The 69820-nt window shown below is 53.0% G+C and overlaps 1 long non-coding RNA gene and 2 gene segments (V, D, J or C); all 3 read right to left on the bottom strand.

Annotated features, from left to right (window-relative positions):
- Positions 1-16058: 16058 nt before the first annotated feature.
- On the bottom strand, positions 16059-18877 carry LOC122101412. The segment is given in 5 exon segments: positions 16059-16496; positions 16605-16934; positions 17055-17099; positions 17430-17927; positions 18829-18877. Coding segments are annotated over 5 exon segments (1245 nt in total).
- Positions 18878-44918: 26041 nt separating this feature from the next.
- On the bottom strand, positions 44919-49286 carry LOC122101366. Its single transcript, XR_006146361.1, has 2 exons — positions 48916-49286; positions 44919-47395 (listed from the first exon to the last, which is right to left on the bottom strand). It is a non-coding gene; the product is annotated as an uncharacterized LOC122101366 (long non-coding RNA).
- Positions 49287-50236: 950 nt separating this feature from the next.
- LOC122101411 lies at positions 50237-58425 on the bottom strand. The segment is given in 5 exon segments: positions 50237-50674; positions 50783-51109; positions 51201-51245; positions 51540-52005; positions 58174-58425. Coding segments are annotated over 5 exon segments (1413 nt in total).
- Between the last annotated feature and the right edge of the window lie 11395 nt (positions 58426-69820).

Raw genomic sequence — 69820 nt, 5'->3', positions numbered from 1 at the left:
CTCTCTGTTCTGTGTCCAGCTGAGTGCAGAGCTCAGCTCCTCTCTGTTCTGTTCTGTGTCCAGCTGAGTGCAGAGCTTAGCTCCTCTCTGTTCTGTTCTGAGTTCAGCTGAGTGCAGAGCTCAGCTCCTCTCTGTTCTGTGTCCAGCTGAGTGCAGAGCTCAGCTCCTCTCTGTTCTCTGAGTTCAGCTGAGCGCACTAGACAACGTATATGGGCAGCCTATGGGCAAAACCACCCAAGGTAAAACAATTCAGAGGGATTCACCTCTCCTGATTTGACAAAGGCACATCCGGCCAACAAGTCCCGTCTCAGCCCAGGCTGCAGCAGCTTGGCTTAGAGAAACTCAGGTCACCACAGCTCAGCTCAGACACTCAGCTGACAGCCTAGTGCAGGCAGTTCAGCTCAACCCAGTTCCAGCCAGCCCCGCCCAACGCTTCCCAGTATATCCCAGCTGAAGTCAGTTTTAACCAGCTGAGCCTGTCTCAGCTAAGCTAAATCAGATCAGCTGAGCACACATGAGCTCTGCCCAGTCCAGCCCAGTTCACCCTATCACAGGTCAGCTCAATAGCTCAGTTCAACCCAGTCTAGCCGTTTAGCCCAGCTCAGCTCAACATAGGCAAGTCTAGTCCAGCCCACACAGTTCAGGTCAGTCAGGCCTTCTCAGCCCACCTGGGCCTTTCCAGCCCAGCTTACCTTAGACCAGTCTATCAGGTTCAACCCAACCCAACTCAGCCCAGCCCAGCTCAGCCCAGTCCAGCCCAGCCCAGCCCAGCCCAGTCCAGCCCAGCCCAGCACAGCCCAGCTCAGCTCAGCCCAGCTCAGCCCAGCCCAGCCCAGCCCAGCACAGCCCAGCTCAGCTCAGCCCAGCCCAGCACAACACAGCCCAGCCCAGCCCACCCCAGCTCAGCCCAGCACAGCCCAGCACAGCCCAGCATAGCCCAGCTCAGCTCAGCTCAGCTCAGCCCAGTCCAGCCCAGCTCAGCCCAGCACAGCCCAGCACAGCCCAGCTCAGCTCAGCTCAGCCCAGCTCAGCTCAGTTCAGCTCAGCCCAGCCCAGCCCACCCCAGCTCAGCCCAGCTCACCCCAGCTCAGCCCAGCACAGCCTAGCACAGCCCAGCCCAGCTCAGCTCAGCTCAGCCCAGCCCAGCTCAGCTCAGCCCAGCCCAGCTCAGCCCAGCTCAGCTCAGCCCAACCCACCCCAGCTCAGCCCAGCCCACCCCAGCTCAGCCCAGCTCAGCTCAGCTCAGCCCAGCTCAGCCCAGCCCAGGCCAGCCCAGCCCAGTTCAGCTCAGCCCCGCTCAGCTCAGCCCAGCCTTTCCCAGCCCAGCCCAGCTCAGCTAAGCCCAGCCCAGCCCAGCTCTGCCCAGCCCAGCCCAGCCCATGCCAGCCCAGCTCAGCTCAGCCCAGCCCAGCCCATCCCAGCCCTTCCCAGCCCAGCTCAGCTCAGCCCAGCCCAGCCCAGCCCAGCCCAGCCCAGCTCAGCTCAGCTCAGCTCAGCCCAGCCCAGCCCAGCCCAGCCCAGCCCAGCCCAGCTCAGCTCAGCCCAGCTCAGCCCAGTTCAGCCCAGCTCAGCCCAGCCCAGCCCAGCCTAGCTCAGCCCAGCCCAGCTCAGCCCAGCCCAGCCCAGCTCAGCCTAGCCTTTCCCAGCCAAGCTCAGCCCAGCCCAGCCCAGCCCAGGCCAGCCCAGCCCAGGCCAGCCCAGCCCAGTTCAGCTCAGCCCAGCTCAGCTCAGCCCAGCCTTTCCCAGCTCAGCCCAGCTCAGCCCAGCCCAGCCCAGCCCAGCCCAGCTCAGCTCAGCTCAGCTCAGCCCAGCCCAGCCCAGCCCAGCCCAGCTCAGCTCAGCCAGCTCAGCCCAGTTCAGCTCAGCTCAGTCCAGCCCAGCTCAGTTCAGCCCAGCCCAGCCCAGATCAGCCCAGATCAGCCCAGCCGAGATCTGCCCAGTTTTCCCAGCCTAGCTCAGCCCAGCCCAGCTCAGCTCAGCCCAGACTTTCCCAGCCAAGCTCAGCCCAGCCCAGCCCAGCCCAGCTCAGCCCAGGCCAGCCCAGCTCAGCTCAGCTCAGCCCAGCCTTTCCCAGCCAAGCTCAGCCCAGCTCAGCCCAGCCCAGCCCAGATCAGCCCAGCCCAGCCTTTCCCAGCCAAGCTCAGCCCAGATCAGCCCAGCCCAGCTCAGCCCAGCCAAGCCCAGCTCAGCTCAGCCCAGCCTTTCCCAGCCAAGCTCAGCCCAGCCCAGCCCAGCCCAGCTCAGCCTAGGCTAGCCCAGCTCAGCTCAGCTCAGCCCAGCCTTTCCCAGCCAAGCTCAGCCCAGCTCAGCCCAGCCCAGCCCAGCCTTTCCCAGCCAAGCTCAGCCCAGCCCAGCCCAGCCCAGCCCAGCCCAGCTCAGCTCAGCCCAGCCTTTCCCAGCCCAGCCCAGCTCAGCCCAGCCCAGCCCAGCCCAGCCCAGCTCAGCTCAGCTCAGCCCAGCTCAGCTCAGCCCAGCCTTTCCCAGCCCAGCCCAGCTCAGCTCAGCCCAGCCCAGCCCAGCCCAGCCCAGCTCAGTTCAGCTTCAGCTCAGCTCTGCCCAGCCCAGCCCAGCCCAGCTCAGCCCAGCCCAGCCCAGCCCAGCCCAGCCCAGCCCAGGTCTATCCAGCACAGCCCAGCTCAGCCCAGCTCAGCCCAGTCCAGCCCAGCCCAGCTCAGCTCAGCCCAGCCTTTCCCAGCCCAGCCCAGCCCAGCTCAGCTCAGCTCAGCCCAGCCCAGCCCAGCCCAGCTCAGTTCAGCTTCAGCTCAGCTCTGCCCAGCCCAGCCCAGCCCAGCCCAGCCCAGCCCAGCCCAGGTCTATCCAGCGCAGCCTAGCCCAGCTCAGCCCAGCCAGCCCAGCCCAGCCCAGCCCAGCCCAGCCCAGCTCAGTTCAGCTTCAGCCCAGCTCAGCCCAGCCCAGCCCAGCCCAGCCCAGCCCAGCCCAGCTCAGTTCAGCTTCAGCTCAGCTCTGCCCAGCCCAGCCAAGCCCAGCCCAGCCCAGCCCAGCTCAGTTCAGCTTCAGCCCAGCCCAGCCCAGCCCAGCCCAGCCCAGCCCAGCTCAGTTCAGCTTCAGCCCAGCTCAGCCCAGCCCAGCCCAGCCCAGCCCAGCCCAGCCCAGCCCAGCTCAGTTCAGCTTCAGCTCAGCTCTGCCCAGCCCAGCCCAGCCCAGCCCAGCTCAGTTCAGCTTCAGCTTAGCCCAGCCCAGCCCAGTCCAGCCCAGCCCAGCCCAGCCCAGCTCAGTTCAGCTTCAGCCCAGCCCAGCCCAGCCCAGCCCAGCCCAGCTCACCCCAGCCCAGCCCAGCTCAGCCCAGCCAGCCCAGCCCAGCCCAGCCCAGCCCAGCCCAGCTCAGTTCAGCTTCAGCCCAGCTCAGCCCAGCCCAGCCCAGCCCAGCCCAGCCCAGCTCAGTTCAGCTTCAGCTCAGCTCTGCCCAGCCCAGCCAAGCCCAGCCCAGCCCAGCCCAGCCCAGCCCAGCTCAGTTCAGCTTCAGCCCAGCTCAGCCCAGCCCAGCCCAGCCCAGCTCAGTTCCGCTTCAGCTCAGCTCTGCCCAGCCCAGCCCAGCCCAGCCCAGCTCAGTTCAGCTTCAGCTTAGCCCAGCCCAGCCCAGCCCAGCCCAGCCCAGCCCAGCTCAGTTCAGCTTCAGCCCAGCTCAGCCCAGCCCAGCCCAGCCCAGCCCAGCCCAGCCCAGCCCAGCTCAGTTCAGCTTCAGCTCAGCTCTGCCCAGCCCAGCCCAGCCCAGCCCAGCTCAGTTCAGCTTCAGCTTAGCCCAGCCCAGCCCAGTCCAGCCCAGCCCAGCCCAGCCCAGCTCAGTTCAGCTTCAGCCCAGCCCAGCCCAGCCCAGCCCAGCCCAGCTCACCCCAGCCCAGCCCAGCTCAGCCCAGCCAGCCCAGCCCAGCCCAGCCCAGCCCAGCCCAGCTCAGTTCAGCTTCAGCCCAGCTCAGCCCAGCCCAGCCCAGCTCAGTTCAGCCCAGCTCAGTTCAGCTTCAGCTCAGCTCTGCCCAGCCCAGCCCAGCCAAGCCCAGCCCAGCCCAGCCCAGCCCAGCCCAGCCCAGCTCAGTTCAGCTTCAGCTCAGCTCTGCCCAGCCCAGCCCAGCCCAGCCCAGCCCAGGTCTATCCAGCGCAGCCCAGCCCAGCCCAGCTCAGCCCAGCCCAGCTCAGCTCAGTTCCGCTTCAGCTCAGCTCTGCCCAGCCCAGCCCAGCCCAGCCCAGCTCAGTTCAGCTTCAGCTTAGCCCAGCCCAGCCCAGTCCAGCCCAGCCCAGCCCAGCTCAGTTCAGCTTCAGCCCTGCCCAGCCCAGCCCAGCCCAGCCCAGCTCACCCCAGCCCAGCCCAGCTCAGCCCAGCCAGCCCAGCCCAGCCCAGCCCAGCTCAGTTCAGCTTCAGCCCAGCTCAGCCCAGCCCAGCCCAGCCAAGCCCAGCCCAGCTCAGTTCAGCTTCAGCTCAGCTCTGCCCAGCCCAGCCCAGCCAAGCCCAGCCCAGCCCAGCCAAGCCCAGCCCAGCCCAGCCCAGCCCAGCCCAGCCCAGCTCAGTTCAGCCTCAGCCCAGCTCAGCCCAGCCCAGCCCAGCCCAGCCCAGCTCAGTTCAGCTTCAGCTCAGCTCTGCCCAGCCCAGCCCAGCTCAGCCCAGCCTAGCCCAGCCCAGCCTAGCCCAGCCCAGCCCAGCTCAGTTCAGCTTCAGCTCAGCTCTGCCCAGCCCAGCCCAGCCCAGCCCAGCTCAGCCCAGCCCAGCCCAGGTCTATCCAGCGCAGCCCAGCCCAGCTCAGCCCAGCCCAGCCCAGCTCAGTTCTGCTTCAGCTCAGCTCTGCCCAGCCCAGCCCAGCCCAGCCCAGCTCAGTTCAGCTTCAGCTCAGCCCAGCCCAGCCCAGTCCAGCCCAGCCCAGCTCAGTTCAGCTTCAGCTCAGCCCAGCCCAGCCCAGTCCAGCCCAGCCCAGCCCAGCCCAGCTCAGTTCAGCTTCAGCTCAGCCCAGCCCAGCCCAGCCCAGCCCAGCCCAGCCCAGCTCAGCCCAGCCCAGCTCAGTGCAGCTCAGCCCAGCCCAGCCCAGCTCAGCCCAGCCCAGCCCAGCGCAGCCCAGCCCAGGTCTATCCAGCTCAGCCCAGCCCAGCCCAGCCCAGCCCAGCTCAGCCCAGCCCAGCCCAGCCCAGCCCAGCCCAGGCCTATCCAGCGCAGCCCAGCCCAGCCAGCCCAGCCCAGCCCAGCCCAGGTCTATCCAGCGCAGCCCAGCTCAGGCCAGCCCAGCCCAGCCCAGCCCAGCCCAGCCCAGCCCAGCCCAGCCCAGCCCAGCCCAGGTCTATCCAGCTCAGCGCAGTCCAGCCTCGCTTAGTCTCGCCCAGTGCACTCTATTCTAGACAGCACATCTCACCTCAGTTCAGTCCATCTGTCTAGGTCAGCCCGGCCAGCCTAGCACAGATCCGGTTGGAGCGGCTCAGCTCAGTGGTCTCAGTTTAACTCAGAGTCCGTCTGTCTACTGTCCGTGTGTCAGCACAGTCTAGCCTGCTGCGATTTGCTGTCTGGCTGACATCTTTTCCCTGGGTGTTTGCAGGACAAAGGCTCATGCCTCGTTCCGGGCCGGGGCTCGTGGCCTCAGTGTGGCTTAGTCCTCTCTGGTCGCGGCTCTGGTGGAGGCTCTCTAGATGGGCTCTGTCCATTTCTCACCTCGGATTGCCTCTGCACAGGGGAGGATGGCATGCGGGGGCAGGAGCTTGCGCCTGCCCCAGGGCAGCCCGGGCCTCCCCTGCACATCACGTGCGCGGTAGCCTGTCCACCCCGTCATAGGCCAGTTTCCTCCATGGTCCTCTGTAGATACCTGTGGCGTCACCTCTACCCATCTGTCGGGTTCCTGGATGGGCGCCCGGGGGGTGTAAATTGCTAGTAACCACTGTTATTTTTATGCCCAGGTGACAGTGCCCTGGGTCGGGGGTGCCCTGCCCCAGTGCCCTCAGTTAAGTGGGGTGGGAACCCCCAGGCCCGCAGCCCGGAAGTTCCCTTTTCGGTCTGTTCTTGGGAAGTCGGCGGGGCCGCGCTGGGTCTCAGGTGAGGCCTCTGAGGGCATGCTCTGCCAGGCCCGCGAGGCCCTTCACTGGCAGTCTCAGGATGCACTTGATGACTCTCATCTCAACGCCGTGCTCGGGGCCACCCCGGTGCCAGCCGGCGCCAGGCAGCGCCAGATCCGCGTCTTCAGCAGAACCTCAGGGAGAGAGAGGCACCTTTTAGGCTTGAGGAATGAGGGAGGGAGGGGACCCGCCACAGATGTGAGCCTGCAGAGTCTCCCACAGCTGCTGCCCTGCTCCCCACATCAGGCTGGCAGCTGGCCCCTGAGGTGCTGACCTGGACCTGCTACTCATGTCTGTCTCCAGGACAGGGGCAAAGGTCCTCATGGGGCGGCTGAAGGGCCTGGGATCTGCCAGAGTCGGCATCCTCAAGAGGGTGTTGGAATATGTTTGGAGGACTCCAGAGGACTTCCGGTCACACCAGGACCGGGGAGCCGACCCAGCATAGTCTGTGGTACCAGGAGCCTGGGGTGAGGCTGGTGGCAAGCCAGGGCATGGCATGAAGTGTGGGGACACTGGGGCTGGACTTGACCAGCCTCTCCCAGAGAGAATGCCCACGTTCGCCTATCTTGGGCTTAGTTCTGGGAGGTTGCGGCAAATGCCATTTCCTGGAAGGAGCTCTGGCTCTGACCCATTTCTCACAGGGGCCTGGAGAGGTGGCGCCTCCATCCCTCCAGCCCGGTCCAGGCCCTGTGAGGCTGGGGTGAGTGGGCCTCCCTCCCTCCAGCCCGGTCCAGGCCCTGTGAGGCTGCGGTGAGTGCGCCTCCCTCCCTCCAGCCCGGTCCAGGCCCTGTGAGGCTGCGGTAGGTGGCGCTGGGTCCTGCCACTCAGTCCCTCAGCACTCTTCCCGTCCCAGCCCTCCAGTGGCCCTGTAGGGCCCAGGGGAGGACAGTACCGTGAGGACAGCACTGTTTCAGCTTCCATGTGTGACTGGTTAGGATGGGGATGAGACCGAAAGACCCAACTTTCTCTAGGCCGGGACTTAAGCACTGTAAAGTAATGTTAATTATAGCTCTTTGCTGTAAGCACCCTTCCATACTAAGGTAAGGGGAGGGAGCTTCAATGGAGAGCTCAATCGGGACACCATGAGGACTGGAGAGGAGCCGGGAGACCGGCACGGGACACGATCATGGACACGCATGTGGCATGGCGTGATGGCGGCTGGGCTGGTCCAGGCCTAAATAGCATCTGAGCAAAGGGGTGGATTCTCAGGAAATTCCCAGGCCCAGGCACTGGACTGACAGATTCAGCCACCTATCTCCAGGGAACCAGGCACGCCCATTACCTGGGAGGCCGGTGATTGGCAGGGGACAAGATGCCGGACCCTACCATCCAACCTTGTGGCCAATACGGTGCCGGCCAGGCCTGACCTCCTTCCTTCACCTGATCCCAACTCCACCCCCTTCACCGCCCCTGCCCCTGGGAAAGCTGTTTGCCCCTTGCAGTTCTCACCAGTTGAAGATCCAGTCTGGCCTGTTCCTTTTCCCCTCCCTTTTCCTAACAGACACAGCAACTCCCAGGTTACGAGGTCCCTGAGGGTCCGGTGAAGGGGCTGGGCCGGGCCTGGTCAGCCCCAGGGCCAGGGCTGTGGCGTGGCGCTGGCCTTGTGTGGTTGCTGACTGTCCCTGGGACAGGACGGGGGCCTGGCTTCCCCGGGACGCCTGGCCTAGGCCCTGTGGAGCTGTCTGCCCCCTTCCACTCAGCCTACGTGGCCAGGGAGTAACTGCCTACCTGCCTCTCTCTGTAAGCCAGTCAGTCACTCGACCGGCCAACGAAGACTTGCGTAAACGCTCTCTAATGGCTCCGGTCCATTCTCCAGGTACTTGGCTTGCTACTGCCCTCTCGGGGAATGCAGACAGAATGAGCCGCCCAGCTGTCACCTGACCTCTGCTCTTGGAGCATGTTCTGGAAAAGCCTTTGACTGTGAATTCACCTTCTGTCCTTCCTAGATGTCCATTCTGCCTCCCAGGACCACCTCTGGCTTCACACTGTCCCGTCAGGTGGTGGGGCATGTGCTCCGGTCTCCAAGAAGACAGAATCCTGACACCAACCCTGCCAGCTCCACACAGGCAGCCTCTGGCAGGTTTTCCTCTTCCTGCTCTTCAGAGGCTTGTCTCCCCCTCCCGCCTCCCGCCTCCCCACACCCTGCACCGTGGGGCCGCCCGGGCCGCCCCTGTTACCCACCCCCTTTAGAGGTGTCACAGCTGAAATCCGCCCTTGACTGCAGCCTGTGCTCTGTGGTTGTGGCCAGTGGTTCTTCAGCTCTTGCCTCCTTCCTGGTGCTGATATGCCCAAGAGCGCTTCATCCCAGCCTGATTTGGGGGATTTTTGGAGGAGCATTTGGCATCAGAACTGAAGCTGGAATGGGGAGCCTGGAGGATGGGTGGGCCGGGATGTGTGGGTGGGGGGGCTTCTTACAAAGCCATGCGCTCATGGGGGCCAGAGGGCAGGCTGTCACACCTGTTGACATTTCAATCTCCAGAACCTCAGAATGGCTGCATTGGAGATAGCTTCTAATTTAATTGTATTTATTTGCATGATTTAACACATTCATGTGCACAGGCGTCTCGATCCTCCCCTCCCCCCTCCTCCCTTCCTTCACATCATGTCTGGGACCTCGAGTACTAGGACCCTGTCCATCCGCCTTTCCTGCTTTGGTCCATCCACTCTCAATTAAAGATTCATGTCAGTTTCTGCCACAACCCGCCCCAGCGGGGGACAAGGCAGTAGCAGAGGCCAGGCTGCCATGGAGCTGAGGTTTGGGGCACCAGCTTCAGATTCCAGGGTTCCATTCACCAAGGTTTTTATTGTGCACAGGGAAGTAGGTGCAGAAAGCAAGGTATAAACATCAACACGTGACAAGATTTGTGCAGACGTGATAAATGACTTCCTTATCTTGGGAACTGGAGGGAAACAGTTTGCATAAACCTCAGTCCACTCCCAGGCTCCCACACAGTTTAGCTGGAATTAGAACCAAGTTCCCAGGAAGCCAGGACTGTTGGACCTCTCGCCAGAACTCAGCATCCGGAGAGCTTCTGTGGGGAGAATGGCTTTCCAGACTCCATTCCTTTCGGATCTCACAGCTCGGCTTTTAGGCTTTCACAAGCTTCCTGATAACTATTTTGTGAAACTGTCTGCAGTGGTTCCAAGGGCTTCCACCGTGGAGTTTCCCCCCACCCACTTCTCTGGTCAGCTTGGCCAGGTGTGTGTGCACGCACACCCTGTGTCCACGTGGGAGGCTCTGTTGTGTGTCTGAGACCCACACGTGTCCTGTGCCATACTGGGCCTGGGCTACGCCACTCAGCGTGACTTTTTTCCAGATCAACCATTTCAACCCTGCAAGTGACATAATTTTGTTCTTCCTGATGGCAGAGCAAAATTCCATTGTATAGGTATCTTGACTCATCCATCCATTGAGGGTGCCTGGGATATTTATGGGAGTATCCATAAGCAGGTGCCTTTGTTGGATCCTATCTTTCAGTCTGCCAGATAAATGCCAGTAGTGGTGTTGCTGGATCATAGAGTAGTTCTAAGTTTAGTTTTGAGGAACCTCCGTATTTCCAGAGTGGTTGCACTAATTTATTTTCTCACCTGTAGTCTATTAGGTCCCTTTACCCCTTCCTCCTTGCCAGCATTTGTTGTTGATATTCTTTTTTAAAAATTGTTATTATGAAGGCGATGCACAGAGGTGACACGCAGCCCCACGAGTCAGGTAAGGAGCGCGTTGCTTTCTGGACAATGTCACCCTTCCTTTGCTCTTTTTAGTTTTTTTTCTTCCTGTCTCCACTCACAAGTTGTATAGTTTATTTTCAGCACAGTGTCTGGTGAGTGCCACTGCTGCACATATATATATTTATTTATTTATTTATGGCCAGTCCAGGGGTTTGAACTCAGGGCCTGGGCACTGTCCCTGACCTTCTTTTGCTCAAGGCTATCTCTCTACCACTTGAATCACAGCACTCTACTTCTGGCTTTTTCTGTGTATGTGGTACTGAGGAATCGAATCCAGGGCTTCGTGCATACTACATAAGCACTCTACCACTAAGCCATATTTCCAGAAGCTGCTTATATTCTCAATGATAGCTAATCTGACTGGAGTGAGGTAGAATCTCAGTGTTGGTTGAATTTGTGTTTCCTTTAAGGCCAGGGATGTGGAACATTTCTTCATGTAGTTATTGACTACTTCAATGTCTTCTGAGAAGTGTCTGTTTATTTATTGGGCTGTTGAGTTTTGGAGGCTTGATTTTTTTTTTTTTTAAGCGCACTGTATATTCTAGGTCTTGGCCCTGTGTCAGATGTATCCCTGGCAAAGATCTCCTATTTGAGACAGGGTCTATAATAGGCAAGTGGTAAAGAGGTCTCTAGGGTGGACCTAATCCAACATGACTGGTGTCCTTCTAAGGAGAGGAAATCAGGATACAGACACACAGAGGGATGGATGGCTTGTGAGATGCAGGGAGAGGGGGTCTACAACTTGAGCACAGAGGTCTTAGGAGAAAACAACCCAAAATAACTTGATCTGGGACTTCTTGGGTTCAGGCTTGAAGGAAAAGAAGCACCTGTTGTTTGTGTACCTTGGCCTGTGGCCAGAGATGATCAAGCGACCAAACCTAAGCTTCTCATCTTGTATGGCTGGGGCAGCAAGGCTAGTCCGGACTGATGATGGCTGAGAAGAAAGCGCTTCTTCATGAGATACTACGTGGCAAATGAACTGTGCATCCTATGGGGGCTGGGAGGGAAAAACTGGGAGAAAACCAGGGAAGAAGTGACACTGTTCACAAAGAAACCTACTCATGACTTGACTTACACAACTGTAACTCCTCTGTAGATCACCTTTACAATTAAAAAAGAAAGTGCTTCCATGGAGGAAGGCTGTGGAGCCCCGGGAGCCAGAGAGGCTGGGCCCAGGGCCCAGGGAAGGTGACTGAGGAAGGCTGGAAGGGCTCAGACCTGGGAGGGGGCACCTGCCTGGTGTGCTGGTCTCCAGCTGTGCCTTGTGTCTGGATGACAGGGATTTGTGGATACAAGAAGACCAGAGCGAGATGTGCGATATTGAAGGACTGTTTTATTATCATTAAAATAGAGAACTTAAAGACATTTAATGGGCTCCAGAAAGTTACAAACAAATTGTTTAAATAGGGATACAGATCGACCCATTGCTACAATGAGATGTACAAGACGCGATGTCGAAGAATGAACTTTACAATTTAGGTGGGGGGTGGGGGGTAGGAGGTGGGGGGGGCGAGAAGGTGGAGGGACGGTAGGTGGGGGGGGTGGTGAGTGGGGGGGTGGGAGGGGTGGGACGGTGGGTTTAGTTGAGGAGGTGGGAGGGAAGGGATGGTAGGGGAAAAACAGAAGAGGAGGCAACAATGCTGGATAAGAAATGTGCTCATTACCTTGCTCATGTAACTGTAACCCCTCTGTACAGTATTTTCATAATAAAAAAAGAAGGAGGAAAGTTAAAGCTGTACAACCTCTGAGCATTTCCTGAGTGTCAGGCACCAGCCACTGCCCCCATTTTTGTCTTTGTTGCTTTCTGGAGATTCTGGTCTGGCTAATCTATCTGGAGAAGTGACAGAGAAATGGATCCCTGCCTCTGGGCCTGGCTTACCAGGCCACAGGGCTGTCTCTGTGAGCTATCCAGGAGTAGATACCATGGCCTGCGTCTGTCTCTGTTCCGGGCTCCTTCCAGCCCACTTCATTTCTTCCCCAGATGGTTGCCAGCTTTCTCTATCCACGAGACCTGCCTTGGGACCTAATCACCAGTTCCCCCTCCTGGAGGTCCATCTTCCTCAGTTGGTCTCTACCCTTAGACCTGTTAGGGGTCTGAGTGTCCTTGTGATCAGAGGCGTCCTCTGCATGGTCTTCTTGGAGAAAAGCCTGGACTCTGGGTGAAGGTGACAGTGTCTTGGTCCTGAGAAGGTAAGTTGGATCTCATCTCTGAGTACCCAGCAACAAGTAGGAGTCAGTGCCTGCACAAGGAAGGCCCAAGAAACACAGAGCTCAAGAGGCACAGACCCACTAGACACCTGTAATCCTCCCAAGTCAGGAGGCTGAGGCCCAGGAAAGTCTCTGTGATTCTTATCTCCAATTAACCACCAGAAAACTGGAAGTGGCTCTGTGGCTCAAAGTGGTAGAGCGCTACAATGAACATGGTTGTGCTGGTAGCTTTCCTGTGGTTTGGTTTGTGGTCAATTGGGTGAATTCCCAGGAGTGGAATTGCTGGAGCACAGGAAAACTCTTTGTTTAGTCTCTTGAGAAACCTCCATACTGCTTTCCAGAGTGGTTGAACAAGTTTACATTCCCACCAACATTGTAGTAGCATTCCCTTTTGTCCACATCCCCACCAGCATTTGTTATCATTAGTTTTCTTGAAAAGGGCCATTCTCACTGGGGTGAGGTGGAATCTCAATGTTGTTTTGATTTGCATTTCTTTTATGGCCAGAGATGTTATATCCATGTGTGTGATTTCTTCTGAGAAATCTCTCTTCAAGTCTTATGCCCATTTATTTATGGGGTTGTTGTTTTTTTCCCCCCTCTGTTGCTATTTTTGATTTTTGAACTTTTTGTCTTGTATCTAAGTTTATCTGTTTTGGGGAGGGGAAGCACAGAAATGGTGGGACAGAGGGTAAACTTAATTTAGCAGTGATACCAGACACTGTATTGAAAACGAATATGCCACTTGTGGGAACAAGGGAAGAGGTGACACTGATCAAAAAGAAATGCACCCGTGGGGCTGGGAAGGTGGCTCAGTGGTAGAGTGCTTGCCACATATGCATGAGGTCCTGGGTTGGATTCCTCAGTACCACATAAGCAGAAAAAGCTGCAAGTGGGGCTGTGGCTCAAGTGTTAGAGCCCTAACCTTGAGCTGAAGAGCTGAGGGACAGTGCCCAGGCCCACAATTCAGGCCCCATGACTGGCAAAAAAAAAAAAAAGAAATGTACCCATTACCTGACTTATGTCACTGTAACCCTCTGTACATCACACTTATGATAAAATTAAAAAATAAAAACATAAAAAAATTTGAAAGCTCCTCTTCCCCCCGTGTAGAGCGAAGGATCTCAGGGATAGTGTTTAGGCCCTGAGTTCAAGCCTCATAATCAAAAAAAAACCCACTGGTCAGTCTGGAGTGACCTCAAGTGCCAAGATTGGCCTGGCTAGGACTGGGCTGGGGCAAAATCCACGAGCCACCCTGGCAGCCCAGCCCCAGCCCCAGCCCTCCTTCGGGGCACAACGGTGCTCCCCTAACTCATGGGCAGCGTCTTTACTCTGGAAACTTCTCTCTTTCTCAGAAGACTCTGTTGTCAGGAGGCTAGCAGGGATAAGGCCATCTCCAAGGCCCATCGCTGAGAAGACAGACATGGGCAGTGCTGTCCTCTGCCTCCCACAGGGTCGAGCCCTAGGGATGGAGGACAGGGAAGTCCCAGTGAGGGATACACAGACCTCTGGTGCTGGGCCCACGGCTTGATGGGTGCTGTGAAAGGTATCATGACCGTGACACTGACATTGTGGGACAGAGCCTGTGACCCATGCGGTCCAGGGAGGGCAGCTGCAGATCAGGGGGCTGCAAGGTCAGGGGCAGTGAGGACACAGGACAGGTGTGGCCTGGCTGTCATCCCACAGGGCTTGGGAGCCCTGGTCCATGCAGGAGGCGGTCCGAGGGCCCCGGCCCATCATGCTCCTGTAGCCCAGGGAGATCATCTTCCTCAGCTCCGCAGGGGACCGGAAAGCCCTAGGCCTCGGCCTAGGGTCTAGGGTCCCTGCTCAATCATGTTCCTGTAGTCAGGGGCGATTGTCTGCTTGAGCTCCACCACCGAGGAGAAGATCCACTTCACCTGTGGGACAGCAGCGGTGAGCCAGGCACAGCACCTGGACGCCACCCTCCAGCCCATGAAGGAAAACGGGGACTGCGTGAGAGAACGTGGGACAGCGTGGAGGACAGATGGACAGTGTGGACAGATGGACAGTGTGCACCGATGGACAGTGTGGACAGCATGGACAGTGTGGACAGATGGACAGTGTGGACAGATGGACAGTGTGGACAGATTGGCAGTGTGGACAGCATGGGGCAGTGTGGACAGATGGACAGTGTGGACAGATAGACAGTGTGCACCGATGGACAGTGTGGACAGATGGACAGTGTGGACAGATGGACAGTGTGGACAGATGGACAGTGTGGACAGATTGGCAGTGTGGACAGCATGGGGCAGTGTGGACAGATGGACAGTGTGGACAGATAGACAGTGTGCACCGATGGACAGTGTGGACAGATGGACAGTGTGGACAGATGGACAGTGTGGACAGAGGGGGCAGTGTGGACAGATGGACAGTATGGACAGCATGGACAGTGTGGACAGATGGACAGTGTGGACAGATGGAGTGTGGACAGCATGGACAGTGTGGACAGATGGACAGTGTGGACAGATGGGACAGTGTGGACAGATGGACAGTGTGGACAGATGGACAGTGTGGACAGATGGACAGTGTGGACAGATGGGACAGTGTGGAGGACAGATGGACAGCGTGCAGGCCTTCAGAAGGACAGTGTGGACAGAGGGGACAGTGTGGTATGGTGTCGCACTGATGGTAAGGTATGGGACTCCGTGGAAAGGCAGAGGCACAGCTTGGACATCACAGAGACCCTGTGGTTCAGCCCGGGGACACACAGTGGGACCGCGTGGGGACACGGTGGCCGACCTTGAAGAGTGTGACGGTGGCGCTGTAGCACACGCTGAGCAGGAAGAGGGTGATGAAGATGGTGATGGTCGTCCAGAGTCCGTCCAGCTCCCCGTCCTGGGCCTCAGCACAGGTCTCGTCCAGGTCCAGCTCTGGACAGGGAGGGGGTGGTCAGTGTGCCCAGCGGGGCTGAGGGACGCCCTGTGTGGCAGGGTGTGTCTTGCAGGGCGGCCAGGGAGGAAGGGGCAGTGGGCCGGGCCAGCGGCTCCCATGTGGGGCGGCAAAAGCGCCCAGTGTCCCACCAACTGGGGCTCAGGTCCAGGCCCAGGCAGATTCCTGGTCCTGGAAGGTGGCTGGGAAAGTCTGTCCCTCCCCGAGGGGTCAGCTGCTCAGTGCTGGTGGTCACAAGCGTCAGGGCTGGACACCCTGCAGCAGTGTCTGTCCCTGGCCTTCTCCCTGCCCTGGCGTCCAGGCCCAGAGCGCCAGAGCGCACAGGTCCATTCCCAGTGGAGCCTGGGCTGAGGGGAGGAGAGCGCGTGGCTTGGGGGGCAGGACGCATAAACTAGGGGCGCGTCTCCTGTGTGTGAGGTGGGCTCAGGTCCAGGGCTGTGTGGGCAGTGGGGGTGCGGGTGGCCGGAGGGGAGGGCTGGGCGCCTGTGGGTGATGTGAGGTCAGGGATGGGCCCGAGCTCAGTGAGTGTCCCCTGCTGGTTGTGTGCTGTTCAGGTTGCCGTGTGAGGCCCAGTGTGGTGGAGTGTGTGTGCACGGGTGTGCAGCATGTGCGTGTGTGAGCAGGGCCCGTGGTCTGCGGTGCTGAGCAGGTGTGGTGAGGGTTGTGGCTGTGTCCTCCGGGCGTGTGGACCGTTTGTCCCGAGGCACAGTGGCGCCTGCTCTGTTCCTGAGTGCACGGCAGAGCTGCTCCAGGGCCTGTGGCTGCCCTGTCTCCTGTGGGTGAGGTGGGGGCCAACGGTGTGTCTGGGCGTGGGGGACAGTGCCTCTCCAGGCAGAGGCAGGCTGGTGTGCGGTGGGCACTGGGAGACGGGTGGGCAGAGGGAGGGAAGAGGGCAGAGTGGTGGAGGCTGGTCTTGTTCCGTGTGCCTGCCCTCTTGGGCTGGGCTCCGAGGGTGTGTGTAAGGCTGTGTGTCCCGAGGCCGTGGGCCGGGAGGGATGCCTGAGGGAGGGGCTGTGGGGCCTGGGCCAAGTCCCTAGCTGGCTTCCCCACTGGGCGCCATCTGGCCGAATCCCTCCCGGGTGATGGCGGCCGAGCCCTTGGAGCCCGGCCTGTCCCCACTGCACAAGGCCCAGGCAGGAGATGGGCTCTGAGCCTCAGAAAAGACCAGGACATCCTCGCAGGTCCCAGGCTTCACTGGGTGCTTTATTTACATGGGGAGGGGTGGCAGGTGCCAGCCTCCTGTGGACCGAGGCCCAGAGGGAGGCACCGGCTGCTGAGGCCCAGCTCTCATTTACCCGGAGACCGGGAGATGGTCTTCTGCGTGAAGTGGTTGTGCAGGGCCTCGTGCATCACAGAGCAGGTGAAGCTGTCTCCTCTCTCCCACCTGCTCTTGTCTACTGGCAGCTTGCTGTAGAGGAAGTAGGACCCATCGGAGTCCAAGACGAGCGAGGTGCTCTTGTAGTTCTCCTCTGGCTGGCCATTGCTCCTCCATTCCACAAAGATATCCTCAGGGTAGAACCCTTGTGCCAAGCAGGTCAGGCTGAGCTTTGGGTTGGTCATCTGCTCTCTCGGTGGTGGCAAGACATACACTTGTGGCTCTCGGGCTTGCCCTGTGGGGACAGAGGTCAGCAGAGGTCACTGCCGGGGCCGAGGGCTGTCCAGGCCAGGCTCCGCCCTGTGGGCGTGGCCACCCGGCGCTCTCAGCGCATTGCTCCCACCTTTGACTTTGGAGATGGTTTTCTCTATGGGGGCTGGGAGGTCCTTGTTCTTGACTTTGCACTTGAACTCCTTTCCTGACAGCCAGTCTTGGTGCTGGATGGGCAGGACGCTGACCACTTGGAGTGTGCTGTTGTACTGCTGTTCTGGGGGCAGCGTCTGGGCCTCGTGTACCTCCACATTGTCTATGAACCAGGTGATCTCGACCTCTGGGTTATCCCGGCTCACGTCTCCCACCACACAGGTGACCTTGGGGTCTTGGGAGATCATGAGTGTGTCCTTTGGGTTTGGAGGGAAGATGAGGACAAATGGTCCAATGTCGCACGCAGGTTCTATGTGGAAAGACATGGAGGAAGAGGTCAGCAGGGGGGCCTCCCTCCAATGGACACTGTTTTTGGCTGTTTCTAAGTCCTGAGGCAGGGGGCTTTGGGGGCTTAGGTCTGGCAACTTACTTGGGCAATGGCATCTTGGCAAGGGGGGCTCCGAAGACCTGGGCTCTGCCAAAAGAAGGTTGTGGTTACTGGGGCTGAGGTGAGGAGGCGCCATGCTGACGGATTGGAGCGTTGGTCCCTGGCGAGGGCTCAGATTAGACGCCAGCTGACCCTGGTTGTGATTCTGGGCAGCTCTGTCTGGGGCTGAGGAGAGCATCCGCCCAGAGGGCCTTCCCCGATGGAGAGAGGCCGGGCCACTGGGTTCCTCAAGGTGAGAGACAGACAGGAGTCTGGCCTGCAGCCCCTCTGGCATGAACTGCCCACCCTGGGGTGTCCAGGAGGGACAGCCGACCCATGCCTGGCTCCCGGGGACCCTCCCTCGGGCTGTCTCCTTACCAATGGTCTTGTCCACCTTGGTGTTGCTGGCCGGGTGGACTACATGGCAGGTGACAGTCTGGCTGGGCCAGGTGCTGGAGGACACCGTCACCATGCTGTTGAGCGAGTAGAGCCCTGACTTCAGAACAGATGGGAAGGTGCGCACACCGCTGGTCAACTCGGCCGCTCCGGACTTCCATGACACGGTGACCAGCTCGGGGAAGAAGCCGCTGACCAGGCAGCCCAGGGACGCCGTGGAGCCAGAACTGACTCCACAGCTGGGAGCCAAGGGGAAGACGGATGGGGCTGTGGTGCTGGCTGCAAGAGAGGAAGTACCAAGAGAGTGTGGTGGGGGACATGGCTGCCCCAGGCCCGTGTCCCAGCCCCGTGAGGGCCCAGACCTCCTGTCCAGTCCTGTGAGGGCCCAGACCCCGCGTCCCTGCACCTCAGAGCCCAGCTCCTGTGCAGAGTTGAGGGAGAGACCAATGTCTGGTCTGTGGGTGTCATCCACACATCTCGCTCACTCCATCTGCCTCAGTTTACCCTGTGCACAGCCCAGGGGCCCAGGCAAGGCCTGGCCTGTGGCACCTGTTCTCAGGTGATCCCAGAAAGCTGTGTGGTGTGTCTCCGTGTGCTGTGCTCTGACATGTCTAAGCTTTGCGTGTGGGGTGCTGTCCTCTTCCATCCAGTCCGCCCCGTCCCCTGGCCAGCACTAGCGGGTCACAGCTGGGCCTCCTGCTCCTTCCTCCCCCTGCTTGTCTGGGCCACGCTGGCTGCCGTCAGTCTCCTGGGCCCTGGCACCTGCTCCAGCCTCCTGCTGCAATCCTGGCCTGATGTTGGTGCTATGCTGGTGTCCACACGCCCTCTGCCCTTCGTGACCCCAACTCCCAACCTGACTCTGCTGTGGGTCATGGTTCCGGGTCCTGACTCTGCTGTGGGTCGTGGCCCCGGGTCCTGACTCTGCTGTGTGTCGTGGCCCGGGGTCCTGACTCTGCTGTGGGTCGTGGCCCCGGGTCCTGACTCTGCTGTGGGTCGTGGCCTGGGGTCCTGACTCTGCTGTGGGTCTTGGCCCCGGGTCCTGACTCTGCTGTGGGTCGTGGCCTGGGGTCCTGACTCTGCTGTGGGTCTTGGCCCCGGGTCCTGGCTGTGCTGTGGGTGAGGCTAACAGGGCTGGGACACAGGCCTGGGCTCAACCCTTCTGTGCTGCTGGCCCAGCTCCAGCCCTAGAACCCTGGCCCTCACATTTGCCTTTGAGGGCTTTGTCTTGTAGAACTTGCTGTGAGGCTAGGCAGCCCAGCCAGGCCCCTTTTCCCCCCTCCTCTCCCCCCCCCCTCCCCCCGCCCCCTGGGTCTGGGCTCTGGGCTCTGGAACTTTCCCTGAAGTGATCCCTGCCACCTCCTACTCATCCGTGGGACCCTACCCCTGCTGTCTGGGATCTTAGGCTTGTGAGATGGCCCATCCTTGGACATGGCCCCTGCTCCCGTCTTCCTGGGTTGCGTCCTGAGGGTCAGTCACGGCCCCTCCCTTCCTGTCCCCTCCTGTTCCCAGCGGAGGCCCTGACCTGTCCTGGCTTCTAGGTCCTTCCTGCAGGGGCAGGCGCCGTGTGGTGAGTGCAGTCAGGCGGCCGCAGCTCCTCCTCTCTCAGCTTCCCCCCCACCCCCCTCCGCTGTGGTGACCAGCATGTCTGGACCCCAGGAGCTAGTTTTTTGTTCCTGAGCACTCGAGGTTGAGGTGCTCGCCCCTCAGGAAGATGGCAGGTCTCTTCTGACTGGCAGTCTCTGCGCAGGCCCTGAGTGGGCTCTGCTTCCTTCTGGGGTGTCCTGGCCTGCTGCTCCGTGTGCTCTTGTCATTTCCCCCCCTCCTCCCGCAAGCCCGTGGCCCAGAGCCGCTTCTGCTCTGCTCGCGTGGGAGCCGCCCACACCTCCCGGCCTCCAGCACTGGTGTCTGTGGCACACACGCGCCCACTCCACCGTGTGCTCAGCCGGAGCCTGTGCCCTCGCCCGCTGGCTTCCTGGCCCACCGGTTATTCCCCAGGCCTCAGCCGTGGGAGGGGCCATGCTGTGTGGGCTGGGGGCTCCTGGAGAGCAGGGGGAAGCTGGGGGGAGCAGGGGCTCGTGTAAGGAGGGACAGCAGGTCCCCGAGCCCCTGCGGCGGCCCCGGCAATGCCGCTGCCGCTATGGCCCGGGACATCACGGCCCTTCTTGCTTCTGGAGCCAGTCGCATCCTTACAGAGCCGGGTCCTCTGGCTCTGCCCCTGTGCTTGGGGCTCTCAGGGTGACCCTGCCTGGCCTCACTGCTTTTCAAAGTACCTCCCTCTTCCCTGCAGGAGCCCTGGGCTGTCTCCTATCTCGTCCTGCCCAAGTGTGGCTCCAACCTGGCCTCCCTCTGGCCCTGCCTGTGCCTGCAGGACAGACACCCATCCCCAGCAGCGCCTCGGACCCTGCCGTGGCCCCTGCGCTGCAGCCTCAGGCCGCTCTCTTCCATTCTGCTCCCTGCTTGCTCCAGAAGCCTCTGCCAGCTTCTCTTCATCCTCAGGATGCCTTTGCTTGACCTGGACAGCAGCTCTGTGGCCACCAGCCTCCAAACTCAGCCCAGCCCTTCCATACTGAGGAGCAGCTGCCCTGGGTCTGGTGGCACATGCACTGGTCGGGAAGCTCGGCTCTCCCCTGTCCTGCCCTGGCATTTGCCTGCTCCTCAGGGAGGACGAAGCCTGCCCAGGGCCTCCGCTTACTCTGCTCCACACCTGCTCGGTTCCTGCTACAAAGTGGACTTTAGCTCTGATGCTTTGCCTATGAGCTCCGGGGCTGCCCTGTTCCTCCAGCCCCCCAACATTCTCTGACTCCCCTGTATCTGCTCTGTGCCTGCTCCCCTGAGCTCCTGAGGCTGCCCAGTCCCTCCAGCCCCCCAACATTCTCCAGCTGCCCTGTACTTGGTCTGTAACTGCTCCGCTGAGCTCCTGGGGCTGCCAAGTCCCTCCGGCCCCCCAACATTCTCCAGCTCCCCTGTACCTGGTCTGTAACTGCTCACCTGAGCTCCGGGGCTGCCCTGTTCCTCCAGCCCCCCAACATTCTCCAGCTGCCCTGTACTTGGTCTGTAACTGCTCCGCTGAGCTCCTGGGGCTGCCCTGTTCCTCTGGTCCCCCAATATTTTCCAGCTCCCCTGTACCTGGTCTGTAACTGCTCCCTTGAGCTCCTGGGGCTGCCCTGTCCCTCCAGCCCCCCAACATTCTTTAGCTCACCTGTACCTGGTCGGTAACTGCTCCCCTGAGCTCTTGGGGCTGCCCAGTCCCCCCAGCCCGCCAACATTCTCCAGCTCCCCTGTACCTGGTCTGTAACTGCTCCCCTGAGCATCTGTGGCTGCCCAGTCCCTCCAGCCCCCCAACATTCTCCAGCTCCCCTGGACCTGGTCTGTAGCTGCTCCCCTGAGCTACTGGGGCTGCCCTGTTCCTCTGCCCCCCAATATTTTCCAGCTCCCCTGTACCTGGTCTGTAACTGCTCCCCTGAGCTACTGGGGCTGCCCTGTCCCTCTAGCCCCCCAACATTCTCCAGCTGCCCTGTACCTGGTCTGTAACTGCTCCCCTGAGCTCCTGGGGCTGCCCAGTCCCTCCAGCCCCCCAACATTCTCCAGCTCCCCTGTACCTGGTCTGTAACTGCTCCCCTGAGCTCCTGGGTCTGCCCTGTCCCTCCAGCTCCCCAACATTCTTTAGCTCACCTGTACCTGGCCGGTAACTGCTCCCCTGAGCTCCTGGGCTGCCCTGTCCCTCCAGCCCCACAATATTCTCCAGCTCCCTTGTACCTGGTCTGTAACTGCTCCACTGAGCACCTGGGGCTACCCAGTCCCTCTGGCCCCCAACATTCTCCAGCTCCCCTGTACCTGGTCTGTAACAGCTCCCCGGAGCTCCTGGGTCTGCCCTGTCCCTCCAGCCCCCCAACATTCTCCAGCTCCCCTGTACCTGGTCTGTAGCTGCTCCCCTGAGCTCCTGGGTCTGCCCTGTCCCTCCAGACCTCCAACATTCCCTAGCTCCCCATAGCTGCTCTATGCCTGCTTCCCTGAGTTCTTGGGGCTGCCCTGTTCCTCCAGCTCCCCAACATTCTCCAGCTCCCCTGTACCTGGTCGGTAACTGCTCCCCTGAGCTCTTGGGGCTGCCCAGTCCCCCCAGCCCGCCAACATTCTCCAGCTCCCCTGTACCTGGTCTGTAACGGCTCCCCTGAGCTCCCGGGGCTGCCCAGTCCCTCCGGCCCCCCAACATTCTCCAGCTCCCCTGTACCTGGTCTGTAACTGCTCCCCTGAGCTACTGGGGCTGCCCTGTCCCTCTAGCCCCCCAACATTCTCCAGCTCCCCTGTACCTGGTCTGTAACTGCTCCCCTGAGCTCCTGGGGCTGCCCAGTCCCTCCAGCCCCCCAACATTCTCCAGCTGCCCTGTACCTGGTCTGTAACTGCTCCCCTGAGCATCTGTGGCTGCCCAGTCCCTCCAGCCCCCCAACATTCTCCAGCTCCCCTGTACCTTGTCTGTAACTGCTCCCCTGAGCTCCTGGGGCTGACCTGTTCCTCTGCCCCCCAATATTTTCCAGCTCCCCTGTACCTGGTCTGTAACTGCTCCCCTGAGCTACTGGGTCTGCCCTGTCCCTCCAGCCCCCCAACATTCTCCAGCTGCCCTGTACCTGGTCTGTAACTGCTCCCCTGAGCTCCTGGGGCTGCCAAGTCCCTCCAGCCCCCCAACATTCTCCAGCTCCCCTGTACCTGGTCTGTAACTGCTCCCCTGAGCTCCTGGGGCTGCCCTGTTCCTCTGCCCCCCAACATTCTCCAGCTCCCCTGTACCTGGTCTGTAACAGCTCCCCGGAGCTCCTGGGTCTGCCCTGTCCCTCCAGCCCCCCAACATTCTCCAGCTCCCCTGTACCTGGTCTGTAGCTGCTCCCCTGAGCTCCTGGGGCTGCCCTGTCCCTCCAGACCCCCAACATTCCCTAGCTCCCCATAGCTGCTCTATGCCTGCTTCCCTGAGTTCTTGGGGCTGCCCTGATCCTCCAGCCCCCCAACATTCTACAGCTCCTCTGTAGCTCATCTGTGTCTGCTCCCCTGAGCTCCTGGGGCTGCCCTGTCCCTCTGGCTCCCCATTATACCCCAGCTCCCTAAAGCTGCTCTGAAGCTGCTCTCCTGAGCTCCTGGGCCTGCCCTGTCCCTCTGGCCCTCCAATATTCTCCAGCTCCCCTGTATCTGGTCTGTGCCTGCTGCCCTGAGCTCCTGGGGCCGCCCTACCCCTCCAGCCCCGCAACGTTCTCCAGCTGCCCTGCCTCTACCCTGGGCCTGCTCCCTGTGCCCCCACGCCTGCCCTGTCCCTCCAGACTCACCCCTGCCCTGGCCAGCGTTGTTGCTATGCTCTGGCTCCTGCTGTTCTGGCACCACTGGCTTTCAGCATCCCCAGAGCTGCTGCTCAGGCTGCCGGCTCCACCTTGGCTCCTTGAGCTCCTGGGCTCCCATCCCAGAACTGCCACTCGCGGCAATACTGCAGCTGCTCTGTCCCCACTCCCGAGCTCCTAACCATCCGTGTGCCCCGTCCCACTGGCCCCTTTCCCACAGCTGCTCCAGTCTCACTCCCAGGACGCCTGGGAGCTCCTGGTTCTAGGACTCCACCTGCACTAGCACAGCTGGGCTGCATTGTCACTGTCCCGGGTGCCACCCCCCTGCTAGCACCTGCTGCCTACCATAGTTCCAGCTGCTCTGCTCTTGCTCTCTGAGTTCCAGGGTGTCCCTGCCCACTCTGCCCTACCTCAGCTGAAGTCTGATCCATTCCTGACTTCTTCTCTCGCCCAGTACTGGACGGGCTCTTGGGCGCCCAGGGCAGCCTCTCTATCTCCAGCTAGCTCTCCCTGCAGAGCTCAGATGTGCTGCTGTCCCATCAGATGGGTCAAAGACCGCAACTTTGTTCTTCTCCTCTGCTCTCTGTTCTGGAAGCTTCTGGCAGTCTGTTTCATCTGGTCCATTCTTCTGTGATCACAAGGACAGGCCAAGACCATTCTCAAGGCCTCTTCTGGCCAGCTCATGCCATCCTAGAGGAAGATCCTTGTTGGCCTTGGAGAATTCTGCTCTGGAGGCTGTGTCTGTATTGGGCTCTGGATGGGGGTTGAAGGCAGCTGCCTTCCCGTAGCAGCTGCAAGGCCTTCTGGTCTCCCCACAGCTTCCTGCGCTCCTGTGGGCTGTGGGCTGCCCAGAGGAGGAAGGTCCGATGCCCCTGTCCTGCGGCCTCTCCAGTCACAGTCTGTCCTCCACGGGGCCACCTCTCTGTGTGGAGGCAGCTCCTGTCTCTAGCTGCTCTGGTCCCTGGGGCCACCAGCTCATCTCTACGTCTTGCCTCCTAGGAGTCTCTGCCTTTGTCCCCACAGGTGTGGATGCCACCCCACCCCCAACCTGCACAACTAAGAATGGGATTGAAACTAGGTGGGATGAGGTCTTCCTGAAGTTCCCCTTTCTTTTGGGGGTTTCTGTGTGTGTTGGGAGGGGGAGTCTAGGCCTGGCTGTGCTCTTTCTGTGGGTGGCTGGGTGGTGGGCAAGGTGCAGGGACGCAGGGGTAAGAGCAAGCATCTGGGCCTCACCTGCTGCTCTGCTCTCCTGGCTGGCAGGGGTCCCTGGGCTGGCACATGTCCACTTTGAGATGTCAGGGATCTCACTGGGCTGATGGACAGCAGTGGTGGCAATCTCCATCTCTATGAAGCTCCTCCTCCCTCAAGAGACTCTGAAGCAGCCTCTGACATGGGGAGGAGGGTGAGGAGAGGGGCCTGGGAGAGTGCTGCATAGATGAGGAGGGAGGGTGGGGTGCAGGGCTCTCCCAGAGCTCCCAGGCTGGGCAGGCATGGGTGTGGCTCCTGCTGGCCACCAGGAGGAGCCTAGATGGATTAGAGATGGATCTGGGCAGGATTGGTCCCTAGATCAGGCACTGCCCAGAGAACCAGACGTGCCGTAGTTCTGGGATGAGAGACCCCCATCTCTGTGCATAGTTAAGTCTACAGAAAGGAGAAGAGGAGAAGAGAAGTCCATTCAAGGCCTTAGTGGGAGGCTGACATAGCCTTGGGGCTGAGGCCAGTACCAGCCTTGAAAGGCATAGAGGTTGGCTGATGAGTTGGGTCACTGAGCCATAGTACCAGGGCCAATAGCTAGCCCATCTAAGCCAAGGCAAGAAAAGGGGCTTCCCTGGCACCTGGTGGTGCTTCTGGGAAGGAGGTGGGTGTGGGGATCCCAGAACCTGAAATAGGGTCATAGAGGAAACATCTGGGATCTTGCCTTGACGAGGCCCTTTTCCTGAGCTGGGGCCACAGAGAGGCCCCTTCAGGGTACAGATGGCAGCTGGAGTTGGTCTTAGGCAGACAGGCGCAGGGATGCTCAGGGCCTCTGTCTGCACATCTTTATCACGTCCTTTCCACGAAATGTGCACCCATGAGGACAGGGCCATCGTGGTCCTTGTGTCCCACAGGCCCCACTGGCTCCCTAGCATGAGTGGGTAGAGGGAGTTGAGAATACCCAGCGGCCCCGGGGTGCTGAGTGCCTGTTGCTGTGATGTGGAGACAGCTACTCTTGGTCTGACGTTGTCTGGGCGGATCGAAGTTTATCATGGCTCAGATTCAAAGGCTGGGTACTGACAAGGGCCTCAGACAGTGCAGGCACACAGGGGAGGCCAAGGAGGCTATAGATGGGTGGCCAGGCCTTGTGCTGGCTGGGTAGTGACAGCTCAGGGGACACCTGTGTGCTTTAGCTGAGGGTGCTGGGAAATGTCCCAATGTCCCATCTCAAGCTGGCAGCTTGAGATGCTGAGTTGATTCTTGTCCATTACTGGAAGCCAGAAACCTGGGATGGCAGGTCTGTGGGTGGGGTCACAATGCCACAGGGAGAACCTGTCCTAGCTCTGTGGTCCCACCAGTCTGTTGTCTCTTGGTCTGTGAAAGCAGTGCCAGGATGCTGTGTTATCTCATGGTCATCTCCCTGTGTATGTGACTGCCCTCCATCTTCCCATTACAAGAACACCAGTTCTACTGGGTTAAATGCCAGTCCTGACCCACTGTGAGCTCATCTCAAGTGGTTATATTCAAGACTTGGGACTTGAATATATAACACTGTAGCAGACCCCACAGCAGACCATCCTGGCCTCCCCAAATTCATGTCCCCCTGCAAAGTACATTCTTCCAATCTCAGCACTTCTGGAAATCTCTCCTATTTTGGTGTTAGCTCTAAGTTCCAAATTGTATCTAAATCTCATCATATAAGATAATGATTGGATTCATATATGATGTACTGTGGGCTCAGATTCTCTCTTGAGCCCCCATGATAGGTCTCTCTTTGAAAATGCAATGAAGAAGGCAGCTTGTGTGTGAGTGTGTGTGCGTGTGCGCTCATGTGTGCGTGCACGGATCTTTTGATTAGAAAATGGAGAAACCGGGTAGAAGATGTCATGGCCCGGAGAGTTGAAGTTCTAGCAGGGTGAATCCCACAGATTGAAGGTTGCAGTGCTTACTGGGCTTCCTGCTGTCTTCTGAGGCCAGGGGTGCAGCCTGACCTTCAGTGCTTGAGGTGGCAGCAGCAGCCTCACCAACCTCTGGTCTGTAGCTCTGATTCCTGTCATTTTCTGTTTGTTCTGTGTGGTCCCTGTCCCCCTTGATCCATGATGTCTAGTTTCTGCTGTTATGAAAGAGTCAAAGTCACATCTCTTTGTGATAAAAGCTCTAGAGAAGCTAGTTATCCATGGAATATTTCTCAGTATAGTAATAAAAGTCTATATGACAAACCTACAGCCAGGATTATACTTAATGGTGAAAGGTTAAAGCCATTTCCTCTAGCATCAGGATCAAGACATGGATGTTCATTCTCTCCACTCCTCTTCAATATAGCTCTGGAATTCCTAAGTAGAGTAATAAGACAAGAGAAAAACGTCAAGGGAATCCATTAGGGAAGAAGAAGTAAAACTCTTCCCCCCTTTTCTTTTCTTTTGTCGGTCATGGGGCTTGATCTCTGGGCCTGAGTGCTGTCCCTCAGCTTGTCAGCTCAAGGAGAGCACTCTACCACTTGAGCTACAGCACCACTTCTGGTTTTCTGGTGGTTTATCAGAGATAAGAGTTTCACAGACTTTCCAGCCCCGGCTGGCTTTGACTTCAACCCTCAGATCTCAGTCTCCTGAGTAGCTAGGATTACTGGAGTGAGCCACTGGTGCCCGGCTCAAATTCTCCCTTCTTGCAGATGACATGAGGCTTTATTTATAGAACTCCATAGTTTCCTTTCCCAAGTTCCTTGAGCTGATTTGAAACTTGGTCAAATTAGCAGGGTATAAAATTAACCCACAAAACCAGTAGCTTTTCTGTATGCTAATAATGATAAGAGTGAGTCTGAAATCAGGAAAACAACTCCTTTGTAATAGCCTCATAAATATGCCTAGGAATTCACTATCAAAGATGTAAAGAACCTCTATGTTGAAAATGTTAAAAACCTGAAGAAAGGAGTTGAAGCTGACTGTAGGAGATGGAAAACCTCCCATGCTCCTGTTTGGGGAGAATGAGCATATGAAAAATGGTGACATTGCCTAGAACAATATGCAAATTCTTAGTGCAATACTCATCAGAATCCCACAACTTTCTTCAAAGAAATAGAGAAATTAGTCCAAAAATACATATAGAATAATTTAATATCTTGAATAGTGAAAACAATCCTCAGCAGGAATTGTGCTGGAGGAATATCAATACCAAACTTCAAATTTTATTATGAAACCATAGCAATTAAAATAGCTTGGTGCTGTCACAAGAACAGTCCTGAGGGCCAATGGAACAGAACAGAAGCTCCAGAAATTAGCCCTCAAGCCTGTAGCTACCAATATTTGGTAAGGGATCAAAAAACGCAGGTTGGAAGAAGGATAGCCTCCTCAACAAATGGTGATGGAAAATTGGTTATCTGCATGCAAAAAACTGAAGCTAGATACTCATATATCACCTTGCACCAGAGTCAACTCTACAGGATCAAAGGCTCAATGTAAGGTCCGATTCTGTGAAAATATTACAGGAAACAGGCTTAGGGGAAACCCTAGACCTTCTAGACATGGGGAAAAACTTCTTAAATAAAGATCCAGAATTGCAACAAATAAAAGAAAGACTAGAGAAATGGGATTGCATCATACTGACGAGATTTTGTGTGGCAAAGGACATAGCTAGCAAAATAAAAGAATGCCTCCAGAATAGGAGAAAATCATCACTCGCTATGCATTAGTAAAAGGCCTCATATCTAAATATACTTAGAGCTCAAAAATTAAATCTCCCTCAAAAACCCCTCAAAAACTCAACAACCCAATCAATAAGTGGGCTAAAGACTTAAGGAGACTTCTCAGAGGAAGAAACAAGAATGGCTATAGACATATTAAGATGTGTTCAACATCTCTGGCCATAAAACGAATGCAAATCAAAGCAGCATTGAGATTCCACTTTACTCCAGTTAAAATGGCCTTTAATCAAGAAAATGAATGACAACAAATGCTAGAGGGGATATAGTCAAAAAGGAATGCTACTACACTGTTGGTGGGAATGTGAACTTGTTCAACTACTCTGGAAAGCAGTATGAAGAATGCTAAATACATAACTCCCCTGTGAACTAGAAATCCCATTCCTGGGCATTTATCCAGTGGACCACAAAACAGTCACATTAAATCCACCAGCTCAACCATGCTCATTGCATCACTGTTTACCATAGCCAAGATATGGAATCAACCCAGATGCCCCTCAGTGGATGAGTGGGTCAAGAAAATGTGGCATACAGAAAGGAATTCTATGCTTCTGTCAGAAAGAATAACATTGCTCCATTTGTAAGGAATTGGAAAGACTTGGAAAAATTATACTAAGTGGAGTAAGCCAGACCCAAAGAACCATAGGCTCCATGTTTCTCCTCATTTGTGGTAACTAGAATGTGCCTATAAATCTAAAAGTAATCACACTGATATATATATATATATATATATATATATGTATATATATATAATATTTGCACACACACTGGAACATAATATATTAATATATTATATAGGACACTAGACTTTCACACACTGAGGCCACAGGAGACTATGCTTCCTAGTGGTTGACAAAGGCTCATAGCAATGAGCAGATGACAATATAAATGATATTTAATGAAATGAACTCCCAGAAAAGCAAGCAGATATTTTTTAGGTACCATTGCTGTTGCTTTTTCCCCCTGTTTTCTTGTTTGTCAATTTTTTTGTAGTTGGGAGGATCGGGGAGGGTACATAAAAGGTAGAACATAGGTGAACAAACACAACAGTGGTACTTATGTGACAGTATGTGGAAAATGTACCAGATATCTTGTGGCTGGGAATTAGAGGGAAAAATCAGGAGGGAGCGATGATGGAAGGGAAGAAATGTTTCAAAAACAATTGTACTCATTTCTCATTACCTGATTCATGTAACTATAACCCCTCTGTATGTCAACTAACAACAAAAATGTCACTAACAACAAAAATAATATTAACCCACAAAAATATGTAGCTTTTGTCTATGCCAACAAAGAGAAAGGAATCAGGAAACCAGCTCCTTTTGTAATAGTCCCCCCCCCAAAAAAAAAAAACACTGAGGAATTAATGTAACCAAAGATGTGAAGGATCTCTTTGATGAAAACTTTAAAAACATGAAAAAGGAAATTAAAACAGATTTAAGAAAGTGAAAAATACCTCTCATGCTTCTGGATTGGAAGGATTAGCATTGTGAAAAAGGCAATGCTGCTCCAAGTTTACAAATTCAATGCAATACACATTAAAACCCCAACAGCATTCTTCAACAATATAGAAGAAGCAATCCAAAAATTCATATAGAGTAATAGAACATCTTGAATAGCAAAAACAGTCTACAGCAGGAAGAACAGTGCTGGAGGAATATCAATTACGAAGCTTCAAGCTCTATTAAAGCTGTAGTATAAAAACAACAACAGCTTGGTAATGGCAGAAGGATAGGCCTAAGGACCAATGGAATAGAGCAGAAGAGAAATGAATCCACAAACCTAGAGCCACCTAATTTTTGATAAGGGAGCCAAAAACACAGGATGGAAGAAAGACAGCCTCTTCAACAAGTGGTGCTGTTAGAATTGGCTGTACATGTGTAAAAACTGAAGTTGGATCCTTATATATCACCCTACACCAGAATCAACTCTAAATGGATCAAAGACTTGAATGTAAAACCAGAATCCCTGAAAATATTACATAAAGAGATAAGGGAAACATTTGGCACAGGTAGAAACTTCCTAAGTAAAGATCCAGAATCAAAACCAATCAAAGGAAGACTAGAGAAATGGGATTGCGTGAAACTGAAGAATTTCTGCATGGCAAAGAACATAGCAAGATAAACAGAAAGCATACAGAATGGGAGAAGATCTTAACTAGCTATGCATCAGACAAGGGCCTTATATCTAAAAATATACTTAGAGCTCAAAAAATTAAACACCCTCTAAACAAATCCTCAAAGAAACAATCCCATTAGTAAGTGGCTAAAGACTTAAAGAGAGATTTCTCTGAAGAGGAAATAAGAATGGCCAATAGGCATATGAAGAAATGCTCAACATTCTGACCATAAAAGAAATGCAAGTAAAAACATCATTGAGATTCCACCTCACTACAGTTAGAATGGCTGTTGTCAAGAAAACTAATAAGAAATGCTGGCAGGGATGTGGACAAAAGGGCATGCTGCTACATTGTTGGTGGGAGTGTAAACTTGTTCAGCCACTCTGGAAAATAGTATGGAGTTACTTAAAAGAATAAACATAGAGATTCCCTATGACCCGGAAATCTCACTGCTGAGCATTTACCCAAATGACTCCAAACCAGCCTACACTAAAGCCACGAGCACAACCATGTTCATTCCAGCAACGTTTACCATAGCCAAGATATGGAATCAACCCTGATGCCCCTCAGTGGCAAAGGATCAAGAAAATGTGGTATATATACACACATTGGAATTCTATGCTTCCATCAGAAAAATGACATTGTTCCATTTGTCAGGAAATGGAGACTTGGAAAAATTGTAAATGAAATAAGCTATACCCAACATAGATAGGCTGCATGTTTCCCCTCATTTGTAATAACTAAAATGTGTCTATAAATCTATAAGTAAATCCAATGGATAGTAAAAATAATAACTACACTTGGACATAATCCGTTAAACAGCACACTACACATTCAAAGGAGGTTGTTTTTAGGGGAGGATTAACTGGCTCAACAGCTATGTGCATATAATCATATGAAATGATGCTTATCGCAATGAACTCCAAGAAATGGAAACAAAAGGTTTTGTGATTGTATTGTTTGCAGTTATTTTTTGCCTTTGGTGTATCTCTTCAGTCACTGTTTTTTTATTTCTGTAACTTTGTTTTGCATATGCGTTTATCTAATTTGGGTAGGGGAAGGGGAAGCACAGAAACAGTGGGACAAAGGATGAACCAATTCAGCAGTGACGCTCTAGACACTCTGTTGGAAATGAACTATACAATATGAGGTGGGGAGAGGAAGGCAGTTAGGAGGGGAAAAACTGGGACAAATAAGAAAGGGGGTGACACTGTTCAAAAAGAAATGTACTCATTATCTGACTCATGTAACTGTATGTTGGGTCTGGCCTCTCGTTTTATTTTTGTTGTCTTTTTTATTATCTTTAAGCAGCTGTACAAAGGAGTAGCCACTTAACAAAGCAGTTTATGAATGCAATGCATCCCCAGTGTCACCAATCTGAACATCCTCACCCATCCCTTCCCTCTCCACCCCTGCCCTCACTCTTCTTAATTTTGTAGGATTTACATTAGTTCTTGATGGTATGCTCCCCCTCTTGTCTTCATTCCTCCACCTCTCTCCTCTTGCCCCCAGCCTGCCCCTTTCCAGTACCTGCTTCCTGGTGTTTATTTCCTTGAGGTCTTGCCTTTTAAATCCAAGTTGTTATTTTCTGTTTTATTGAAGTGTTAACATTCAAATTCAATAGTCATATTGAAATGCATGTCATACTTCTTGTCATTTTGTTCTTTTCACGATACTTCTGTTTTCTTTTGTCATCTTGATTTGCGAATCTACTCACCTCGTAAGGTTTATTCTTTTGTGAATGTTCCTGTTTTTGATGTTGTTCTTCTATGGATTGGATTCCTCAACGGTCTTTTCCAATGCTGGTTTAGTATTTGCAAATTCCTTTATCCTGTGCTCTTCATGGAAAGGTTTTTGTTTCTCCATCAGTCCTCAACGGTCGGTCCTGGCAGTTGATATCTTTCGGTGCTTGAATTATATTCTTCTATCACCTTTTTGGATTTAGAGTTTGAGTTGAGAACTCTGTATTAAGATGAATGTTCCATTGTTAGTGTCTTTTCTCCTGTCTTTTGCAGCTTTCAGTGATTATTTTTTTCTTCATATTTGGTGTTTTGTCTCTAGTGTGTACAGGGTGTTTCTTCCTTATCCCATCATTTGACATGGATTGAGGTTAAGGAGGTTTCTCCTATTACTTTATTGAGCAGATTCTCAATATCTTTAGTTCGTTTTTTGAAATCCCCTTTTAACATATCTGTGATTTATCAGTTGGGTCTTTTGAAGGGGTCATACAGGACTTGTCAATTCCATTTTCAATCTTCTGTTTTTTCAATGCCTTTATTTTTTCTAATTTCTCTGCTTCCTCCTCAGCTCCTCCTATGTCCTTTAAAACTCATTTTGCTCTATTAAGCTCGCCATTGACTTTTTACTTGGGCTATTAGCCTTTTTGTTTCCAGGATGTCAGTTTGGTGTTTCCCCATGGTTTCTCTACCTTTATGGAATCTGTTTTTCAATTCCTGCATTGCCTTCTTGATTAATTCTTTTGTTGTTGTTGCTGTATTCTCTTGTTGTTTTGATTAATTTAGGTGATGAGACATCACAACCTTCCTTCCTTCTTCCATCCCTCCCTTCCTTTTCCTTCCTTCCTTCCTTCTTTTGTCAGCCATGGGGCTTCAACTCTGGGCTGGGCCTCAGCACTGTCCCTGAGCTCTGCAGCTCAAGGCTAGCACTCTATCACTTGTGCCATAGCACAGAGCACTACTTCCAGTTTTCTGGTGGTTCATTAGAGTTAAGAGTCTCATGGAGCCGGGAGCTGGTGGCTCACGCTTGTCATCCTAGCTATTCAGGAGGCTGAGATCTGAGGATCGCAGTTCAAAGCCAGCCCAGGCAGGCTTTGAACCGTGAGACTCTTATCTCTAATAAACCACCAGAAAACCAGAAGTGGCACTGTAGCTGAAGTGGTAGAAAGCTTGCCTTGAGCTGAAGAGCTGAGAGATAGCATCCAGGCCCAGAGTTCAAGCCACACAACTCACCCCCTCCCCCCACCCGCACCGCACACACACACAAAGTCTCATAGATGTTCCTGCCCAGGCTGGCTTTGAACCACAATTCTCAATCAAACCTCAACCTCCTGAGTAGCTAGGATTACAGGCATAAGCCACTGGCACCTGGCCATCATCCTTTATTTTTTTTATCATTAAAAAATTCTTTTTGCTTGAATTTTTTCCTATTCACTGTCCTGTAAGTCTTTTGCTGTAGAGTACTTGGCTTTTGAGAGCACATAGTACCTTGTTTATTTATAGATTTATTGATTTTTTTTACATTGGTATTTATATATCCGAGGCCAAGATTTGATGAATATTTCTATCATTTCCTCTTGTTTTTTAGTTCTAAGGCTGGTACTTGAACTAGTAGTACCCGATGGTTTTGCTCCTTGTCTGGTGCTCAACTTCTGTGCTCTTTTAGTTGGTTATTTCTGGCACATGACTTGAGACTGAGTAATGACTGGGTTGTGGTGTATTTACTACTTTACTGTCCTCGGGGTTCATCACCAGCCTACCTTCAGTGGACACAGTTCTCTCCTGCAGAGTCAGTGCACACTGATCTCTTAGTAATCAGAAGTCTACCAGCTCTGGTACAAAGGCTAGATCTTTTGTACTCTGGGAAGAATGGTTGTCCCAGGACTATGCGATGTCTTTTCCCTAGTGGTGGCTTGACTCTCCTACTCTATGTGCAGTTTTGGTGGCTGACAGCTACCTGGGTACTGGGTGGGTGTCACAGATCTCAAGCTCATACCTGTATGTCAGTCTCAGAGCCTGGTGGCTGCAGTTGGCTAATGAAATCTGATACCCTGGGCTGTGCCTCAAGCAGGAGGCATTCCCACAAGATGGCTCCCTGCTGTTGCTCTCCAAGGCATGAAGGGAGTGCATGTAAGACTGTCTGAGTTGATGCTAGCCTGTCACCCAGGGAGGTCCCTGACCTGGAAACTCCTATGCTGGGGTTGAGCCTTTGTCTGCTCCGTTGGTCGCCAGGTTCACTTTGTGCTGAGGGCTCCCTCTCTGCTCTCCTCACCGGGCGGAGGCACTGGGGCCTCAGTTTTCATACAGTTATTTTTCTCTTTTATTTTCATCTCCGTATCTTTTTGGGAGTCCTGGATTTTCTTTGTCATTTCTTCTTTGTACTCCTAAAATTATTTTCAACTCCCCTTTCATTTCATTGGCCAATTCTGTGATCATTTCTTGAGTCCCTTCCATTTCATTGGCCGATCCTGTGATCATTTCATTTCTTTTTTTTTTTTTTATTGTAAAGCTACTATACAGAGGGTTACAGTTACATGAGTGTGGTTATGAGTACACTTCCTCTTGAACATTGTTACCCCCTCCATTGTTTTCCCCCTACCATCCCCTCCCTCCGTCCCTTCCCCGAGGTTCTTTTTTTTTTTTTTTTTGATTGTGATTAAGTGATTACATAATTTCAAAGTCACAAGTTCATTCTAACTTCCCTGGAGCAAATTGTCTACCACAGTCTGTAATATATAACAGTGTTCACATGTTATATACCATATTTGTGATCAGCAGCATGGGGATATTTAGTAGTGGTTCAACCAGATGAGCGGGAGTTCTTTGTTTCTTAAGTCCTGTTAGTTTTATCGTATCACCTAACCTTTTGGATTTAGCATCCACTTATCAGGGAGACCACGTACCGTTTGTCTCTTCGTTCTTGGCTTACCTCGCTCAACATGATTCCTTCTAGCTCCATCCATTTCCCTGCAAATGCCATTATTTTGTCATTTCTAATGGCTGCATAATATTCCATTGTGTATAGATACCACAATTTTTGGATCCATTCATCTGTGCTGGGGCATCTAGGTTGTTTCCATATCCTGGCTATTGCGAACAGTGCTGCAATAAACATGGAGGTGCACGTGTCCTTGTATATTGGTTCCTGTTGTTCAGGGTAGATGCCTAGAAGTGGTATGACTGGGTCGTAAGGGAGGTCAATCTTTAGCTTTCTAAGGACCCTCCAGACTGCTTTCCAAAGTGGTTGTATAAGTGTACATTCCCACCAGCAGTGTAACAGGGTTCCTCTTTCTCCACATCCCCTCCAGCATTTGTCGTTGGCTGATTTGTGGATGTGGGACATTCTGACTGGGGTAAGGTGGTATCTCAGGGTTGTCTTTATTTGCATTTCCTTCACCACCAGGGATGATGAACATTTCCTCATGTGTTTCTTTGCCATTTTTATTTCTTCATTTGAGAAGTCCCTCTTTAGTTCCCTTGCCCATTTAGTAATTGGTTTGTTAGGTTTGGGAGGGATTAGTTTCTTGAGTTCCCTGTATATACAGGATGTTAACCCCTTGTCTGATATATTGCTGGTAAATATTTTTTCCCAATTAGTTGGTTGTCTTTCTAGCTTAGTTGCGATAGATTTAGCTGTGCAGAAGCTTTTTATTTTAAGGTAGTCCCATTTGTCGAGTCTCTCTCCAACTTGTTGTGACCCTGGGACTCTGTTCAGGAAGTTCCTTCCTGTGCCTATTAGTTCAAGTGTCTCTCCTACTCTGTCCTGTAGTAGTTTCAGAGATTCAGGTTTAATGTTAAGGTCTTTAATCCATTTTGAGTTGATGTTGGTGCATGGTGATAGGCTGGGGTCCACTTTTAGTTTTCTGCATGTGGCTGCCCAGTTTTCCCAGCACCAGCGGTTGAAGAGGCTGTGTTTCTTCCATTGTATGTCTTTGGCTCCTTTGTCGAATATCAGCTGGCTGTAGGCCTGTGGATTTATATCTGGATCTTCTATTCTGTTCCATTGGTCTTCGGGTCTGTTTTTGTGCCAGTACCATGCTGTCTTTGTGATTATAGCTCTGTAGTAGAGTTTGAAGTTCGGCATGGATAGCCCTCCCATATTGTCTTTATCCCCTAGAATTGTTTTGGCTATTCTAGGTCTTTTGTTGTTCCATATAAATTTTTGGACTGTTTTCTGTATTTCAGTGATGTACGTCATTGGGATTTTAATAGGAATTGCATTGAATTTGTATATTAGTTTTGGAAGTATCACCATCTTTACTATATTAAGTCGGCCTATCCAGGAGCATGGGAGGTCTTTCCATTTCCTAGTGTCTTCTGCAATTTCTTTCTTTAACTTTTTATAGTTCTCATTAAATAGTTCTTTTACATCTTTGGTTAGGTTAATTCCTAAATATTTTATTTTTTGGGAGGTTATTGTGAATGGGGTTGCTCCCTTTATTTCCTTCTCTTCCTGTGCATTATCAGTGTATAGGAAGGCAACTGATTTTTGTGGGTTTATTTTGTATCCTGCTATTTTGCCGAAGTGACTTATGATTTCTAAAAGTTTGGGGATGGCTCCTTCTTCATTTTTGCTGCATGCAGGATTGTTTCCTTATTATTCAGATCCATCATTGTTACTATAATGTGCCTAGAAGTGTTTCTCCTGGGATCTTGCTTGTTGGGTGTTCGATAAGCTTTTGTGATGTAGTTAAGATGGTTGTTTTTGAGGTGGGGAAAATTTTCATTGACTATCTTGTTAAATAGGTGCTGCATTCCCTTGCTCTGGAATTCCTCACCTTCGTCCACTCCGATTATGCGAAGGTTAAATTTTTTAGCATTATCTGCTTGCTCTTGAATTTCCCTTTGGTTTAATTTGAGTGATTTTTCCATATCTGTCACTTTTTGGTCCAGTTGGTGTATTCTGTCTTCTGTATCTGACACTCTACCTTCCATTTCATTCACTCTGTTGACTGTGGCTTCTATTGTGGTTTGCATGGTGGAAATGGATCCCTTTATGGATTCAATGTTGGTTCTCAGAGTACTGATCTCACCTCTCAATGAGGTGAGATCAGTATGCATTACCTCTAATTTGGCATTTATCTCACTTCTTACTGAGGTTTGTGCAGCTTCTATTTTTGCATCCAACTTTTGTTTGATGTCCTGTATATCTTTTGATAGTTCATCCTTGTGCTCTTTCAATTTCTGATCCATTTCTCGCTTTATTTCTTGAGTCATTGCCTCCAGCAACCCTTGGATGTAGTTTTTGTCTTCCATTCCTGCTTTGCTCCCACTGGGGCTCTCCCCTGCGTGGCTGCTGGCTTTTGAGGTGAGCTTGCTGTCCTGGGTAGTGGTAAACCTTGTGATTTTTCTCTGTGATTTTCGCATGGGCGTTCAGGAGACTGCTCTTCAATCTTGTTTTGGTGTGTCTGTCTTTGCTTGGTTGCTGATTCTGTATTGGTAGAGAGAGTCTGTGCCTGATCTGGATTCTGTTGGGAGCCTATTTCCAGCTGCTATTCTGACTTACTTAGGATTCTCAGCTCTCTGCTGTAGCAATGCCCGCCTTTGGAAGGGTTGAGCAGCCTAGACTGCTTGTGTTTGCTCCTGCGGGTGCTCTTGGGAAGATCAGATGCTCTGGATGCACTCTCCCAAATACTGGAGTCTGCTATGGGCTCCTGATGTGTTTTTGTTTGTTTGTTTTGGGCTGGTTGTGGGCTTGAACTCTAGGTTTGGGTGCTGTCCCTCAGCTCTTCAGCTCAAGGCTGGCACCCTACCATTTGAGTCACAGCCCCACTTCTGACCCTTTTTGCTTTGTTCAGGTGCCGGTCCCCAGGCCTGGTTCCGGCCCCAGCCTGGAGCGCGCTCGTTAGGCCTGTGCTAATGTGTATACCACCTAGGTTATGCAGCCTGGAGGACACAGTTCAAATTTCTTCTACTGTTGGTAGTCTTGACCCAGGGGCGCTGTTCCTGGCTTGGGCATTTAAGCTCCCTTCCAGGGGCGCTCTTGCTCTGGCCTGGCCAGCAGAGTGTGCTCCACCGGCTGGTGGAGCTCTCGAATAGTTCCCAGTTTTAGTGGGTCCTGTGGTCCGGGTGTTGGGGTAGGGAGTCTAGGTCAGGGTCTGGGGATTCCCTCCAGCTCTGGTCTCCCTTGATGGATTCACTGTCCCCTGTGGGGTACTCACCCTGTAGGTCGTCAGTTGTTGTTGCAATCCGAGTTCAGTTGGGGTGGTTGCGGGCTGGGTTGGGCGGCCCCCCGCCGGGTTGCTGCGATCGCGATTGGGCGGGTGGTCTGCCGACAGGTCCCTTTGTCGCGCTGCTGGTGCCGGGCGGCTTTGGCGGGATGGAGCCTCTCCGCTCCGGTGGAGAGTGATGGGTGGGGGTGGGATCCTCGTGGAGACTCCCGGCTGTTAGGTTTCTCTGTTCCTGGTGATCCGCTGTTCTGCAATCCGGTACCTGGTGATCTGCAAGCAGCCCCCTGTGTCTCTGTGGCTCCGGCAGCCCCCGCCGGGCCGGCTGGCCGGCGGCTTGGCGCACTGCCGCGCGGCCAGTAAAGGTTGGGGGAGGGGTCTTCGCTCTTCTCTGTTCTGAAATTCTTCTTTTCCTCTCTTTCTTTTTTTGTTATTTTCCACCTCTGGTTTTTCTCTGAGTGTTCGTCTTTTTGTTGTTGTCGGTCTCTTGGGGAGATTAAACGTTGGAACTCGAACTCTCTTTTTGGTTGGTGAGAGCTGTGGCGTTTCCCTACTGCCCCGTCGCCATCTTGGTCCCCCCTCCTGTGATCATTTCTTGAGCCCCTTCCATTTCATTGGCCGATTCTGTGATCATTTCTTGAGCCCCTTCCATTTCATTGGCCGATCCTGTGATCTTTTCTTGAGCCCCTTCCATTTCATTGGCCGATCCTGTGATCTTTTCTTGAGCCCCTTCCATTTCATTGGCCGATTCTGTGATCTTTTCTTGAGCCTCTTCCATTTCATTGGCCGATTCTGTGAGCTTTTATTGAGCCCCTTCCATTTCATTGGCCGATTCTGTGATCTTTTCTTGAGTGGTTCTTTGGTCTTCCATGTCTCCTTCACTCTCACTGGAGTCCTTCCCTCCATTGTTGTTGGCTTTTGGGTTTGGTTTGTTGTGATTCTTGAGCAATCTTTTTGTCTTTCCTTGTCAGGGCTGCACCTGAGGTTGGCCTGTGCATGCCCATAGGTGGCAGCACTGGCCTGGCTGGGGCCGGCTCAGACTGGGTGGGTTTCCAAGGCTGGGTCCAGTCTGCAGCAGGGACTGGGAAGGGCAGATTTGGACCTCCAGGATGGGTGTGTGCTTCGGACTTGGTGGGAATCCCACAGGTGTGCTGGTGTTTTTGCTTCGGCCCTGGGTTGGTTCTCTCCCCTCAGGTGGCTGGTGCTTGTTTGCTGGCTTGTGGATGTGTGCTGCCTGTGGGTATGCACTTTGGAAGGGATGGGCTACAGCCGGTGTGTGGGATTTTGTCTGTTGTTTTCAAACAGGCCCGGTTTTCCTGCTGATAGCCAGGGCTTTGGGGGATGCACTGTCCTAGGGCCCTCCCAGTATGAGTCCTGGTGGCCTTCCAGTTCTAGATAACAGGTGGGGTGGGGGATGAGGAAGGGCTCTGGCCCCTTATTGGGGGAAAGGAGGGGTCTGGGCCCAGCTGTCTGGGTCACCACCAGCGCTGGGCCCCAGCGGGTTGGGGGTCTCCAGTTGGGTACCTACGGATCCTGGAACTGGCTGTGGATTGCCTGGTGGTGCTGTGGCGAATCTCTGCATCTGAATGCTGCAGTCTCGCTGGTCGTGTCTGCAGTCCTGGGTGGCCGTGGAGCTGCTCCTGCCGCTGAGCCCCTCTCAAAGCTCCACAGCATAGGTGGTGGGCTGGCCAGTGGAGCTGGGAGCTCTCTGGGTGCTGTGGAGGCTGGCGCTTGTGTCTGTCTCTCTGCGCTGTCGGTCAGGTGCCGGGTGAGTTTTGTGGGTCTGGATGCTGCGGTCCTTTCGTGGGTCCTGGGCCCCTAGGCAGTGAGGACCTCCTCTCTGGTGTAGCTGTGCTGCTGGAGCCGGTTAGGGGGTCGAGGGGGCTTCGTGATTCTTGGTTCTTACGTGTACAAGTTAGGAATTTTTTTTTTTCAGTTCTGGTGATTTTGTATTTGCTGTTATTGATGTCTCCGGGGGGAAGTGCATGTTCGGTACCAAATCTCTGTTTGGTTGGCGAGTGCTAGGGCGATTCTCTGTTGTTCACCATCTTATTCCTGTCCTTCAGGTTGTTTTTAAATAAAAACAGGCAGGTGCCATGACACATGCCTCTAACGCTACCCATTTAAGACGCTGATTGGAGGTCTTGGTTTGAGGCCAGCTCAGGCAGGAAAGTCTAGGCTCTTATCTCCAATAACGCATCCCCCTCAAAGGAGGGGAAAAGTACAGAAAAGTAGAATTGGAACTGGGGCTCAAGTGGTAGAGCAGTAGCCTTGAGCAACAAAGTTCAGGGACAGCACTCAGTCTCTGAGCTCAAGCCCCATGACCAGTACTAAAAAAATGAAGAAACAGCCAGGCACTGGTGGCTCACACCTGTAATCCTAGCTACTCAGAAGGATGAGATCTGAGGATCATGGTTCAAAGCCAGCCTAGGCAGGAAAAGTCCATGAAACTCTTATCTTCAATCAACCATTCAGAAAACCGGAAGTGTGTTGTGGCACAAGTGGTAGAGAGCTTGCTTTGAGCTAAAGAGCTGAGGACAGTGCCCAGGCTCAGAGTTCAAGCCTCAAGAAACACACACACACACACACACACACACACACACACACACACACAAAATAAATAAAAATAAAAAAAATAGTTGCTGTTTTCCAGTATTGTAAGAATGTCATTTATGCTGTTTCTTTCCCAGCTCTCTCTCTTTCCTAGCTCTCTCTCTTACCCAGATGCTCTCTTGCCCACCTCTTTCCCAGCTCTTTCCCAGGCCTTTCCTAGGGCCAAGATGGCCTTGTGCCAGCCAGAACGATGAATAAACCTACCCCTTACCTGAATACCACATGCGTGGTGCTGTTCTTACTCGGCTACCTCTTTTTAAAAACCTAATAAAAATGGTGTCGAAACCAGGGAAGGCTTAAAGTCTGGATAGGTGGGATTCGTCTCCGTTTTTTTCTCTTTTTTTTCTTTTTTTTGTTTGTTTTTCCCCTTTTGCTCTGAGGAATACCCACAGTTCTGATGGCCTTTGCGAACCCGTCTGTCTGCTGTGGACACAGCGCATCGATACCATTGCTGGCCTTCACATCCACGTCCACACCACTTCTCTACCATGGTGAGTGAAACTACTCTCTATGGCTCTCTGTTGCTCAGTCTGTGGTGCCACGCCAGAGAGTTCCTACGGCCTTTAGCTGAAAGGCCGATCACCTCTGAAGCTGAGGACGCTTGGTTTGGGGGGCTTGGCCATTTCTCTCTAGAGGGCTCTGGGGGAAGGCGGGACGCTGCTTCTGCCCGGTCAGCTCTCCTTCACTCACCAGACTGACTCTCCTACTCATTTAATGGGGTGCTGCGAATCACGCCTGAGCCATGAAACCCCTTTGAAATGCCTCCTGCGCTCTCTGGAAAGCCAGAGCGCCTCATTTTATGCCATTCTCAGATGTAGACCGTTTTTGCCACTGCAATGGTAAATGGTCAGAAGTCTGTTTGCTTTCAGGCTCTCTTTGCTCTCTCTCTGCCATTCATGCCCAATGTTCCCTATCTCTCCCTTTCTCTTTTCTACAACTTTTTGGCTTCTGCCCTGAAGAGTTCGATGCAGGCTGGGTCCCGGGGACCCCCGTCTAGGTTCCCTCTCAAAGGCTAGCCAATGTAAGCTTGATCTATTTGTTCAGGGTTTCTTTGCATTTTTTTTTCAGAAATTCGCCATCCTGAGTTCGCCATCTTGGCCACATGGTGGGTTGAGGGTTTGGCCTAATCTGACCCTTACCCTTCCACCAAGCTTACTACTCCATCCATCTATTCTAAGGTACCTTGCTAACAAGTTGCTCTTTTCACAGGCCCTGGTAACTGAAGCCCAACCATCTGATGTGCTTTGTTAGCAAAGATGTCTAAACATTGTTGTCAAAATTTTTTTTTTTTCTTTTTGCTTATGTGGTGCTGAGGAATCGAACCCAGGGCCTTTGGCATGCAAGGCAAGCGCTCTACCACTGAGCCACCTTCCCAGCCCTGTTGTCAAAATTTTAGGTTTTGAGTTTTGCCTTTTTTGTTTTGTGTTGTATATTCTGCTACTGACTACGTCGTTCTAAAATACTGGGCATATCTGTGCTAAAGCTCTCATCACATCTAACAAGTTTTGTCACTGCAGAATATTTGTTGGTCAATTCTTGACACCCCTTGTCAGCAGGAAGTAGCCAGAGAGAATCTGTGCCTTATTTTATGATTATTAAAAGGCTGGAATGTACGGTCCACTCCTGGATGGCGAGAAGACTCCACCCTCCTCGCAGCAAAGTCTCCACCCAGTACCTGTGTTACCTAGGCAACTGGCACATCTGGAAGGGGTCACATCTGCATCCACTGAGGTCACATCTGAATTAGATGTGGCCACACCTTTCTCTGCCCATACCCTAGATAAGGCCTAGCCCAGGCCTAGAGACCCTCTTTCTTTCCCAGCTCTCTCTCTTTCCCAGCTCTCTCTCTTACCCAGAGGCTCTGTTTCCCACTCTTTCCCAACTCTTTCCCAGCTCTTTGCCAGGTCTTTCCCAGGCCCTTCCCAGCCTCATGGAGGGCCAAGATGGCCTGGTGCCAGCCAGAACGATGAATAAACCTACCCCTTACCTGAAAAAAAAAAGAATGCCACTTATGTGTGTCCCAGCACAAATTCTCAATCAATGTCACTTGTTTTTCCTTTCTTTTGTTGAGTCAGAAGCATGCCTTTAGGGATGTGAAATTTTGCCTTCCCCTTTCCTTCTTCCCCCTCCCCTTCTCTCTTTTTCTTTCTCTTCCCGTCCCTTCTGCCCTTTTCCCACCATCTCTTTCTCTTCCTTCTTGTCCCTCTCTCTCCCTCCCTTCCTTCTCTCTTGCTCCATGGCTACAAAGGATCTGTTTTGTGGGGAATGTTGGTGGGATTAATTCTCCTTACAATATGGGACTGAACACAGGTTTTTTTGCTAGCAGCTTTTAGGCTCTGGAGCATTGAAGTGTCTGGTCCTCTGGTGTGGTAGCCTTGTGGAGATACAATCCTTGGCAGATGCTGCAGTGGCTCCACTTCCCATGGAGGATGTGAATTCCAGAACCTTCTGTGACTTCAACCAGTTTTTACCAGAGTGAAGCTCTCTTCAGCACTGTAGATATCAGTGTAGTAGATCTCATTAAAATCAAAAGGATCTTTAGGGGAAAATTTGACAGCCTGAATTTCAACAAATCAGAAAATCTAGAAGACATGCACAGATTTCTTGACCATTGGGCATAGACCTCTGCGTTGGAAAGCATGGCATAGGAGCTTGTTGCAGATCAAGCACCAGCCTTCTCTGGTCCCCATGTAGATCTCCACCTGGAGCAGCCTAACCAGAAGAGGCAGACACTCTCTGAAAAGAGTCTCAGGGGTATAGAAGATAGGAGAGACACTTTTTTTTTTGCCAGTCTTGAGCTTGAAGGAGGACCTGGACAGTGTCCCTGAGCTTCTTTTTGCTCAAGGGTGGCACTCTACCACTTGAGCCACAATGCCGGCTTATTTTTTCTGCTTCTGTGGTGCTGGGGAATCGAACCCAGGTCCTCATAAATGCAAGGCAAGCACTCTACCACTGAGCCACCTTCCCAGCCCAGGAGAGAGACTTGATAAATGGAGTTCACCAAACTAAATAGTTTATGCATGGCAAAAGTATGATCACAGAGCTAGAAAGACGGCCAACTAACTGGAAGAAGACCATGACCGGCAGTATATCAGACAAAGGCCTAATATCAAATATACAAGGACCTCAAGGAACTGACCTCTCCCAAAGCTACGAGACCAGACAATAAATGGGCAAAGGGAGCTAAGGAGAGACTTCTCAGAAGTGTTAAGAATGGCAAAGAAACATCTGAGGAAATGCTCATCGTCCCTGGCCATAAAGAAAATTCAAATCAAACCAACTCTGAGATTCCACCTCACCCCAGTTTGATTGGCCAACACTGTGAATTTGAACAACAAATGCTGGTGGAGGTAGTGTGTGTGTGTGTGTGTGTGTGTGTGTGTGTGTGTGTGTGTGAAGTAGCAGTTCTGCACTGCTGGTGGGAATGTAAACTAGTACAACCACTCTGGACAGCAGTCTGGAGATTCCTCAACCTCTAAACATAGACCTTCCCTAGGATCCAGCGATACCGCTCCTGGGCATCTACCCAGAACCTCACAAGCCAGGACACCGTAAAGACACCTGCACATCCATGTTCATTGCTGCAATATTCACAGCAGCCAAGATGTGGAGACAGCCCAGATGCCCTACAACATACAAGTGGGTCCAAAAATGTGGTACTATGGAAATGGAATTTTACACAGCCATTAGAAAGAACAAAATAATGTCCTTAGCAGGGACATGGATGGACCTAGAGCAAATCATGTTGAGTGAGGTATGCAAGCTCAGACAGACTAACAGTGCCTATTTTCTCTCATATGTGGAAACTATATCTAAATTACTAGGACACAAGCAATGACACAGGTCTCTAGGCATTCACTCCCATGAGACCAAAGGAAAATACTCCTAGGAGAGGAACAGGAAGGCACAATGACCAAGCAGTGTCATTGGTAATTAATTTGTGTGTCTTTGGGAGTGTCAACGAGGCAGAGAAATAGAGGGACAAAGACATGAACACGTGTAATGCTGCAACTCAGTGGACACTACGTTGAAAATAAACGATATAACTTGTGGTTGGGGCATGGGAGGAAAATCCTGGGAGAAAGCAAGGGGGCTGACATCGTCCGTAAAGAAGTTTGCTCTTGCCAGTGTTGGTGGCTCTCATCTGTAATCCTAGCTACTCAGGAGGGTGAAATCTGAGGACTGAGGTTTGAAGCCAGCCCTGGCAGCAACGTGTATGAGCTTCTTATCTCCAATAAACCATTCAGAGAATGCCTGCAGTGGTGCTGTTGTTCAAGTGGTAGAGCACTAGCCTTGACCAAAAAGAATCTCAGGGACAGCGTCCACACCCTGAGTTCAAGCCCCAGGAATAGGCAAAAAAAAAAAAAAAAAAAAGAAAGGAGAAAGAAGAAATGTTCTCTTTATCTGACTTAAGTAACTGTAACCATTCTGTAATTACCTGTATAATAACTATAAAAATTAAACATCCACACAAATGAAACAGTCATAACAAAAACTAAATGGACCACAACTGGCTAATAAATACATGATGAAAATGTTTCACGTCTTTGCTAGAAGGAAAAAGCTTAAGGAAAACTGTGTCGCTGTTCTGCCTTAGCCAACAGAATGGCATGAAGAAATAAATGACAATGGGTAGGCGGTGAGGAAATGGCACCTTTATTCACTGCCAGAGGCAATGGACACCAGCTCAGCTTTTGCAGAAATCAGTATGACCTTTCCCCACAGTGAAGGCTAGAATTCCTCTCACAGCTCCCTAGTACGACAGGCGGTGTCGCCCCAAATCCACGTCAGGCGGTGTGGAGAGGCCTGCCCAGGAGTGTTCTAGTGGCAGCACTCCCAGGATTGCAGCCACCGTCACTGGAGGATGGCCGTCCTCCCAGGCCCAGACACCACTGGCTGCCCACTCACACGGGGTGAGCGGGGAGGCTGGACACCCGCAGAAGGCGGCCAGGGCCTGTCAGACGCAGCCCCGACCAGCTGCCCGCTGAGGACGGGCGAGGAGGCAGGCATGTGCGTGCAGTGGCGTGAGGCGTGGCCATCACCGGTGGGTGCCATTGTGTCTTCTGCTGAAAATGGCGGCCCCTGGAGTGCGACTCGTTAGGAGAAATAAGCCAGACTGAGAAAGACCAGCACTCGGTTTTCTCTCACGTGTGCGTGCTAGAAAAGGCCAATAACAGGATGATCTGTGTGACCAAAGGAGACGTGGAGACTGGCGGGGCCAAACGGTGTCTGGGGGCCAGGTGCGGCCTGCAGGTGCAGGTGGAGGAAGCCACCAGGAGAACTCTAGGTCTGTGCAAGTCCTGTCCATTGCCACAGGCAGAAAGGAAGGAGGGGTGCACAGATGAGAACGAGAACTTCTAGACTCCTTTTCAAAGATTAGCTGCTGCCAGTGTTGACTCTGTAAAGCTTCATGTCCAGAAGACACTGACAAGTTGAATCAAACAATATGCAAAGGTAATTGGGCCTTGGGCCTCATTTTCCTTCTGTGGGCGTGGTGTGCCGTCCGCGGGTCAAGCTGGCCAGCTTGGTGACCTTGTTGCCACTGCAACCGTGGGAACCAGCTTCTCAGAATCAGTCTGTCTTTCCAAATACGTTACCAGGCTACGAGTACCCTGCTAGCTCTACTATTTGTAGAACTGAACTCCTTCACTAAGGCTGGTTTAGCATCCAAAAGTCTGGGAATCCAGCTTAGTTGGATGATGTCTGCCTAGCACCATAGGCCCCCAGTGTGATTCCCAGAAGTGCAAACACAGCAACCCAACCATAGAAAAAGTTGAGGACAGTCCATCACACGTGTAGGCTCAGACCAGCAGATGAAGACAATAAACTTCCTAACATTGAACAGCATTTCCCATGAGGGTCTCAGCCATCTTTAGAGAGAGACTATCCTCAGATGGACAAAGGAAACCTTTACAGTGACCATCACAGTTCATGACAAGAAACAAGAAGCCTTCCCCTAGGAGCAGGGGCCAGTGCACCTTGTCCCTAAACCACCATTGTTCCAGCAGGAGCTGGAGGGGCCGGCTAGTGCATTCCGAGGGGAAAGTGGGGCCCAAGGTATGAAGCTTAGGGAGGGAGAAACAGGCCTCCTGGGTCCAAACCCCGTGTGACCTGTGTGTGTGCCGCATCCCAAAGAGCTGCCTTGGATGGAGCTGTGATGGCTGCGGGAGGAGCACCTGCTCCCAGGCCCCGTCCTGGAGCCGCCCCCACCTGGCAGATGCCTGTCCTCCTCACCGGACCTCAGCCCTTCCACCTGGCGGAAGGGCCCGGCCCGAGCCCCACAGCGGCCGTGCGCCCGGGGCCCTTTCCTGTGTGTGTCACGAGTGGAGCCTGGAGCTGGGGGAGGGGCAGTGGGCTGTCCCCAGAGGCGGGGTGGCCGGAGTCAGCTGACTGCTGCCTCACGGCCATGGCAAGCCCGCGGGGCGAGAGGAGGGCAGCGCACCGAGCCCCATCCGACGGGACGCCCCATTTCAGACTCGAGACGGGCCGGGTGTCAGGGTAGGATGGAGCCTAGCGGGGCACAGTTGGGGCCCAGGCCGCAGCCTGACCCAGGCAGCGCCTCTGAACCGGTCAGGGCCCCGGGAGGTGTGCCTCCCGTCCTGGTGGTGGACATCCCACGCAAGGCTCTGACGTGAGGCCTGCTCTCAGAAAACTCCCATGTCCGGCTGGCACGGGTGACGTTGTCTCCAGGCTTGTCATCTGCACTTAGGACGTCCACCCCATAGGTGACTCCCTGCAGCCCCGAGGACAGAGGTGACCCAGGGAGGGACGGGCCTCGGCTGCCACCACAGGGGTCCTGCTGGGTGCTGAGGAGGGTTGTCCTGTCCACGGTGCTGGGGCCGTGGTAGAGCCTGCTGTTCATGTGCTCCTCCACGGGCAGAACGTTCCAGAGCGAAGCTTCAAGAGGCCGCAGGTTCAGGGGGCAGGGAGGACGAGGGACAGGTTGGCCGGGCTGTGGGGCTGCTTGACTCGATGGGCAGCATCCCACAGGGCTCTGGGAAGCCCTGGTCCATGCAGGAGGCGGTCCTAGGAGCCCTGCATAATCATGTTCCTGTAGTCAGGGGCGATTGTCTGCTTGAGCTCCACCACCGAGGAGAAGATCCACTTCACCTGTGGGTCAGCAGCGGTGAGCCAGGCACAGCACCCGGATGCCACCCTCCAGCCCATGAAGGAAAACGGGGACTGCGTGAGAGAACGTGGGACAGTGTGGAGGACAGATGGACAGTGTGGACAGATGGACAGTGTGCACCGATGGACAGTGTGGACAGCATGGCACAGTGTGGAGAGATGAACAGTGTGGACAGATTGGCAGTGTGGACAGCATGGGGCAGTGTGGACAGATGGACAGTGTGGACAGCATGGGACAGTGTATACAGATGGACAGTGTGGACAGCATGGGACAGTGTGGACAGATGGACAGTGTGGACAGATGGGACAGTGTGGAGGACAGATGGACAGTGTGGACAGATGGATAATGTGGACAGATGGACAGTGTGGACTGTGGACAGATGGGCCAGTGTGGACAGATGGGCCAGTGTGGACAGCATGGGGTAGTGCGGACAGATGGACAGTGTGGACAGATGGGCCAGTGTGGACAGATGGACAGTGTGGACAACATGGGGCAGTGCAGACAGATGGACAGTGTGGAGGACAGATGGACAGTGTGGACAAATGGATAGTGTGGACAGATGACAGTGTGGACAGATGGACAGAGTGGACAGATGGACAGTGTGGACAACATGGGGCAGTGCGGACAGATGGACAGTGTGGACAGATGGACAGTGTGGATAGATGGGACAGTGTGGAGGACAGATGGACAGTGTGGACAAATGGACAGTGTGGACAGATGACAGTGTGGACAGCATGGGACAGTGTGGACAGCATGGGGCAGTGTCGACAGATGGACAGTTTGGACAGATGGACAGTCTGGACAGATGGACAGTGTGGACAGATGGACAGTGTGGACAGAGGGGGCAGTGTGGACAGATGGACACTGTGGACAGATGGTACAGTGTGGACAGATGGACAGTGTGGACAGATGGACAGTGTGGACAGAGGGGGCAGTGTGGACAGATGGACAGTGTGGAAAGATGGACAGTGTGGACAGAGGGTACAGTGTGGACAGATGGACAGTGTGGACAGAGGGGGCAGTGTGGACAGATCGACAGTGTGGACAGATGGTACAGTGTGGACAGAGGGGGCAGTGTGGACAGCATGGACAGTGTGGACAGATCGGACAGTGTGGAGGACAGATGGACAGTGTGGACAGATGGGACAGTGTGGACAGATGGACAGTGTGGACAGAGGGGGCAGTGTGGACATATGGACAGTGTGGACAGATGGACAGTGTGGACAGATGGGACAGTGTGGACAGATGGACAGTGTGGACAGATGGGACAGTGTGGACAGATGGACAGTGTGGACAGATGGGACAGTGTGGAGGACAGATGGACAGCGTGCAGGCCTTCAGAAGGACAGTGTGGACAGAGGGGACAGTGTGGTATGGTGTCGCACTGATGGTAAGGTATGGGACTCCGTGGAAAGGCAGAGGCACAGCTTGGACATCACAGAGACCCTGTGGTTCAGCCCGGGGACACACAGTGGGACCGCGTGGGGACACGGTGGCCGACCTTGAAGAGTGTGACGGTGGCGCTGTAGCACACGCTGAGCAGGAAGAGGGTGATGAAGATGGTGATGGTCGTCCAGAGTCCGTCCAGCTCCCCGTCCTGGGCCTCAGCACAGGTCTCGTCCAGGTCCAGCTCTGGACAGGGAGGGGGTGGTCAGTGTGCCCAGCGGGGCTGAGGGACGCCCTGTGTGGCAGGGTGTGTCTCGCAGGGCGGCCAGGGAGGAAGGGGCAGTGGGCCGGGCCAGCGGCTCCCATGTGGGGCGGCAAAAGCGCCCAGTGTCCCACCAACTGGGGCTCAGGTCCAGGCCCAGGCAGATTCCTGGTCCTGGAAGGTGGCTGGGAAAGTCTGTCCCTCCCCGAGGGGTCAGCTGCTCAGTGCTGGTGGTCACAAGCGTCAGGGCTGGACACCCTGCAGCAGTGTCTGTCCCTGGCCTTCTCCCTGCCCTGGCGTCCAGGCCCAGAGCGCCAGAGCGCACAGGTCCATTCCCAGTGGAGCCTGGGCTGAGGGGAGGAGAGCGCGTGGCTTGGGGGCAGGACGCATAAACTAGGGGCGCGTCTCCTGTGTGTGAGGTGGGCTCAGGTCCAGGGCTGTGTGGGCAGCGGGGGTGCGGGTGGCCGGAGGGGAGGGCTGGGCGCCTGTGGGTGATGTGAGGTCAGGGATGGGCCCGAGCTCAGTGAGTGTCCCCTGCTGGGTGTGTGCTGTTCAGGTTGCCGTGTGAGGCCCAGTGTGGTGGAGTGTGTGTGCACGGGTGTGCAGCATGTGCGTGTGTGAGCAGGGCCCGTGGTCTGCGGTGCTGAGCAGGTGTGGTGAGGGTCGTGGCTGTGTCCTCCGGGCGTGTGGACCGTGTGTCCCGAGGCACAGTGGCGCCTGCTCTGTTCCTGAGTGCACGGCAGAGCTGCTCCAGGGCCTGTGGCTGCCCTGTCTCCTGTGGGTGAGGTGGGGGCCAACGGTGTGTCTGGGCGTGGGGGACAGTGCCTCTCCAGGCAGAGGCAGGCTGGTGTGCGGTGGGCACTGGGAGACGGGTGGGCAGAGGGAGGGAAGAGGGCAGAGTGGTGGAGGCTGGTCTTGTTCCGTGTGCCTGCCCTCTTGGGCTGGGCTCCGAGGGTGTGTGTAAGGCTGTGTGTCCCGAGGCCGTGGGCCGGGAGGGATGCCTGAGGGAGGGGCTGTGGGGCCTGGGCCAAGTCCCTAGCTGGCTTCCCCACTGGGCGTCATCTGGCCGAATCCCTCCCGGGTGATGGCGGCCGAGCCCTTGGAGCCCGGCCTGTCCCCACTGCACAAGGCCCAGGCAGGAGATGGGCTCTGAGCCTCAGAAAAGACCAGGACATCCTCGCAGGTCCCAGGCTTCACTGGGTGCTTTATTTACATGGGGAGGGGTGGCAGGTGCCAGCCTCCTGTGGACCGAGGCCCAGAGGGAGGCACCGGCTGCTGAGGCCCAGCTCTCATTTACCCGGAGACCGGGAGATGGTCTTCTGCGTGAAGTGGTTGTGCAGGGCCTCGTGCATCACAGAGCAGGTGAAGCTGTCTCCTCTCTCCCACCTGCTCTTGTCTACTGGCAGCTTGCTGTAGAGGAAGTAGGACCCATCGGAGTCCAAGACGAGCGAGGTGCTCTTGTAGTTCTCCTCTGGCTGGCCATTGCTCCTCCATTCCACAAAGATATCCTCAGGGTAGAACCCTTGTGCCAAGCAGGTCAGGCTGAGCTTTGGGTTGGTCATCTGCTCTCTCGGTGGTGGCAAGACATACACTTGTGGCTCTCGGGCTTGCCCTGTGGGGACAGAGGTCAGCAGAGGTCACTGCCGGGGCCGAGGGCTGTCCACGCCAGGCTCCGCCCTGTGGGCGTGGCCACCCGGCCCTCTCAGCGCATTGCTCCCACCTTTGACTTTGGAGATGGTTTTCTCGATGGGGGCTGGGAGGTCCTTGTTCTTGACTTTGCACTTGAACTCCTTTCCTGACAGCCAGTCCTGGTGCCGGATGGGCAGGACGCTGACCACTCGGAGTGTGCTGTTGTACTGCTGTTCTGGGCGCTGGGTCTGGGCCTCGTGTACCTCCACATTGTCCATAAACCAGGTGATCTCAGCGTTAGGGTTATCCTGGCTCAGGTCTACTACCACACATGTGACCTTGGGGGTCAGAGAAATCGTGAGGGTGTCCTGGGGCTTCGGGGGAAATATGAAGACAGATGGTCCTCCTACACAATTTTCTATTGATGGAGAGATCAATAAGTTAGTGATCTGCCAGGGCCAACCTCTTTAGGTCAGCTTCAATGGGCCTTCCTTCCCTCCTGGACTTACCTGGGCACATGGAACATTGGGAAGGAGGGTTTTCTCTTCTAGGCTCTGCAGAAACAAGGTTTTGGTTACTGGGGCTGAGGGAGGAGGAGCCACACAGAGCTGGGAGATGGCCCTGGGGAAGGCTCGGGTCCCATGCTGACTGGGCCTGCTGTGGTCCTGGGCACCAGGAGACCCGTGTCCACCCTGTCTGTCCAGGGGGTCCGGAAGGCATGCACTGAGAACACCTCTTCCTGCCTGAGCGATGGGTGCAGATGCCTCCCATCACCTCTGGGGTCCCCTCCCTGGCTGGCGCTGTGCAAGCCTGGCTCCCGGGGACCCTCCCTCAGGCTGTCTCCTTACCAATGATCTTGTCCACCTTGGTGTTGCTGGCCGGGTGGACTACATGGCAGGTGACGGTCTGGCTGGGCCAGGTGCTGGAGGACACCGTCACCATGCTGTTGAGTGAGTAGAGCCCTGACTTCAGAACAGATGGGAAGGTGCGCACGCCGCTGGTCAACTCGGCCGCTCCGGACTTCCATGACACGGTGACCAGCTCGGGGAAGAAGCCGCTGACCAGGCAGCCCAGGGACGCCGTGGAGCCAGAACTGACTCCACAGCTGGGAGCCAAGGGGAAGACGGATGGGGCTGTGGTGCTGGCTGCAAGAGAGGAAGTACCAAGAGAGTGTGGTGGGGGACATGGCTGCCCCAGGCCCGTGTCCCAGCCCCGTGAGGGCCCAGACCTCCTGTCCAGTCCTGTGAGGGCCCAGACCCCGCGTCCCTGCACCTCAGAGCCCAGACCCCATGTCCCTGTCCTGTTTGTGCTGTGCTATGTCCCCACGCCCTCTGCCCTTCATGACCTCTTGCCCAATCTGTCTGTGCTGTGTGTCGTGGCCCGGGGTCCTGACTCTGCTGTGGGTCGTGGCCCGGGGTCCTGGCTTTGCTGTGGGTCGTGGCCCGGGGTCCTGACTCTGCTGTGGGTCATGGTCCTGGGTCCTGGCTGTGCTGTGGGTGAGGGTAACAGGGCTGGGACACAGGCCTGGGCTCAACCCTTCTGTGCTGCTGGCCCAGCTCCAGCCCTAGAACCCTGGCCCTCGCATTTGCCTTTGAGGGCTTTGTCTTGTAGAACTTGCTGTGAGGCTAGGCAGCCCAGCCGAGCCGAGCCAGCCCCCTTCTCCTCTCTACTCCCCCCCTCCCCCCCGCCCCCTGGTCTGGGCTCTGGGCTCTGGAACATTCCCTGAAGTGATCCCTGCCACCTCCTACTCATCCGTGGGACCCTACCCCTGCTGTCTGGGATCTTAGGCTTGTGAGATGGCCCATCCTTGGACATGGCCCCTGCTCCCGTCTTCCTGGGTTGCGTCCTGAGGGTCAGTCACGGCCCCTCCCTTCCTGTCCCCTCCTGTTCCCAGCGGAGGCCCTGACCTGTCCTGGCTTCTAGGTGCTTCCTGCAGGTGCAGGCGCGGTGTGGTGGGTGGGGTCTGCGGGCTTTCACCCTCCCTCCGCCCTCCCTCCCCTGGTGGATCAGCATGTCCGGATCCCAGGGGTGTTTCTTCTGTCCTCCAGGTGGGGTGTCCGCATCCCCCCTCTGTCCCCTCTGACCTGGCAACAGTTTCCTGCTCATCTCTGCGGGCCTGTGAGCTGCCCCTACTCAAGCCTGAACATGGCCTTGTCTTCCTCTGTGTTGTTCACAGCCCAGGCCTGCTGTGCTGCCTGGCAGGTTTTCCTCAGGGCAGTCTGCTCAGATCCACAGGGTGGGAGCTGCCATTCCCCAGCCCCCGGCAGCCCTGTGCCTCCTGCGGGTGTTTAGCCCCAGGGCCCTTCTCATGCACACCCCCTATCCCCACGGCCCACCCTGGCCCCCAGCACTGGCCCTGCCTGGGAACTCAGCCTGAGCGCTGAGCCCTGCCCCACCTGCCAACCTCACCCAGCCTGCACTCCTCAACCTGGGACCTCTGTCCTCCTAGGCCCAGGCCTGTGTCAGCTGCAGGGCAGCTTGGGCTCAGAGCTCCGGGAGCTCGGGGCAGAGCAGGGACAGTGAGCTGGGCTGGGCTTGGATGGGAGTGGTCCCTGAGCTTCTGGGCCTTCCCTAGCTGGGCCTCTCCCTCCCCCCCCCCCCCCCCCCCCGGGTCCCCAGCCCTCAGCGGCCCATGCTTCCCACATCTGTTGCACTCTTACCAGAGCCCAGACGCCTTGAGGTTGGCCTGGACGCTGTCCTGAGCCAGTCCCTGACTCCCATGCCTCTCACTTGATCCAGCTGCCGTGCCCCTGCTCTGAGCCTGCTCCCCCGAGCTCCTGAAGATGCCCTGTCCCTCCAGCCCCCCAACATTCTCCAGCTGCCCAAAAGCTGCTCTGTGCCTGCTCCCCCGAGCTCCTGAAGATGCCCTGTCCCTCCAGCCCCCCAACATTCTCCAGCTGCCCAAAAGCTGCTCTGTGCCTGCTCCCCCGAGCTCCTGAAGATGCCCTGTCCCTCCAGCCCCCCAACATTCTCCAGCTGCCCAAAAGCTGCTCTGTGCCTGCTCCCCCGAGCTCCTGAAGATGCCCTGTCCCTCCAGCCCCCCAATATTCCCCAGCTCTCCTGTATCTGGTCTGTAACTGCTCCCCTGAGCTCCTGGCTCTGCCCTGTTCCTCTGGCCCCTAATATTCTCTAGCTCCCCTGTACCTGGTCTGTAACTGCTCCCCTGAGTTTGTGCAGCTGCCCTGTCCCTGCAGCCCCCCAGTATTCTCCCGCTCCCCTGTATCTGGTCTGTAACAGCTCCCTGAGCTCCTGAAGGTGCCCTGTCCTTCTAGCCCCCCAATATTCCCCAGCTCCCTAAAGTTGCTCTGTGCCTGCTCCCCTGAGCTCCTGGGCTGACCTGTCCCTCCAGCCCCCAATATTCTCAAGCTCCCCTCTGTCTGCTCTGTAACTGCTCCCCTGAGGTCCTGGGGCTACTGTATCCCTCCAGCCCCCCAACATTCTCCAGCTGCCCTGTACTTGGTCTGTAACTGCTCCGCTGAGCTCCTGGGGCTGCCAAGTCCCTCCAGCCCCCCAACATTCTCCAGCTCCCCTGTACCTGGTCTGTAACTGCTCCCCTGAGCTCCTGCGCTACTGTGTCCCTCCAGCCCCCCAACATTCTCCAGCTCCCCTGTACCTGGTCTGTGCCTGCTCCCCTGAGCTCCTGGGGCTACTGTATCCCTCCAGACCCCCAACATCTCTAGCTCGCCTGTAACTAATTTGTGCCTGCTCTCTTGAACTCCTGGGGCTGCTCTGTTCTTCCAGCCCCCCAACATTCTCCAACTGCCCTGTAGCTGCTCTGTGCCTGTTCCCCTGAGCTCCTTGGGTTGCCTTATCCCTCCAGCCCCCCAACATTCTCCAGCTCCCCTGTACCTGTCTGTATCTGTTCCCCTGAGCTCAAGCAGCTGCCCTGTCCCTGCAGCCCCCCAATATTCTCCAGCTCCCCTGTATCTGGTCTGTAACTGCTCCCTGAGCTCCTGAAGATTCCCTGTCCCTCTGGCCCCCCAATATTCCCCAGCTCCCTAAAGTTGCTCTGTGCCTGCTCCCCTGAGCTCCTGGGCTGCCCTGTCCCTCCGGCCCCCCAATATTTTCAAGCTCTCCTGTATCTTGTCTGTAACTCCTCCCCTGAGATACCTGGGGCTTCCTGTTCCTCCAGCCCCCTAATATTTTCCTGCTCTCCTGTATCTGGTCTGTACTTGCTCCCCTGAGCTCCTGGGTCTGTGCTGTCCCTCCAGCCCCCCAATATTTTCCAGGTCTCCTGTCCCTGGTCTGTAACTGCTCCCCTGAGATACCTGGGGCTGCCCTGTTCCTCCAGCCCCCCAACATTCTCCAGCCCCCCTGTATCTGGTCTGTAACTCATCTCCTAAGCCCCTGAAGGTACCTGTTCCTCCGGCCCCCAATATTCCCCAGCTCCCCTAAAGTTGCTCTGTGCCTGCTCCCCTGAGCTTCTGGGGCTGTCCTGTCCCTCCATCCCCCCAGTATTCTCCAGCTCCCCTGTATCTGGTCTGTGCCTGCTCCGCTGTGCTCCTGGGTCTGCCCTGTCTCTCCAGCCCCCCAATATTCTCCAGCTGCCCTGTACCTGGTCTGTAACTGCTCCCCTGGGATACCTGGAGCTGCCCTGTCCCTCTCACCCCCCAACATTCTCCAGCTCTCCTGTATCTGGTCTGTAACTGCTCCCCTGAGCTCCTGGGGCTGCCCTGTCCCTCCAGCCCCCCAATATTTTCAAGCTCCCCTGTACCAGGTCTGTAACTGCTCCCCTGAGATACCTGGGGCTGCCCTGTTCCTCCAGCCCCCCAAAATTCTCCAGCTCTCCTGTATCTGGTCTGTAATTCCTCCCCTGAGCCCCTGAAGGTGCCCTGTCCCTCCAGCCCCCCAATATTTCCCAGCTCCCCTAAAGCTGCTCTGTGCCTGCTCCCCTGAGCTCCTGGGGCTGCCCTGTCACTCTGCCCCCCAATATTCTCTAGTTCCCCTGTACCTGTTTAGTACTTGCTCCCCTGAGCTCCTGGGTCTGCCCTGTCCCTCTGGCCCCGAATATTATCCAGCTCCCCTGTATCTGGTCTGTAACTCCTCTCGTGAGCTCCTGGGGCTGCCCTGTCCCTCCAGCCCCCTAATATTCTCAGGCTCCCATAAAGCTGCTCTGTGCCTGCTCCCCTGAGCTCCTGGGCTTGCCCTGTCCCTGCAGCCCCCAACATTCTCCAGCTCCCCTGTATCTGGTCTGTAACTGCTCCCTGAGCTCCTGAAAGTGCTCTGTCCCCTCCAGACCCCCAATATTCTCCAGCTCCCCTAAAGCACCTCTGTGTCTGCTCTCCTGAGCTCCTGGGCCTGCCCTGTCCCTCTGGCCCCGAATATTATCCAGCTCCCCTGTATCTGGTCTGTAACTGCTCCCCTGAGCTCCTGAAGGTGCCGTGTCCCTCCAGCCCCCCAATATTCCACAGCTCCCCTAAAGCTGCTCTGTACCTGCTGCCCTGAGCTCCTGGGGCTGCCCTGTCCCTCCAGCCCCCCAATATTCTCCAGCTCCCCTGTATCTGGTCTGTGCCTGCTGCCCTGAGCTCCTGGGGCTGCCCTACCCCTCCAGCCCCGCAACGTTCTCCAGCTGCCCTGCCTCTACCCTGGGCCTGCTCCCTGTGCCCCCACGCCTGCCCTGTCCCTCCAGACTCACCCCTGCCCTGGCCAGCGTTGTTGCTATGCTCTGGCTCCTGCTGTTCTGGCACCACTGGCTTTCAGCATCCCCAGAGCTGCTGCTCAGGCTGCCGGCTCCACCTTGGCTCCTTGAGCTCCTGGGCTCCCATCCCAGAACTGCCACTCGCGGCAACACTGCAGCTGCTCTGTCCCCACTCCCGAGCTCCTAACCATCCGTGTGCCCCATCCCACTGGCCCCTTTCCCACAGCTGCTCCAGTCTCACTCCCAGGACGCCTGGGAGCTCCTGGTTCTAGGACTCCACCTGCACTAGCTCAGCTGGGCTGCATTGTCACTGTCCCGGGTGCCACCCCCCTGCTAGCACCTGCTGCCTACCATAGTTCCAGCTGCTCTGCTCTTGCTCTCTGAGTTCCAGGGTGTCCCTGCCCACTCTGCCCTACCTCAGCTGAAGTCTGATCCATTCCTGACTTCTTCTCTCGCCCAGTACTGGACGGGCTCCTGGGCGCCCAGGGCAGCCTCTCTATCTCCAGCTAGCTCTCCCTGCAGAGCTCAGATGTGCTGCTGGCCCATCAGATGGGTCAAAGACCGCAACCTTTGTTCTTCTCCTCTGCTCTCTGTTCTGGAAGCTTCTGGCAGTCTGTTTCATCTGGTCCATTCTTCTGTGATCACAAGGACAGGCCAAGACCATTCTCAAGGCCTCTTCTGGCCAGCTCATGCCATCCTAGAGGAAGATCCTTGTTGGCCTTGGAGAATTCTGCTCTGGAGGCTGTGTCTGTATTGGGCTCTGGATGGGGGTTGAAGGCAGCTGCCTTCCCGTAGCAGCTGCAAGGCCTTCTGGGTCTCCCCACAGCTTCCTGCGCTCCTGTGGGCTGTGGGCTGCCCAGAGGAGGAAGGTCCGATGCCCCTGTCCTGCGGCCTCTCCAGTCACAGTCTGTCCTCCACGGGGCCACCTCTCTGTGTGGAGGCAGCTCCTGTCTCTAGCTGCTCTGGTCCCTGGGGCCACCAGCTCATCTCTACGTCTTGCCTCCTAGGAGTCTCTGCCTTTGTCCCCACAGGTGTGGATGCCACCCCACCCCCAACCTGCACAACTAAGAATGAGATTGAAACTAGGTGGCATGAGGTCTTCCTGAAGTTCCCCTTTCTTTTGGGGGTTTCTGTGTGTGTTGGGAGGGGGAGTCTAGGCCTGGCTGTGCTTTTTCCGTGGGTGGCTGGGTGATGGGTGAGGTGCAGGGATGCAGGGGCAAGAGCAAGCATCTGGGCCTCACCTGCTGTTCTGCTCTCCTGGCCGGCAGGGGTCCCTGGGCTGGCACATGTCCACTTTGAGATGTCAGGGATCTCACTGGGCTGATGGACAGCAGTGGTGGCAATCTCCATCTCTATGAAGCTCCTCCTCCCTCAAGAGACTCTGAAGCAGCCTCTGACATGGGGAGGAGGGTGAGGAGAGGGGCCTGGGAGAGTGCTGTGTGGATGAGGAGGGAGGGGTGGGGTGCAGGGCTCTCCCAGAGCTCCCAGGCTGGGCAGGCATGGGTGTGGCTCCTGCTGGCCACCAGGAGGAGGCTGGATGGACTAGAGATGGATCTGGGCAGGATTGGTCCCTAGATCAGGCACTACCCAGAGAACCAGACGTGCCATAGTTCTGGGATGAGAGACCCCCATCTCTGTGCATAGTTAAGTCTACAGAAAGGAGAAGAGGAGAAGAGAAGTCCATTCAAGGCCTTAGTGGGAGGCTGACATAGCCTTGGGGCTGAGGCCAGTACCAGCCTTGAAAGGCATAGAGGTTGGCTGATGAGTTGGGTCACCGAGCCATAGTACCAGGGCCAAGAGCTAGCCCATCTAAGCCAAGGCAAGAAAAGGGGCTTCCCTGGCACCTGGTGGTGCTTCTGGGAAGGAGGTGGGTGTGGGGATCCCAGAACCTGAAATAGGGTCATAGAGGAAACATCTGGGATCTTGCCTTGACGAGGCCCTTTTCCTGAGCTGGGACCACAGAGAGGCCCCTTCAGGGTACAGATGGCAGCTGGAGTTGGTCTTAGGCAGACAGGCGCAGGGATGCTCAGGGCCTCTGTCTGCACATCATTATCACGTCCTTTCCACGAAATGTGCACCCATGAGGACAGGGCCATCGTGGTCCTTGTGTCCCACAGGCCCCACTGGCTCCCTGGCATGAATGGGTAGAGGGAGTTGAGAATACCCAGCGGCCCCGGGGTGCTGAGTGCCTGTTGCTGTGACGTGGAGACAGCTACTCTTGGTCTGACGTTGTCTGGGCGGATCGAAGTTTATCATGGCTCAGATTCAAAGGCTGGGTACTGACAAGGGCCTCAGACAGTGCAGGCACACAGGGGAGGCCAAGGAGGCTATAGATGGGTGGCCAGGCCTTGTGCTGGCTGGGTAGTGACAGCTCAGGGGACACCTGTGTGCTTTAGCTGAGGGTGCTGGGAAATGTCCCAATGTCCCATCTCAAGCTGGCAGCTTGAGATGCTGAGTTGATTCTTGTCCATTACTGGAAGCCAGAAACCTGGGATGGCAGGTCTGTGGGTGGGGTCACAATGCCACAGGGAGAACCTGTCCTAGCTCTGTGGTCCCACCAGTCTGTTGTCTCTTGGTCTGTGAAAGCAGTGCCAGGATGCTGTGTTATCTCATGGTCATCTCCCTGTGTATGTGACTGCCCTCCATCTTCCCATTACAAGAACACCAGTTCTACTGGGTTAAATGCCAGTCCTGACCCACTGGGAGCTCATCTCAAGTGGTTATATTCAAGACTTGGGACTTGAATATATAACACTGTAGCAGACCCCACAGCAGACCATCCTGGCCTCCCCAAATTCATGTCCCCCTGCAAAGTACATTCTTCCAATCTCAGCACTTCTGGAAATCTCTCCTATTTTGGTGTTAGCTCTAAGTTCCAAATTGTATCTAAATCTCATCATATAAGATAATGATTGGATTCATATATGATGTACTGTGGGCTCAGATTCTCTCTTGAGCCCCCATGATAGGTCTCTCTTTGAAAATGCAATGAAGAAGGCAGCTTGTGTGTGAGTGTGTGTGCGTGTGCGCTCATGTGTGCGTGCACGGATCTTTTGATTAGAAAATGGAGAAACCGGGTAGAAGATGTCATGGCCCGGAGAGTTGAAGTTCTAGCAGGGTGAATCCCACAGATTGAAGGTTGCAGTGCTTCCTGGGCTTCCTGCTGTCTTCTGAGGCCAGGGGTGCAGCCTGACCTTCAGTGCTTGAGGTGGCAGCAGCAGCCTCACCAACCTCTGGTCTGTAGCTCTGATTCCTGTCATTTTCTGTTTGTTCTGTGTGGTCCCTGTCCCCCTTGATCCATGATGTCTAGTTTCTGCTGTTATGAAAGAGTCAAAGTCACATCTCTTTGTGATAAAAGCTCTAGAGAAGCTAGTTATCCATGGAATATTTCTCAGTATAGTAATAAAAGTCTATATGACAAACCTACAGCCAGGATTATACTTAATGGTGAAAGGTTAAAGCCATTTCCTCTAGCATCAGGATCAAGACATGGATGTTCATTCTCTCCACTCCTCTTCAATATAGCTCTGGAATTCCTAAGTAGAGTAATAAGACAAGAGAAAAACGTCAAGGGAATCCATTAGGGAAGAAGAAGTAAAACTCTTCCCCCCTTTTCTTTTCTTTTGTCGGTCATGGGGCTTGATCTCTGGGCCTGAGTGCTGTCCCTCAGCTTGTCAGCTCAAGGAGAGCACTCTACCACTTGAGCTACAGCACCACTTCTGGTTTTCTGGTGGTTTATCAGAGATAAGAGTTTCACAGACTTTCCAGCCCCGGCTGGCTTTGACTTCAACCCTCAGATCTCAGTCTCCTGAGTAGCTAGGATTACTGGAGTGAGCCACTGGTGCCCGGCTCAAATTCTCCCTTCTTGCAGATGACATGAGGCTTTATTTATAGAACTCCATAGTTTCCTTTCCCAAGTTCCTTGAGCTGATTTGAAACTTGGTCAAATTAGCAGGGTATAAAATTAACCCACAAAACCAGTAGCTTTTCTGTATGCTAATAATGATAAGAGTGAGTCTGAAATCAGGAAAACAACTCCTTTGTAATAGCCTCATAAATATGCCTAGGAATTCACTATCAAAGATGTAAAGAACCTCTATGTTGAAAATGTTAAAAACCTGAAGAAAGGAGTTGAAGCTGACTGTAGGAGATGGAAAACCTCCCATGCTCCTGTTTGGGGAGAATGAGCATATGAAAAATGGTGACATTGCCTAGAACAATATGCAAATTCTTAGTGCAATACTCATCAGAATCCCACAACTTTCTTCAAAGAAATAGAGAAATTAGTCCAAAAATACATATAGAATAATTTATATCTTGAATAGTGAAAACAATCCTCAGCAGGAATTGTGCTGGAGGAATATCAATACCAAACTTCAAATTTTATTATGAAACCATAGCAATTAAAATAGCTTGGTGCTGTCACAAGAACAGTCCTGAGGGCCAATGGAACAGAACAGAAGCTCCAGAAATTAGCCCTCAAGCCTGTAGCTACCAATATTTGGTAAGGGATCAAAAAACGCAGGTTGGAAGAAGGATAGCCTCCTCAACAAATGGTGATGGAAAATTGGTTATCTGCATGCAAAAAACTGAAGCTAGATACTCATATATCACCTTGCACCAGAGTCAACTCTACAGGATCAAAGGCCTCAATGTAAGGTCAGATTCTGTGAAAATATTACAGGAAACAGGCTTAGGGGAAACCCTAGACCTTCTAGACATGGGGAAAAACTTCCTATATAAAGATCCAGAATTGCAACAAATAAAAGAAAGACTAGAGAAATGGGATTGCATCAAACTGACGAGCTTTTGTGTGGCAAAGGACATAGCTAGCAAGATAAAAGAATGCCTCCAGAATGGGAGAAAATCATCACTCGCTATGCATTAGTAAAAGGCCTCATATCTAAATATACTTAGAGCTCAAAAATTAAATTTCCCTCCAAAAACCCCTCAAAAACTCAACAACCCAATCAATAAGTGGGCTAAAGACTTAAGGAGACTTCTCAGAGGAAGAAACAAGAATGGCTATAGATATATTAAGATGTGTTCAACATCTCTGGCCATAAAACGAATGCAAATCAAAGCAGCATTGAGATTCCACTTTACTCCAGTTAGAATGGCCTTTATCAAGAAAATGAATGACAACAAATGCTAGAGGGGATATAGTCAAAAAGGAATGCTACTACACTGTTGGTGGGAATGTGAACTTGTTCAACTACTCTGGAAAGCAGTATGAAGAATGCTAAATACATAACTCCCCTGTGAACTAGAAATCCCATTCCTGGGCATTTATCCAGTGGACCACAAAACAGTCACATTAAATCCACCAGCTCAACCATGCTCATTGCATCACTGTTTACCATAGCCAAGATATGGAATCAACCCAGATGCCCCTCAGTGGATGAGTGGGTCAAGAAAATGTGGCATACAGAAAGGAATTCTATGCTTCCGTCAGAAAGAATAACATTGCTCCATTTGTAAGGAATTGGAAAGACTTGGAAAAATTATACTAAGTGGAGTAAGCCAGACCCAAAGAACCATAGGCTCCATGTTTCTCCTCATTTGTGGTAACTAGAATGTGCCTATAAATCTAAAAGTAATCACACTGATATATATATATATGTATATATATATATATAATATTTGCTGGAACATAACATATTAATATATTATATAGGACACTAGACTTTCACACACTGAGGCCACAGGAGACTATGCTTCCTAGTGGTTGACAAAGGCTCATAGCAATGAGCAGATGACAATATAAATGATATTTAATGAAATGAACTCCCAGAAAAGCAAGCAGATATTTTTTAGGTACCATTGCTGTTGCTTTTTCCCCCTGTTTTCTTGTTTGTCAATTTTTTTTGTAGTTGGGAGGATCGGGGAGGGTACATAAAAGGTAGAACATAGGTGAACAAACACAACAGTGGTACTTATGTGACAGTATGTGGAAAATGTACCAGATATCTTGTGGCTGGGAATTAGAGGGAAAAATCAGGAGGGAGCGATGATGGAAGGGAAGAAATGTTTCAAAAACAATTGTACTCATTTCTCATTACCTGATTCATGTAACTATAACCCCTCTGTATGTCAACTAACAACAAAAATGTCACTAACAACAAAAATAATATTAACCCACAAAAATATGTAGCTTTAGTCTATGCCAACAAAGAGAAAGGAATCAGGAAACCAGCTCCTTTTGTAATAGTCCCCCCCCCCAAAAAAAAAACACTGAGGAATTAATGTAACCAAAGATGTGAAGGATCTCTTTGATGAAAACTTTAAAAACATGAAAAAGGAAATTAAAACAGATTTAAGAAAGTGAAAAATACCTCTCATGCTTCTGGATTGGAAGGATTAGCATTGTGAAAAAGGCAATGCTGCTCCAAGTTTACAAATTCAATGCAATACACATTAAAACCCCAACAGCATTCTTCAACAATATAGAAGAAGCAATCCAAAAATTCATATAGAGTAATAGAACATCTTGAATAGCAAAAACAGTCTACAGCAGGAAGAACAGTGCTGGAGGAATATCAATTACGAAGCTTCAAGCTCTATTAAAGCTGTAGTATAAAAACAACAACAGCTTGGTAATGGCAGAAGGATAGGCCTAAGGACCAATGGAATAGAGCAGAAGAGAAATGAATCCACAAATCTAGAGCCACCTAATTTTTGATAAGGGAGCCAAAAACACAGGATGGAAGAAAGACAGCCTCTTCAACAAGTGGTGCTGTTAGAATTGGCTGTACATGTGTAAAAACTGAAGTTGGATCCTTATATATCACCCTACACCAGAATCAACTCTAAATGGATCAAAGACTTGAATGTAAAACCAGAATCCCTGAAAATATTACATAAAGAGATAAGGGAAACATTTGGCACAGGTAGAAACTTCCTAAGTAAAGATCCAGAATCAAAACCAATCAAAGGAAGACTAGAGAAATGGGATTGCGTGAAACTGAAGAATTTCTGCATGGCAAAGAACATAGCAAGATAAACAGAAAGCATACAGAATGGGAGAAGATCTTAACTAGCTATGCATCAGACAAGGGCCTTATATCTAAAAATATACTTAGAGCTCAAAAAATTAAACACCCTCTAAACAAATCCTCAAAGAAACAATCCCATTAGTAAGTGGCTAAAGACTTAAAGAGAGATTTCTCTGAAGAGGAAATAAGAATGGCCAATAGGCATATGAAGAAATGCTCAACATTCTGACCATAAAAGAAATGCAAGTAAAAACATCATTGAGATTCCACCTCACTACAGTTAGAATGGCTGTTGTCAAGAAAACTAATAAGAAATGCTGGCAAGGATGTGGACAAAAGGGCATGCTGCTACATTGTTGGTGGGAGTGTAAACTTGTTCAGCCACTCTGGAAAATAGTATGGAGTTACTTAAAAGAATAAACATAGAGATTCCCTATGACCCGGAAATCTCACTGCTGAGCATTTACCCAAATGACTCCAAACCAGCCTACACTAAAGCCACGAGCACAACCATGTTCATTCCAGCAACGTTTACCATAGCCAAGATATGGAATCAACCCTGATGCCCCTCAGTGGCAAAGGATCAAGAAAATGTGGTATATATACACACATTGGAATTCTATGCTTCCATCAGAAAAATGACATTGTTCCATTTGTCAGGAAATGGAGACTTGGAAAAATTGTAAATGAAATAAGCCATACCCAACATAGATAGGCTGCATGTTTCCCCTCATTTGTAATAACTAAAATGTGTCTATAAATCTATAAGTAAATCCAATGGATAGTAAAAATAATAACTACACTTGGACATAATCCGTTAAACAGCACACTACACATGCAAAGGAGGTTGTTTTTAGGGGAGGATTAACTGGCTCAACAGCTATGTGCATATAATCATATGAAATGATGCTTATCGCAATGAACTCCAAGAAATGGAAACAAAAGGTTTTGTGATTGTATTGTTTGCGGTTATTTTTTGCCTTTGGTGTATCTCTTCAGTCACTGTTTTTTTATTTCTGTAACTTTGTTTTGCATATGCGTTTATCTAATTTGGGTAGGGGAAGGGGAAGCACAGAAACAGTGGGACAAAGGATGAACCAATTCAGCAGTGACGCTCTAGACACTCTGTTGGAAGTGAACTATACAATATGAGGTGGGGAGAGGAAGGCAGTTAGGAGGGGAAAAACTGGGACAAATAAGAAAGGGGGTGACACTGTTCAAAAAGAAATGTACTCATTATCTGACTCATGTAACTGTATGTTGGGTCTGGCCTCTCGTTTTATTTTTGTTGTCTTTTTTTATTATCTTTAAGCAGCTGTACAAAGGAGTAGCCACTTAACAAAGCAGTTTATGAATGCAATGCATCCCCAGTGTCACCAATCTGAACATCCTCACCCATCCCTTCCCTCTCCACCCCTGCCCTCACTCTTCTTAATTTTGTAGGATTTACATTAGTTCTTGATGGTATGCTCCCCCTCTTGTCTTCATTCCTCCACCTCTCTCCTCTTGCCCCCAGCCTGCCCCTTTCCAGTACCTGCTTCCTGGTGTTTATTTCCTTGAGGTCTTGCCTTTTAAATCCAAGTTGTTATTTTCTGTTTTATTGAAGTGTTAACATTCAAATTCAATAGTCATATTGAAATGCATGTCATACTTCTTGTCATTTTGTTCTTTTCACGATACTTCTGTTTTCTTTTGTCATCTTGATTTGCGAATCTACTCACCTCGTAAGGTTTATTCTTTTGTGAATGTTCCTGTTTTTGATGTTGTTCTTCTATGGATTGGATTCCTCAACGGTCTTTTCCAATGCTGGTTTAGTATTTGCAAATTCCTTTATCCTGTGCTCTTCATGGAAAGGTTTTTGTTTCTCCATCAGTCCTCAACGGTCGGTCCTGGCAGTTGATATCTTTCGGTGCTTGAATTATATTCTTCTATCACCTTTTTGGATTTAGAGTTTGAGTTGAGAACTCTGTATTAAGATGAATGTTCCATTGTTAGTGTCTTTTCTCCTGTCTTTTGCAGCTTTCAGTGATTATTTTTTTCTGCATATTTGGTGTTTCGTCTCTAGTGTGTACAGGGTGTTTCTTCCTTATCCCATCATTTGACATGGATTGAGGTTAAGGAGGTTTCTCCTATTACTTTATTGAACAGATTCTCAATATCTTTAGTTCTTTTTTGAAATCCCCTTTTAACATATCTGTGATTTATCAGTTGGGTCTTTTGAAGGGGTCATACAGGACTTGTCAATTTCATTTTCAATCTTCTGTTTTTTTCAATGCCTTTATTTTTTCTAATTTCTCTGCTTCCTCCTCAGCGCCTCCTATGTCCTTTAAAACTCATTTTGCTCTATTAGGCTCGCCATTGACTTTTTACTTGGGCTATTAGCCTTTTTGTTTCCAGGATGTCAGTTTGGTGTTTCCCCATGGTTTCTCTACCTTTATGGAATCTGTTTTTCAATTCCTGCATTGCCTTCTTGATTAATTCTTTTGTTGTTGTTGCTGTATTCTCTTGTTGTTTTGATTAATTTAGGTGATGAGACATCACAACCTTCCTTCCTTCTTCCATCCCTCCCTTCCTTTTCCTTCCTTCCTTCCTTCTTTTGTCAGCCATGGGGCTTCAACTCTGGGCTGGGCCTCAGCACTGTCCCTGAGCTCTGCAGCTCAAGGCTAGCACTCTATCACTTGTGCCATAGCACAGAGCACTACTTCCAGTTTTCTGGTGGTTCATTAGAGTTAAGAGTCTCATGGAGCCGGGAGCTGGTGGCTCACGCTTGTCATCCTAGCTATTCAGGAGGCTGAGATCTGAGGATCGCAGTTCAAAGCCAGCCCAGGCAGGCTTTGAACCGTGAGACTCTTATCTCTAATAAACCACCAGAAAACCAGAAGTGGCACTGTAGCTGAAGTGGTAGAAAGCTTGCCTTGAGCTGAAGAGCTGAGGGACAGCGCCCAGGCCCAGAGTTCAAGCCACACAACTCACCACACCCCCCCCACCCGCACCGCACACACACACACAAAGTCTCATAGATGTTCCTGCCCAGGCTGGCTTTGAACCACAATGCTCAATCAAACCTCAACCTCCTGAATAGCTAGGATTACAGGCATGAGCCACTGGCACCTGGCCATCATCCTTTATTTTTTTAATCACTAAAAAATTCTTTTTGCTTGAATTTTTTCCTATTCACTGTCCTGTAAGTCTTTTGCTGTAGAGTACTTGGCTTTTGAGAGCACATAGTACCTTGTTTATTTATAGATTTATTGATTTTTTTTACATTGGTATTTATATATCCGAGGCCAAGATTTGATGAATATTTCTATCATTTCCTCTTGTTTTTTAGTTCTAAGGCTGGTACTTGAACTAGTAGTACCCGATGGTTTTGCTCCTTGTCTGGTGCTCAACTTCTGTGCTCTTTTAGTTGGTTATTTCTGGCACATGACTTGAGACTGAGTAATGACTGGGTTGTGGTGTATTTACTACTTTACTGTCCTCGGGGTTCATCACCAGCCTACCTTCAGTGGACACAGTTCTCTCCTGCAGGAGTCAGTGCACACTGATCTCTTAGTAATCAGAAGTCTACCAGCTCTGGTGCAAAGGCTAGATCTTTTGTACTCTGGGAAGAATGGTTGTCCCAGGACTATGCAATGTCTTTTCCCTAGTGGTGGCTTGACTCTCCTACTCTATGTGCAGTTTTGGTGGCTGACAGCTACCTGGGTACTGGGTGGGTGTCACAGATCTCAAGCTCATACCTGTATGTCAGTCTCAGAGCCTGGTGGCTGCAGTTGGCTAATGAAATCTGATACCCTGGGCTGTGCCTCAAGCAGGAGGCATTCCCACAAGATGGCTCCCTGCTGTTGCTCTCCAAGGCATGAAGGGAGTGCATGTAAGACTGTCTGAGTTGATGCTAGCCTGTCACCCAGGGAGGTCCCTGACCTGGAAACTCCTATGCTGGGGTTGAGCCTTTGTCTGCTCCGTTGGTCGCCAGGTTCACTTTGTGCTGAGGGCTCCCTCTCTGCTCTCCTCACCGGGCGGAGGCACTGGGGCCTCAGTTTTCATACAGTTATTTTTCTCTTTTATTTTCATCTCCGTATCTTTTTGGGAGTCCTGGATTTTCTTTGTCATTTCTTCTTTGTACTCCTAAAATTATTTTCAACTCCCCTTTCATTTCATTGGCCGATTCTGTGATCATTTCTTGAGTCCCTTCCATTTCATTGGCCGATTCTGTGATCATTTCTTGAGCCCCTTCCATTTCATTGGTCGATTCTGTGATCTTTTCTTGAGCCCCTTCCATTTCATTGGCCGATTCTGTGATCTTTTCTTGAGCCCCTTCCATTTCATTGGCCGATTCTGTGATCTTTTCTTGAGTGGTTCTTTGGTCTTCCATGTCTCCTTCACTCTCACTGGAGTCCTTCCCTCCATTGTTGTTGGCTTTTGGGTTGTGATTCTTGAGGAATCTTTTTGTCTTTCCTTGTGATTTATGCGTTTGGGTTCAGGGACTGTAAGGGCTGCACCTGGAGTTGGCCTGTGCATGCCCATAGGTGGCAGCACTGGCCTGGCTGGGGCCGGCTCAGACTGGGTGGGTTTCCAAGGCTGGGTCCAGTCTGCAGCAGGGACTGGGAAGGGCAGATTTGGACCTCCAGGATGGGTGTGTGCTTCGGACTTGGTGGGAATCCCACAGGTGTGCTGGTGTTTTTGCTTCGGCCCTGGGTTGGTTCTCTCCCCTCAGGTGGCTGGTGCTTGGTTGCTGGCTTGTGGGTGTGTGCTGCCTGTGGGTATGCACTTTGGAAGGGATGGGCTACAGCCGGTGTGTGGGATTTTGTCTGTTGTTTTCAAACAGGCCAGGTTTTCCTGCTGATAGCCAGGGCTTTGGGGGATGCACTGTCCTAGGGCACTCCCAGTATGAGTCCTGGTGGCCTTCCAGTTCTAGATAACAGGTGGGGTGGGGGATGAGGAAGGGCTCTGGCCCCTTATTGGGGGAAAGGAGGGGTCTGGGCCCAGCTGTCTGGGTCACCACCAGCGCTGGGCTCCAGCGGGTTGGGGGTCTCCAGTTGGGTACCTACGGATCCTGGAACTGGCTGTGGATTGCCTGGTGGTGCTGTGGCGAATCTCTGCATCTGAATGCTGCAGTCTCGCTGGTCGTGTCTGCAGTCCTGGGTGGCCGTGGAGCTGCTCCTGCCGCTGAGCCCCTCTCAAAGCTCCACAGCATAGGTGGTGGGCTGGCCAGTGGAGCTGGGAGCTCTCTGGGTGCTGTGGAGGCTGGCGCTGGTGTCTGTCTCTCTGCGCTGTCGGTCAGGTGCCAGGTGAGTTTTGTGGGTCTGGATGCTGCGGTCCTTTCGTGGGTCCTGGACCCCTAGGCAGTGAGGACCTCCTCTCTGGTGTAGCTGTGCTGCTGGAGCCGGTTAGGGGGTCGAGGGGGCTTCGTGATTCTTGGTTCTTACGTGTACAAGTTAGGAATTTTTTTTTTTTCAGTTCTGGTGATTGTGTATTTGCTGTTATTGATGTCTCTGGGGGAAGTGCATGTTCAGTACCAAATCTCTGTTTGGTTGGCGAGTGCTAGGGCGATTCTCTGTTGTTCACCATCTTCTTCCAGTCCTTCAGGTTGTTTTTAAATAAAAACAGGCAGGTGCCATGACACATGCCTCTAACGCTACCCATTTAAGACGCTGATTGGAGGTCTTGGTTTGAGGCCAGCTCAGGCAGGAAAGTCTAGGCTCTTATCTCCAATAACGCATCCCCCTCAAAGGAGGGGAAAAGTACAGAAAAGTAGAATTGGAACTGGGGCTCAAGTGGTAGAGCAGTAGCCTTGAGCAACAAAGTTCAGGGACAGCACTCAGTCTCTGAGCTCAAGCCCCATGACCAGTACTAAAAAAATGAAGAAATAGCCAGGCACTGGTGGCTCACACCTGTAATCCTAGCTACTCAGAAGGATGAGATCTGAGGATCATGGTTCAAAGCCAGCCTAGGCAGGAAAAGTCCATGAAACTCTTATCTTCAATCAACCATTCAGAAAACCGGAAGTGTGTTGTGGCACAAGTGGTAGAGAGCTTGCTTTGAGCTAAAGAGCTGAGGGACAGTGCCCAGGCTCAGAGTTCAAGCCTCAAGACACACACACACACACACACACACACACACACACACAAAATAAATAAAAATAAAAAAATAGATGCTGTTTTCCAGTATTGTAAGAATGTCATTTATGCTGTTTCTTTCCCAGCTCTCTCTCTTTCCTAGCTCTCTCTCTTACCCAGATGCTCTCTTGCCCACCTCTTTCCCAGCTCTTTCCCAGGCCTTTCCTAGGGCCAAGATGGCCTTGTGCCAGCCAGAACGATGAATAAACCTACCCCTTACCTGAATACCACATGCGTGGTGCTGTTCTTACTCGGCTACCTCTTTTTAAAAACCTAATAAAAATGGTGTCGAAACCAGGGAAGGCTTAAAGTCTGGATAGGTGGGATTCGTCTCCGTTTTTTTCTCTTTTTTTTCTTTTTTTTGTTTGTTTTTCCCC

The sequence above is a fragment of the Dipodomys spectabilis genome, unplaced genomic scaffold (genome assembly GCF_019054845.1).
Source record: "Dipodomys spectabilis isolate Male_0828 unplaced genomic scaffold, ASM1905484v1 ptg000657l, whole genome shotgun sequence".
Taxonomy (NCBI): domain Eukaryota; kingdom Metazoa; phylum Chordata; class Mammalia; order Rodentia; family Heteromyidae; genus Dipodomys; species Dipodomys spectabilis.
This window is presented reverse-complemented; position numbering and strand designations above follow the sequence as displayed.